At 46.4% G+C, this 69,568-nt stretch overlaps 1 long non-coding RNA gene across 1 annotated transcript; it reads right to left on the bottom strand.

The window, feature by feature from the left end:
- Positions 1 to 22,106: 22,106 nt before the first annotated feature.
- LOC141141050 (uncharacterized) lies at positions 22,107 to 50,260 on the bottom strand. The gene is made up of 3 exons (XR_012244039.1): positions 50,140 to 50,260; positions 45,730 to 45,849; positions 22,107 to 22,172 (listed from the first exon to the last, which is right to left on the bottom strand). It is a non-coding gene; the product is annotated as an uncharacterized lncRNA (long non-coding RNA).
- Positions 50,261 to 69,568: the final 19,308 nt, after the last annotated feature.

Genomic DNA, 69,568 nt, shown 5'->3' with positions numbered 1-69,568 from the left:
TCCAGAGAGGAGGAAAGCTCGTCAGAACAGGTGTCCACACTGGAAGATTTCCCCTCATTTCCTGTCCTGAAACCTCAACAGGAAGTGAGAGGTTATCCCTCCAAAGTGAAAAGAAGCTTCTGTCGAAAGCGGTGCCCCCACAGGAAGGTTTCCCCTCATTTCCTGTCCTAGAGAATCAACAGAGAGTGAGAGGAAGTCTCTCCAAAGTGAAAGGAAGTTCTTGTCATAACAAGTGTCCCCACTGGGAGATAACCTCTCATTTCCTGGCCTAGAGACACAACAGGAAGTGAGAAGAAATTCCTATCAGAACAAGTGTCCCCAATGAAAATTCCTCACTTCCTGTCGACCCAACAGGAAGTGAAAGGAAATCTCTCCAAAGTGAAAGGAAGTTCTTGTCAGAACAGGTGTCCCCACTGGTAGATAACCTCTCACTTCCATGTTGGGTCTCTAGGCCAGGAAATGAGAGGTTATCCCTCCAAAGTGAGAGAAAGCTCCTGGCAAAACAGGTGTCCGTAATGGAAAGTTTCTTCTACTTCCTGTCCTGGAGACACAACAGGAAGTGAGAGGAGATGCCTGTCCCATCAGATGTCCCCGCTGGAATATTTTCACTGCCTTCCTGTCTTAGAGACCCAACAGGAAGTGAGAAGGAATCCCTTGAAATTGAGAGGTAACTCCTTTCAGAACAGGTGTCCCCATTGGAAGATTTCCTCTACTTCCTGCCCTGTAGACCCAACAGGAAGTGGGAGGAAATGTCTGTAAAGGGAAGGCTACTGTCAAACGAGGTGTCCCCACTGGAAGATTTCCCCTCATTTCCTGTCCTAGAGACCCAACGGGAAGCGAGAGGAAATCTCTCCAAAGCGAACGTTAATACTTGTCAGAACAGGTGTCCCCACTGGGAGATTGCCCCTCACATCCTGGCCTAGAGACACGACAGGAAGTGAGAAGAAATTCCTATCAGAACAAGTGTCCCCAATGAAAGATTCCTCCTCACTTCCTGTCCTGGGGACCCAACAGGAAGTGAGGGGAAGCTCCTGCCCCCCCTTGGAGGATTCCCCCTTACTTCTTGTCTCAGTGACAACACAAAATGTTGGAAAGTCCCATCACTTTGGGTCCAGATGCCTCTGTATGCGGAGCCAGCACACACTTTCTCCTGATGGGGGGAGGGCTGTTGCTAACGGCAACCAGAGTCCAGGTGTTATTCCCCTTGAGCAGCGATACAATAAAACACGGCATCTGATTGGCTGCTGAGGGACACAGTCCAGGTCTCATCCACAGTGCTAAAAACAACCAATCAAAGCTGTCCTCTCCTTCCCTCGTCATGTGACCCGGTATAACACCCGCTCCTCCCTGTAAACACAGGGAATCCTCCCCCCCTTTCCCTCCGCTCTATTACCGGCTCCGCACCTCCGCCTCTCTCCCGGGAATCACAATTCAAACCGAACGCGTCACTTCCGCTTCCTGCACAGCTGACCTCACCCTCAATGGGTGTGGCCGGATGAGCTGGGCACTACGAGAGGCTTCCGTCCCCGCACATGGGGGCCGCCATATTGCCGTGGCCAGGTCACGGAGAGCTAGAAGTGGGGCGTTCCCCCTGAGCAGCCAATCAAGCCAACCTAGAGATCTGATTGGCAGATCATAGCTTATTTATCTCTTTTTTATATAATTTTTATATTAATATATTATTTTAATCGTGATTCATATTTTTATTTACACTATATTACCAAAGGTATTGGGACGCCTGCCTTTACACGCACATGAACTTTAGAGAGGAGTCCACCCCCCCTGAAAAAAAAAAACAAATAAAAGTCAGCAGCTACAAATACTGTAGCTGCTGACTTTTAATAAGGAACCTTAAGCTGCCCAGGGCGCCCGCGGTGTCGGCACCCCAGCCGATCTTCGGATTAACTGTTGGGCGCACCCGCTGCCATTGCCGGTGAGGGAACCCGGCAGTGAAGTAGGGTTGCCACCTCATCCCTTTAAACCCGAACACATATTAATTACACAGGTTCTCTGGCTGATTAAGGTGGTAATTAAACTCACTTGGTGCCTTATCTGCATTAAATCAGCCTCAGAACCCGTGTAATTCATATGTGTTGGGGTTTTAAAGGGATAAGGTGGCAACCCTACAGTGAAGCCTTTCGGCGTCACAGCTGGTTCCCTACTGCGCCAAGCGCGCTGCGCCTACTAGTTGGCCCGGCAGTGGAGGAAGGAGGAGGGGGGCCGAGCTTCGCCGCGGCACCGTCTGCGGAAGTGGGGCAGGGGACCTGTCAAAAACAGGTCCCAGTTCCCCCTTCCACCCTGAAAGGTGCCAAATCTGGTACCGGAAGTGGGGGGGGGGGAGCAGACAAATAAGCGGAAGTTCCACTTTTGGGTTGTTGCATGAAATCTGTTAATTATAAAATGGAAAATTGGCCTGGGCAGGAAGGGGGTGAAAAGTGCCCTGTAGGCAAGTGGTTAATGGCATCCCAGTCTTAGCCCGTAGGGTTCAATATTGAGTTGGCCCACCCTTTGAAGCTATAACAGCTTCAACTCTTCTGGAAGGCCGTCCACAAGGTTTAGGAGTGTGTCTATGGGAATGTTTGACTATTCTTCCAGAAGCGCATTCATGAGGTCAGACACTGATGTTGAACGAGAAGGCCTGGTTCACAGGTCAGTCAAGTTCCTCCACCCCAAACTCGCTCATCCATGTCTTTATGGACCTTGCTTTGTGCACTGGTGCGCAGTCATGTTGGAACAGGAAGGGGCCATCCCCAAACTGTTCCCACAAAGTTGGGAGCATGAAATTGTCCAAAATGTCTTGGTTTGCTGACACCTTAAGAGTTTCCTGGAACTAAGGGGCATAGCCCAACCCCTGAAAAACAACCCCACACCATAGTCCCCCCCTCCACCAAAGGATTTGGACCAGTGCACAAAGCAAGGTCCCTAAAGACATGGATGAGCGAGTTTGGGGTGGAGGAACTTGACAGGCCTGCACGGAGTCCTGACCTCAACCCAACAGAACACCTTTGGGATGAATTAGAGTGGAGACTGCAAGCCAGGCCTTCTCGTCCATCAGTGCCTGACCTCACAAATGCGCTTCTGGAAGAATGGTCAAACGTTCCCATAGACACACTCCTAAACCTTGAGGACAGCCTTCCCAGAAGAGTTGAAGCTGGTGTAGCTGTAAAGGGTGGGCCAACTCAATATTGAACCCTACGGACTAAGACTGGGATGTCATTAAAGCTCATGTGCGTATAAAGGCATTTTTGTTTGATGTTTTTTAAAAAGCATCGCCCTTCCGTGTGCTCCTTGATGTAAAGGGCAGTTATAGGTTGGGGTGGTTGCCATTTGTTTATCCCCATGATCTCAGCCTATTGGTAGACCTATTTCTTGTACACGTCTCTTTGATCTAAACCTATTTGTAGACATCTTAGTAGACATTCCCTTCATCTCAACCTATTGGTTGACATCTCCTTGGTAGATGTCCCCTTGATCTCAACCTATTGGTAGACATCCCCTTGATCTTAACCTATTGGTAGACATATCCCTAGTAGACATCTCCTTGATCTGAACCTATTGGTAGCCATATTCCTGGTAGGTATCTCCTTGATCTGAACCTATTGGTAGACATCTCCTTGGTAGACATCCCTTTGATCTGAACCTATTGGTAGACATTAAAAATAACACAATCCAGATCAACTGTGTCTGTGATTCCGTGCAAAACTTCTAAATAAATTGATTAAATTGGTAGACATTTGGTAGACGTTAAAAATAACACAATCCAGATCAACTGTGTCTGTGATTCCGTGCAAAACTTCTAAATAAATTGATTAATTAGTAAACGATCAAAGAATAAATACATTAGGTGATAATATACTAAAATTATAAATCCACCATTACTAGCAGTGATTATGTATATGATAGTCCATAGGTAAATAAAATGTGACTCCAGTGCCGATCAATCAAGTGAAATAAATAAATACATAATAAAAATATGTGAAATGTGACATCAAAAAAGTGCAGGTGCGTTGATAGGAGATCTGGTGACTTTCGTGGTATTGGATATCCACTAAGGGCTCCCAGAACTCTCACCTTGTTGACACAATAAAAGTGCCTTTATGTAACCATTCAGGGCTGTGCTCGTTCCGGTCCGATCGGTGTTGTTGTTCCGATGCGTCTGTGGGGAGACAGCGCTCCCTCCGGTATATGGACTCCACATATAGGGGATAATCAGCAGGAGGGCACTATTGAGTACAATGAAGACTCTTCATTGTACTCAATAGTGCCCTCCTTCATAGTGCCCTCCTTCTGATTATCCCCTATATGTGGAGTCCATATACCGGAGGGAGCGCTGTCTCCCCATAGACGTATCGGAACAACAACACCGATCGGACCGGAACGAGCACAGCCCTGAATGGTTACATAATGGCACTTTTATTGTGTCAACAAGGTGAGAGTTCTGGGAGCCCTTAGTGGATATCCAATACCACTAAAGTCACCAGATCTCCTATCAACGCACCTGCACTTTTTTGATGTCACATTTCACATATTTTTATTATGTATTTATTTATTTCACTTGATTGATCGGCACTGGAGTCACATTTTATTTACCTATGGACTATCATATACATAATCACTGCTAGTAATGGTGGATTTATAATTTTAGTATATTATCACCTAATGTATTTATTCTTTGATCGTTTACTAATTAATCAATTTATTTAGAAGTTTTGCGCGGAATCACAGACACAGTTGATCTGGATTGTGTTATTTTTAATTCATAGATAGTGAGTGGTGTTCACTAATGTTTGATTTTGCAGCATCACATACATAATTGTTACACTTTTTCACTTTAGTAGCGCAGAAGTCTATCTTAGGATATTTCACTATTGGTAGACATATTCCAAGCATTCCCATAGACACACTCCTAAACCTTGTGAACGGCCTTTCCAAAAGAGTTGAAGCTGTTAGCTGCAAAGGGTCGGCCAACTCATTATTGAACCCTACGGACTTAAGCCTCATACACACGCTTAGATTTTCAGAGGACCGAACGTCCGTTTCTCATGTCAAAAGTGAAGAGGTTACTCACAATTAGGGATGAGCTTCGTGTTCGAGTCGAACCCATGTTCGACTCGAACATCGGCTGTTCGATCGTTCGTCGAATTGTGAACGTTATGGGCCGTTCGCGACAAATTCGTGTGGCACGTCACGGCCCATAATTCACTGCGGCATCGCAGTGCATTGCTGGCTGATGATTGGCCAAGCATGCACTATGACCCGCATGCTTGGCCAATCACAGCGCCGTCAGTAGAGAGAGCCGTAATTGGCCAAAGCCAAGGAGGCTTTGGCCAATTATGGCTCAGGGGATTTAGTACACACCCCACACTATATAAGGCCGCCTGCACGGCGGCCCTGTGTAGTGTGTGTTCCGGCATTCATTGAGAGAGAGCGAGAGAGACAGACAGTGACATTTGATTTGAGTTAGATAGATTAGGCAGAACAGTCAGTCAGTTAGCTGCACTTACAGTGTATTGTGTATATATATGCATCCCAGGTGTTGCATATATATATATACACTGTATTCAGTTTAGCTAGATCCGTTCTTGTTATCTTCCTACTGACAGGCAGGCTTGTCTTGTTACAGTATTTACAGCTACCTGAAGAAAATTACTGGTGTTCTTTTGATCCTATTAGTACCACAGTCAGGCAGCTAGACTATTTAAAGTTAGTGCAGTGCGTCCTGCTCACAGTGTTCAGCTAAACCTACAAGTTAGTGTGGTGCGTCCACCTCACAGTGTTCAGCTAAACCTACAAGTTAGTGCAGTGCGTCCACCTCACAGTGTTCAGCTAGATCCGTTCCTGTTATCTTCTTACTGACAGGCAGGCTTGTCTTGTTACAGTAAATACAGCTACCTGAAGAAAATTACTGGTGTTCTTTTGATCCTATTAGTACCACAGTCAGGCAGCTAGACTATTTACAGTTAGTGCAGTGCGTCCTGCTCACAGTGTTCAGCTAAACCTACAAGTTAGTGGGGTGCGCCCTGCTCACAGTGTTCAGCTAAACCTACAAGTTAGTGCGGTGCGTCCTGCTCACAGTGTTCAGCTAAACCTACAAGTTAGTGGGGTGCGTCCTGCTCACAGTGTTCAGCTAAACCTACAAGTTAGTGGGGTGCGTCCTGCTCACAGTGTTCAGCTAAACCTACAAGTTAGTGTGGTGCGTCCACCTCACAGTGTTCAGCTAAACCTACAAGTTAGTGTGGTGCATCCACCTCACAGTGTTCAGCTAAACCTACAAGTTAGTGCAGTGCGTCCTGCTCACAGTGTTCAGCTAGATCCGTTCCTGTTATCTTCTTACTGACAGACAGGCTTGTCTTGTTACAGTATATACAGCTACCTGAAGAAAATTGCTGGTGTTCTTTTGATCCTATTAGTACCACAGTCAGGCAGCTAGACTATTTACAGTTAGTGCAGTGCGTCCTGCTCACAGTGTTCAGCTAAACCTACAAGTTAGTGGGGTGCGTCCTGCTCCCAGTGTTCAGCTAAACCTACAAGTTAGTGCAGTGCGTCCTGCTCACAGTGTTCAGCTAAACCTACAAGTTAGTGTGGTGCATCCACCTCACAGTGTTCAGCTAAACCTACAAGTTAGTGGGGTGCATCATGCTCACAGTGTTCAGCTAAACCTACAAGTTAGTGGGGTGCGTCCACCTCACAGTGTTCAGCTAAACCTACAAGTTAGTGGGGTGCATCCTGCTCACAGTGTTCAGCTAAACCTACAAGTTAGTGGGGTGCGTCCACCTCACAGTGTTCAGCTAAAGCTACCTGTAGAAGGTTGGTGGTGTTCTCATACTACAGGCAGGCAGTTGATTTTGCTAGCTGCAGTATCAGTACATATATATATATATATATATATATATATATATATATATATATATATCCCAGCTTAGTGCAGCTACAGGCCATTAGTATGTCTGGAAGGCCAAGAAGGAGAGGCAGACAGTCAGAAGCCAATAAGAGAGGGCAAGCAGGGTCTGTGTCTAGTGCTGGTCGTGGAGACGGTGCATCCTCATCAGCACGTGGCCGTGGGACACGCTTGGGCTTTTTTTCAGCAGCTGGCCGTGTTGAGCCGCAACATGCGGAAGACTTGGTCGAGTGGATGACCAAGCCGTCCTCATCCTCCTCATCCTCTCTCACCCATGCCCAGGGTACTTTGTCTGGCAAAGCAGCGGCCTCTTCCCTCGGCTCAATGTCATCAGTGACTCCTTCCCTAGCCCCACCATGTCCTCCTGAGGAGTCCCTCGAACTGTTTGACCACAGTGTTGGGTACATGCTCCAGGAGGATGCCCAGCATTTGGAAGGCTCTGATGATGATACTGAGCTCGATGAAGGCAGTAACATGAGCACGGACAGAGGGGGTGCCCAAGAAGGACAGCAATCTGGCAGTCATGCTCCCGCTGCTGCAGCATACTGCCAGGTTTGCTCCAGTGATGAGGAGGGAGGGGATGATGAGGTCACTGACTCAACGTGGGTGCCTGATAGGAGAGAGGAGGAGGAGGAGGAGGAGGAGGTGGCACATCATAAGGGCAGCACATTGACTGCATCACACCCCAAAGCTCCACATGTGCAGGGCGCTGCAGTCTCTGCGCGTTATTCAAAAAGTTCTTTGGTGTGGGACTTTTTTGAGACGAATGCATCAGATCGCACCGCTGCTATTTGCAACATATGTCTCAAGCGTATCTCGCGTGGCCAAAACATCTCCCGCTTGGGTACCACATGCTTGACCAGACATATGTTGACCTGCCATGCAGTTCGTTGGCAAGCGTATCTAAAAGACCCACACCAAAGAACAAAGAGGACCTCTCCTTGCTCCTCATCAGCTGAGATTTCCAACCCCACTATACCTTCAGTCCTCTCTGAGACCTGCACTGAGAGGAATGAAGGTGTAGAATTAGGTGTGTCACAGCCAAGTACTTGTGGGCAATCTGCTTTTGGTACACCGACGTCAGATTGTACCAGGCAAATTTCCCTGCCCCAGCTGCTGCACCGCCGAATGAAGTTTGCTCCCAGCCATCCACATGCGCAGCGGTTGAATGCTAGCTTGGCAAAATTGCTAGCACTTCAACTGCTGCCTTTTCAGTTGGTAGACTCTGTCCCCTTCCGTGAGTTTGTGGAATGTGCGGTTCCTCAGTGGCAGGTACCCAAACGCCACTTTTTCTCACGGAAGGCGATTCTGGCTCTCTACCGGCATGTGGAAGGCAATGTCCATGCCTCGCTGGACAGGGCGGTCAGCAGTAAGGTGCATATTACCGCTGACTCATGGTCCAGCAGGCATGGACAGGGACGTTACCTAAGTTTTACGGCGCATTGGGACAGGGACAAATGACCCATGTGCCCTGTTTGGCTCACGTCCTTAACTTGGTGGTGCAGCGGTTCTTGGGCAGGTACCCGGGCTTACAGGATGTCCTGAGGCAGGCCAGGAAAGTCTGTGTGCATTTCCGCCGGTCATATAATGCCAGTGCTCGGCTGACGGACCTCCAAAAGGAGTTTAACCTGCCCAAGAACCGCCTAATCTGTGACATGCCCACCAGGTGGAACTCAACGTTGGCCATGCTGCAGCGGCTGCACACGCAGCAGAGGGCCATCAATGAGTACCTGTGCGACTATGGCACCAGGACAGGGTCAGGGGAGCTTGGTTTTTTTTCCCCACGCCAGTGGGCCATGATCAGGGATGCATGCACTGTCCTGTCACCATTTGAGGAGGCCACGAGGATGGTGAGCAGTGACAGTGCATGCATCAGTGACACTGTCCCCCTTGTCCACCTGTTGGAGCACACGCTGCGTGGAATAATGGACAGGGCACTTGAGGCAGAACAGAGGCAGGAAGAGGAGGACTTCCTTAGCTCTCAAGGCCCCCTTTATCCAGACTGTGTTCCTGCGTGCCCGCCGATCACACAGGAAGAGGACGAGGAGGAGGAGGAGGAGGAAGATTGTGTCAGTATGGAGGTGGAGCCTGGCACTCAGCATCAGCAGCAGTCTTTAAGGGATCAGTCCCAAGAAACACATGGACTTGTACGTGGCTGGGAGGAGGTGGCTGCGGACCATGTCGTCCTTAGTGACCCAGAGGACTCCGGACCGAATGCCTCAGCAAACCTACGCTGCATGGCCTCCCTGATCCTGCAAAGCCTGCGTAAGGATCCTCGTATTCGTGGTATCAAGGAGAAGGACCAATACTGGCTGGCAACCCTCCTTGATCCACGTTACAAGGGTAAGGTTGCGGACCTTATCTTGCCATTGCAGAGGGAGCAGAGGATGAAACATCTTCGGGAGGCCTTGCAGAAAGGTCTGTGCAACGCGTTCCCAGAGACTGGGAGGTTACAAACTCCTGTTTCTGGACAACGTGTTGCTGAGGCTTCGGTCAGTCAAAGAAGGAGCGGTGGAGAAGGTGGCCGTCTGACCGATGCGTTCAGACAATTTTTTGGTCCGCAGCCCCAAGGTATGATCGGTTCCAGCAACCATCGCCAGCGTCTGTTTTACATGGTGCAGGAATACCTAGGGGCATGATCAGACTTGGACACCTTTCCCACCGAAAATCCTCTGGGTTACTGGGTCTTGAGGATGGATCACTGGCCACAGCTTGCACAGTATGCAATTGAGCTACTGGCCTGTCCTGCATCCAGCGTTCTTTCGGAACGCACATTCAGTGCTGCTGGAGGCGTGGTAACCGATCACAGGGTGCGTCTGTCCACCGACTCGGTCGATCGACTGACCTTCATAAAAATGAATCAGTCTTGGATCACCACCAGCTACCAAGCACCTGATGCTGATGTAACCGAATAATTTTTTTTGAAATCTCAGATCCCTTCAAAGACTGCCTATGCTGATGCTGAGTGACTATCCCTGAGTAATTATCCTCTTCCTCCTCAATCATCACGCTGATAGCTTGTAAGAACATTTTTGGTTCTGGGCGCCACCACCAGTGCCTAAGGCACAATTTTTCTGCCCCTGTTTGACAGGGGCGTGTAATTACAATTTTTGATGCAATACTTTGCAGCAGGGCTCGTTCCTGCGTTCCAACTAAAGTGTCTGTGAGGGGTTGCAGTGTTGTGGCACCAGCACCACCACCACCACAGGCCCAATTTTTCTGCCCCTGTTCAACAGGGGCATGTAATTACAATTCTTGATCTAATATTTCACAGCAGGGCCCATTTCTGCACCCACCAAGAGCGAGTGAGGACTTACAGCGTTGTGGCACCAGCACCACCACCACCACCACCAAAGGCCCAGTTTTTCTGCCCCTGTTCAACAGGGGCATGTAATTACAATTCTTGATCTAATATTTCACAGCAGGGCCCTGTGAGGGCTTACGTTGTTGTGGCCACAACAACACCTAAGGCCCAAATTTCTGCTGAGTATATAGGGCAGGCCCCTACTTTCAAACATCTAACTTACAAATGACTCCTACTTGCAAACGGAAGGAGACAACAGGAAGTGAGATGAAATCTACCCCTAGGAAGGGAAATTTTCTCCTGTAAGAGTTAATATGGGAAAAACATTTCTCCTTTCCACTGATGCTTTCCAATCCTTGTTCCACAAAAAACCCCAAATTCTCAAAAAACATTTGTCATTGGGACAAAAAGAGAGGTGAAATCTTCTAAGGAGTAGGAAAGACAGCAAAACAAATGTCACAGGGGTGATAACCCTTCCCTATGTTTTCCAAAAAGCTTAAAAAAGATATTTTGGCTGGAGCTAAACACGTTAAAAATGTACCCGTTCAAAATCACAAACAGATTCTACTTAACAACAAACCTACAGTCCCTGTCTTGTTTGCACCGCCTGTATACTGCTGTTCAGAGTATATAGGGCCTGGTAATGGACTGGGGGGTACCGTTTGTCTCACTGATTTTCATCCATATTGCCAGGACCCGACATTACATTAAACCCGCAAGCAGTTTTAAATGAGATTTTTTCCTTTAAAAATGACATTTGGTGCAGGGACTGTTCTAAACATGGGAAACACACGCCACTTTACAGGCATACTATAGACACCCCTCAGGTACGATATTTAAAGGAATATTTCACTTTTTTTTTACTTTAAGCATCATTAAAATCACTGCTCCCGAAAAAACGGCCGTTTTTAAAAGTTTTTTTTGCATTGATACATGTCCCCCGGGGTAGGACCCGGGTCCCCAAACCCTTTTTAGGACAATACCATGCAAATTAGCCTTTAAAATGAGCACTTTTGATTTCGAACGTTCGAGTCCCATAGACGTCAATGGGGTTCTAACGTTCGTGCGAACTTTCGGTCCGTTCGCAGGTTTTGGTGCGAACCGAACCGGGGGGTGTTCGGCTCATCCCTACTCACAATATGAAAATTAACGTCAGAAGTGACGTAATGTGTTGAATAGTTTTTTTCTTGCTCTTACAATTTTTTTCGTACGAAAACCGCACGAATGAAACAAAAATCGGACGTTGAGTTCACATGCCACAAAAATGTTATAGTCTGCACATCCAGCTTTTGTCTGACAAAAAAGCGAAATAGGCTGTCGAAAGCACCGAAATCGTCAGCTCGTCGTACAAATTTTTCCATCCAATTTTCATATCATGTGTACGGGCCTTAAGACTGAGATGCCATTAAAGCTCATGTGTGTGTAAAGGGGGGGGGGGTCCCAATACTTTTGGCAATATAGTGTGTATATATATATATATATATATATATATATATATATGTATATATATATATATATATATATATATATATATATATATATATATATATATATAATATATTTCATATTCATATCGTAATTATATTTATTTAACATATCTTATTTAAAGGAGAACACCGCTCACAGGCTTCCAGTCACTCAATGAAGGAGGAGGCTGCCAGTTGTTGGGGAAGGGGTGCTATATTATAAACAGATTTATATTACATAATAGATATTTGTGTCCATTTTAAATGTGTGTGGGCAATAAGACACACCCCTTGTTCAAATTAGCCACACCCATTATTTTGCCCTTGAGAACCCACCAGAATGTGACTCTCACGCTGCGACTCAACCAGAATGCGATGTTCACATTGAGACTCCACCAGAATGTGGCATTTTGTGACATCAGGGTTTTCAGGGAGGTAGGAGCTATATTGAAGAAAAGGACCTCCAAGGCAGTATTTTCAGATATACTGCCTGTACCTCAAGCCACACCAGAGAGGCAGCAGGAGCCTAGGGAGCTTACCAAGTGGCTGAAGAACTGGTGCAGGAAAGAGGGGTTTGGCTTCATGGAGAACTAGTGTCAGGGACTTACTACAGCAAGATGGAGATGCGTGCATGTGCGCATGCGCACACGGGTTCCAGTGTTGGCCCAACGAGCTGGGCAGCAGCGACTGTGTGCACGCGTGCGAGGGTATGCACCAGATGCACGTGTGCGTACTAACCTCTGCTTAAATATGTGGCTATTTAATTGGCCAACTCCAGGGAAAGGATACCTGTCAAGCTAGATGGGGATGGGAAAAGGACCTTGGAAATCTAACAGATGAACAATGGCAAAATATTTTGGAACAAGTACAATCAGTTTCACCCCAGCAAACTTTAAAGCAGAACTCCGGGTTTTTCAAAAAATCCCCCATTAGTACACCCCTCCCCCCACAAAACACTAAACAGTTAATAGACTTGTGAAATTTCTTACCGTTTAAGAGATATGCCTGATTTCGTTTTCAGGAAGTCAGTTTTGTGATTTAAAAAATGCAGCATCTTTTCTGGCAGGTAGGAGGTGTTAGAACGGTGATTGCATCATATCCTCTTCTCTCTCTTTAACTGTAAACAGCCTACATTTCCCATGAATCCTTGGGATGGGAGTGAATGTGGGAGGTACACGAGGCTTGTACATGTAAACGTGAACTCTCCCACTTCAACATAAATCACACCCCTCATTCTGCAGCCAGCAAGCCATACATAACACACGGTATGATAGGTTACAGCCTTATAAATGCAAACCAGTGCAATGTGTCAGTGTCCACCAGAAACAAATGTCAAGGAACCACCGCCAGTGCCGAATGTCAGGGACCACCAGTGCCGAATGTCAGGGACCACCAAAGCCGAATGTCAGGGACCACCACCAGAGCTGAATGTCAGGGACCACCAAAGCCGAATGTCAGGGACCACCACCAGAGCTGAATGTCAGTGACTACCACCAGAGCTGAATGTCCGGGACCACCAGAGCTGAATGTCAGTGACTACCACCAGAGCTGAATGTCAGGGACCACCAGAGCTGAATGTCAGTGACTACCACCAGAGCTGAATGTCAGTGACTACCACCAGAGCTGAATGTCCGGGACCACCAGAGCTGAATGTCAGTGACTACCACCAGAGCTGAATGTCAGGGACCACCAGAGCTGAATGTCAGTGACTACCACCAGAGCTGAATGTCAGTGACTACCACCAGAGCTGAATGTCAGGGACCACCACCATACCTCCCAACTTTTTGAGATGAAAAAACCAAGATTGGTTAAACCCACAAGTGCTTTTTTACCACTACTATTCCTTTATATTGGCTTTTGGAATTTACAAATGCAGCAATTTAGAATTTGGATGAAAGGTTTAGCTCTGGAAAACATTTTTTGAAATTCATAGGGTGTATAGGACCCCAGTTAAATTGCATTACTGGGGTAGACGAGATACATCTGACTTTACCCGGTGTAGGAGAACCTCAGCTGACCTATGCTATGGAAATGCCCCAAATTATTTAGGTACTGGCAAAATAAATTGATACTATTAACCGGGTATATCAAACACAGGTGCAAAGGGATCCTAAAGTATGTTTACTGGGGTGCCTAGAAAAAGAAACATACATACCAACAATTAGGATAGCAATTAACAAGATGTTGTTTTATGTAAGCTAATCGCACAAAAATGGATTTCCTCGAATGTGCCAACATATGAGGAATGGCGCTTATAGGTTAATGACACTGTATTAAAAGAATGGCAGGTTTGTCGAAATAGGGGGGTCAATAAAAAAGTTAAATAAAATATGGGATTTGTGGTTGGGCATGCCAGGATGATTCCTTTTATGATAGCAACATGGAACTCCGGGGGGGGGGGGGGATGGTTCTTTTTCAAATTATAGAAAATGTGGGTGAAGGATAAGTGACAGAGGGTGGAACAGGGGCGGATCCAGGGGGGGCAACGGGGCAATTGCCCCCTCCGAGAATGTGGGTGAGTAGGCAGGCAGGCGTTGCTGCGGGTGAGAGAGCCGGCGGGCGGCTTCACGGCAGAGAGCACGGGCGGCTCCGTTGGTGAGCAGCTGTGTGGCTCAGTGACAGTGTGTGAGCGGCTGCTGGCCAATCAGGGAGCCAGCGGGCGGGGGAGCAGAGAGATAACATCATCTCTCAGCGCTAAGCGCCCACCCTGCATCCCTGCAGTTCCGCCCTCACTGTGCAATGTACAGGCGGCCACGGCAGCAGAGAGATGACATCATCTCTCTGCTGCCCCTGGGGCGGGATGCAGCACTGACACGTCTTCTCAGGTTGAGCCCTTTGTGCGCTCTGCTCTCTCTCTCCGCTCTCCCAGCGGCAGCAGCCAGCCCATTCCTCCCTGCCCAGCAATGATGTCAGCGCGGGCTGGGAGGGGCCGACACTCAGCGCTCAGACCGTGGTGGCTCGGGTAGGTGGTGCTTGTCGAAGGGGAGGGCGTGGCTTGCGTTCAGCGCTGTCCTGGGAGCTCATTCACTGTCACAGGACACAGGGGCCAGCCAATCAGAGCGCGATCTGGGCACAAGGGGGCCAGCGGGCAGCAAAACAGAGCATGCTTTGGACACAGGGGGGTCACCAGTTGAATAAGCCTGACTCTGGGACACAGCAGACAATTAGAGCAGGCAAGTGACAATCCGCAACGTGTGGCATGGGACGTGGCAAGTGACAATCTGCCACGTGTGGCATGGGATGTGGCAAGTGACAATCTGCAACGTGTGGCATGGGACGTGGCAAGTGACAATCTGCAACGTGTGGCATGGGATGTGGCAAGTGACAATCCGCAACGTGTGGCATGGGACGTGGCAAGTCACAATCTGCAACGTGTGGCATGGGATGTGGCAAGTGACAATCCGCAATGTGTGGCATGGGACGTGGCAAGTGACAATCCGCATCTAGTGACAGGCGACGTGGCAAGTGACAATCCGCAACGTGTGGCAGGTGACAGTGGCAAGTGACACGCTCGGGGCTCCCACTGATTCTATGGTGAGTTGAACCATTTCATTTTTTATAACAATGTAATAATAGTAATAATGCGCTTCAATCATCCTGACACCATAACAACCATGGTGCTGTGATGATTGAAGCGCTAACACCAGCCATTTACCCGTTAAATTTACCCCCCAAAAAAACGTATTTTCTGGCAGTGCCCCTCCCGAGACTAGGCTCTGGATCCGCCCCTGGGGTGGAATAAGGGAAAGTAAATAAAAGGTAGGAGGACAACAAGGGAGAGAAAGGGAGAGGGAAGAGAGAGGTAGAAAAAAGAGGAAAAAGAAGAGGAGAGGGAGAAGAAAGGGGAAAATAAAAGAGAAAGGGAAGAAAGGTGGAAAAAAGAGAAAGGGAAGAGTAGAGGGATACGTTTAGGATAAAAATGGATTGTATAAATAGGCGTACCTATAGATATATATGACTGTTGGCCTTATTGCAGGGGGGATTTCTTCCTGTGGATGGGTATAGGATGAGGTAGATAAAACAGGGGGAGAGAAAAAGGGGGGAAAGGGATGAGTTATTTACATTAATAATAGTGCTGATGTAATTAACCACTTGCTTACTGGGCACTTAAATCCCCCTCCTATCCAGACCAATTTTCAGCTTTCAGCGCTGACGCATTTTGAATGACAATTGCGCGGTCATACAACACTGTACCCAAATGAAATTTCTATCATTTTTTTCCCACAAATAGAGCTTTCTTTTGGTGGTATTTGATCACCTTTGCGGTTTTTAGTTTTTGTTAAAAAAATGTAAAAAGACCGAATTTTAAAAAAAATCTTCTTTTTTTTTATATTTTGTTATAAGATGGGCACTGATGGGTGGCAATAATGGGCACTGATCGGTTACACTGATAGGCAGCACTGCTAGGTGGCACTGATTGGCACCACTGGTGGGCATTGATAGGTGGCAGTGGTTGGCACTGTCAGGTGACAATGGCAGGTGGCACAGATGAGGCATAATTGCCTCTTCCTCTTGGGGACCGATGTCCCTTGCAGATGAGTTCGGGATCGGCTTTTTTTTTCACCTCGCGGTGTCAGCGTGAGGAGAAGAAAAAAAACGATCACAGAGCTTTTGTTTTGATCATGTGATCAGCTGTCATTGGCTGACAGCTGATCACATTTACCATGTACCGGCCCCTTACTCGGATCGGTGATCACCCGAATCTCAGTGACTCGGAGATCACAGCGCGCTCCGCGCGTGCCCTGCGGGGCGCGTGCACAGGGGAGGCCGTCATGTGACGGCCTCCCGGAAATTCAGGTCCGCGCTGTGGCCGTCATTCAGCTATAGCGCCGATGTCAAGAGGTTAAGAGAAAGATAGGCGGTGTATGTTGGGGAGGGGTCAGGACGGCACGACAGGACATCTTGTAAGCTAAGGAGGACGCTTGTATCATCCCGATACCACCCTGGTATGATCTGCTACATGTTCATCATAGAAGAGTGCACTGACGCACCAGATAAATGTGAGTACCCCAGATGGGGGTTTTTGCTTTAGTGAAATAAATTGTTTAAAACGTCATTGCACTATTGAGTTTTTCCTTTCACATATCCCGGATAACTATGCTGAGGAACCCAGGAGCCTGACATTTTAAAAAGGCCCAGAGGTGGTTCACATGTGTGCTTTGACTAAGCTTAATTGCAAAGTTGCACGCTCCAAGGTGAGCGCTTACTACCTAAGAGGGGGGGGGGGGGGGGGGCACCTGAGTGAAGACACCCCAGCACGTCTTGGATCACACTTTTTATTGTTCCTGAATTACACAAACTTTTATCACGTTACTAGAGACGCAGTTGGATGCGATTTGGATGCGATTTATATGCACATGAGCCTTTTGTCTTATGATCTGAATCACATATCCCCTGCAGTGTTGTTTATTTTCAGCACGGTCATTTACGACATATTTGGACACTATATATTGCACAGGAGCACTTTTTCTATATATTATATGTTTATGCTTTTAAACTCAGTTATGCACGAGGCACTTTAAATTGGTTTTGTGTGTATATCATATCCATTTATTAGTTATATTCATTTGATTAATTTTACAAAGTTCTAGTATACACTACAATCTATATAATTTTTAGCGCAGTGTATTCAATTAATGTATTTATCTTTGCACGATTTATGTGACGTGTTCAACGCTAGCAGCTTTTAGATTTAGTTTATTTATCTTTCACGTTACATGTGACAGGCTTAATACCATTAGGCTACTTTCACACTGAGGCGTTGCAAAACCGCGGTAAAAACGATGAGCGTTATTAACGCGTTCTTACCGCGTTAGCGCTAACGCTCATGCGTTTTAATCGCGTTTTTATAGCGTTTTTCAAGCGTTAGCGCCAGCAAACCTGACCATGTGACCATGCGGTCATGTGATCTTCCTCACAGTTTCTGGGCGTTTTTAAAGCGGTATTACTGCGGTTTTACAGCGTTTCCCATTCATTTCAATTGGGATAGACGTTTTTACAGCGCTATTTTATGCGCCCCAAAGATGCTCCAAAAAAGCTGTTTGCAGGATTTTTTAGAAACGCACAACCAGCACAACACCTCAGTGTGAAAGGTTACACTGAGATACATGGGGGGCGTTTTTCATGCGGTATTTAGGCGGTAATTTTAGCGCTAAAACGCCTGAAAAACGCCTCAGTGTGAAAGGGGCCTAAGTCTTTGGGTTATTTAAACCACTTTAAGCATCTAGACAGTGGTGGCTCGCAGGATTTCTTTCTATATTTAGGCGGTGTATGTGTGTTGGCCTCTTGGTCGGTTTACTGTTTTTTGTTTGTTTTATTTTATTTTTTAATTTTATTTATTTAAATGTGTATTTAGTTGTTTTTGTTCTAAGTGTTGTAAACTAAAATTGGTGCTAATAAATATTATGAATTGAAAAAAAGGTCACAGCCAGGATAAGGGAGGGGCTGCACCCACCAGCAAGGAAAGAGCTTTAGAAAGGGCTTCCAGCTGCTTTTTTGGTTGGTCTATAAGATATTTCTGTCCAGAGATGAATTTAAATGAACTAACTTACTCATATTGCTTTATAAATGGGTTCTTATTCATAAAAACTACTTTAAATGACTTAACATTAAAGCGGAGCTCCAGCCCCCCCCCCCTCCACCAAAAAATCAAAAGTCAGCAGTTACAAATACTGTAGCTGCTGACTTTTAATATTAGGACGCTTACTTGTCGAGGGATCCTGCGATGTCGTTATCCCAGCCAATTTTTCAATCGGCTCTCGTATGCTGCCATTCTTTGTAAGGGAAACCGGCAGTGAAGCCTTGCGGCTTCACAGCCGATCCCCTACTGTGCATGCGCAAAGCGTGATGTGCTTTGTGAATGGCCCAGTGGCAGCGAATTGCCGAACATCCGGGGACCTTGCCCCGGAAGTGGGATTGGGTACCTGTCAAAAACAGGTTCCTGCTCTCCCGAAAGTTGCCAAATGTGGCAGTGGAGGGGGGGGGGGGGGAGCAAACAAGTGGGGCTTCCCCTTTTGAGTGGAGCCCCCACTTTAAGTGCATTTTTACCGAATTTACTTATTAACCTAAAGAATGCCTGGAGATCATCAAAAAGGCCTCCTTGGGTTCTCCTGGTACTATTCATGTGACCTGTAGTTCTTCTACCATTGGGTTCTCCTATCATTGGCTGAGAACCTGGTAGTATTCATGTGACTTGTAGTTCTCCAACCATTGGATGAGAACCTAGTAATATTCATAGAAACTTTAGTTCTCCTACCATTGGGTTCTCCTACCTTTGGCTGAGAACCTGGTAGTATTTATGTTACCTGTAGTTCTCCAACCATTGAATGAGAACCTGGTAGTATTCATAGGACCTGAATTTTATGGGGGCATTAGGGATACTCTACTGTGTGTCAATATACCTTTATCGCTGAAAAAATGTAAATTCCCATTTGGTGGGATTTTTTTTAAATCAGAAAAGATTTTATTGGAAATACAACAAAGACAATCCAGTGAGTTGACATAGAGCAATAAACAATATACATTCGGTTGTACCACAATGAGAGGTTTTGTTGCACCATACTATAGCATTGCTTTGGTAAGCCACATATACAGTATACTATTCAAAATAGGGATAGTAAGAATGAGCTACACAGTATATATTTAGAACCCAGAAATAGGGGAAAAAAAAAGCAGAAGCCCACTTATATACTTAATACCAATAAATGTAGTTATCCAGCCAGACATTGTAGAAGTCTCATCACAATGAGTCTTGGTGGGATTTTACCGGGCACTTTTTGTAATCACAGCACAAATATTTAAAATGATACAATGCTTTTTATTGAAACAAAATCATACAACAATGGAAAACATAGCACGACATACAACAAAGCTCTGGAAATGTCTTAGATGTTACAAATGAATCGGTGGGACTTTCTTCCCCTAACACGTTTCAGAGTGTTCACTTCATCACTTCACCACAGGTTTTTGGAGTATGACTTGTCTACAATACAATTTGAGCATACTGTACATCAAAAATGTAATTCATGTCAACGTCAATACCAATTTATAATAGACATATTTGAATATAGCAGTTAACTTACACAAAGATGGACAATGGTGAGCATATTCATGCCGTACTGGAATTAAGAACAATATGTAGCAGTCCTATTTCTGCCCAAACATCCACCAAAAGTATACTAGTCCTCAACCCCCAAAAAAGGGAGGGCTATTTTACTTTTGGTGGATGTTTGTTCTCAACCTATAATTGGTTGAGAACCTGGTAGAATTCATGTGACCTGTAGTTCTCTTACCCTTGGGTTCTCCTACCATTGGCTGAGAACCTGGTAGTATTCATGTGACCTGTAGTTCTCTGACCATTGGATGAGAACCTGGTAGTATTTATGTGACCTGTAATTCTCCTACCATTGGGTTCTTCTTCCAATGGCTGAGAACCTCGTAGTATTTAGGTGTCCTGTAGTTTTCCTACCATTGGGCTCTCCTACCATTAGCCGAAAACCCAGTAGTATTTATGTGACCTGTAGTTCTCCTAACATTGTGTTCTTCTACCATTGGTTGAGAACCTTGAAGTATTTAAGTGACCTGTAGTTCTCCTACCATTGGGTTCTCCTACCTTTGGCTCAGAACTTTGTTGTGTTCATGGGACCTGTAGTTCTCCTACCATTGGGTTTTCCTACCATTGGTTGAGAACCTGGTAGCATTTATGTGACCTGTAGTTCTCCTACCATTGGATGAGAACCTGGTAGTATTCATGTGACCTGTAGTTCTCCGACCATTGGGTTCTTCTTCCATTGGCTGAGAATCTCGTAGTATTCATGTGACCTGTAGTTCTCCTACCCTTGGGCTCTCCTACCATTAGCCGAAAACCCAGTAGTATTCATGTGACCTGTAGTTCTCCAGCCATTGGCTGAGAACCTTGTAGTATTTAAGTGATCTTTAGTTCTCCTCCCATTGGGTTCTCCTAACCCAACTTTGGCTCAGGACCTCGTTGTATTTATGGGACCTGTAGTTCTCCTACCATTGGGTTTTCCTACCATTGGTTGAGAACCTGGTAGCATTTATGTGACCTGCAGTTCTCCTACCATTGGCTGAGAACCTGGTAGTGTTCATGGTACCTGAAGTGCCTCCAAAGCTCTTGTACAGGCATATTTGCCATTCACATAATAAATTCTGAAGTGGGTCTGTCAAAGGCAGCCTTTATCACCATTTTTTTTACCACTGATGAACCCTCGAAATCAAGGTCTATATATAGGGTATTATATTATATATATATATATGCTTTGTTAATATTTCATGTCTGAGGTTTACAACCACTTTACAGAAAAAATATTAAATGCACATATTTTTCCCCCCAAAAAATGTACATTTATTATTTTTCTTACACAGGCTTGCAAAGCATTGGACCTTCGATCAGTGGATGACGGGTGCAATGTCAAGCTCCTGTAGACTGTTCTTTCAGCTCTCTGCATGTCCCTCTGTACAGCAGTGCCACCTTAACAGCATTATGGGCCCCTGGGCAAAGTAATGCACTGGGCCCCTTATAACAGGAAGAAGGTGACCTGTGGCAAACAGTGGGTATGACTTTTTAATCTGATTAGAAATTTTAATCAGATTTTTTTTATCAATTTTTTTTATCAATTTTTAAAATTTAATTTTTTAAATCTTTTTTTACAATTTCTATTTTATTTTTTTGTTTTTTTTTATTTACAATTTTCATTTTTTTTAAAATTGTTAATCAATTTTAATGTATTTTTTTTTCACTTTTTTTTCACAATGCTGTTGGGGGGCTTTGATGAAATATCCGGGGTCTATACAGACACATGAAGTCTCACTTTTGAGACAGAGAAAGGGACTGAGGACACAGATTCCCCAATTCCTTTCTGCAGCCTCAGCTGCACTGTAGATGAATGAACAGGAGACAGATGCACAGTTTAAACACAGTAAACACAGTTTACTATGCTTCAGTTATGAGTGAACACAGTGAGGGATCAGTACCGATCTCTCACTGTGTTCACTTAGAAAATGGAATTGACCTATTTGACCTATTTACTGGGCCCTTCCCCGCTCTCCATCTTGAAGATCCCGATGTTTGGGAGGCACAGGAGGGGATGGTGGATGTGCTGGAACGTACTATGTGTTCTAAAGCTGAATGTGCTCAGGATTTATTCATTGCAGATTGAATGTTATTTCTTGAAAAACAAAAAACAGTGTGAATGGGGAAAGTACTGCAATATGGCCACTAGATGGAGATGAAGATCAAACTTATTTCCAGTGATAGCCAGCATCGTCATCATAATGCAGTATTTCCCCCATTTTCTTTCTTTAATAAATAACACTCAATCTGCAGAGAGTTTTAATTGAGAAAATTTGATTTTCATTTGCTCCAAGTCAGTATAGTCATGGAAACTTACGATGTTCTTTGATGGCCTCTCCATCATTCTGGTTACACTTGCATTTAGTTTTTTGAAATCCTTCCGAGCTTCTTTATAGAGATCATCCACGGCAGCTGATAAATAAATGAATAGAAGCTTTATCACAGTAAATTAATAGCAGGTGGCTTTTCTTTTAGATGATTTTATCACAACAAATACTTTTAATATTATATAAGACAAACTTACACAGAAATGATTTGTTTATGTCACGAAGATAAACGTCACAAGTATGTAGAGTGTATCTAAACCCAAGAACAAAAATGTAATATATTGCAGCTTACCGGTCCTTAAACCTTTCGCTGCCAGGACCGTACGTCGTAAGGCTGCAGCCCCTGGAATTGTGTGTGATACTGGCAGGCAGACTCTTGCCCCCCCCCTCCAGTACCGGCACCCCCCCACACACACACACACACACGCGTCCCCCCTCGCCATGCTTTCCGGGCTCCGCTTGCCCATCTGCGAATGCGTGATGTGTTCCACGCCGCAATGTGTTCCACACACTTTATGATCTGACGGCTAGCGGTATTGTGATAGAACACCCATGCGGACATCTTACTACATCCAGCTACGTCTTGAACTTTAGAGTAATTTTAGTGTCGCACCCTGGTCCTAAACAGGGCTGCTAATAAATCTAGTTGTGCTAGGTGGTAACAAAAGCCGCCCCCCGCATGAGAGGAAGTCCCCCCACCTGATTCCCAGCTCCCGCAGCCGCCCCCCGCACACATGTAGCCCATGGCGGCCCCCTTGCTGTAGCGGCGCTGCTGTGTATGGGCGTGCTTGGCAGAGGGTGGAGGGGCGTGTGTATGGGCATGCTTAGCAGAGCTCACGCCCCTCCACCCTCTGCCAAGCATGCCCATACACAGCAGCGCCGCCCGCTACAGCAAGGCGGCCGCCATGGGCTGCATGGGGGCAGGCGCGGGAGCCAGGAATCGGGAAGACGGGTGGGGGGACTTTCTCTCATGCGGGGGGGATGGCATGTGACTCACGCCTCCATAAGCGGCCGGTGACTGGCGGAGGTGGAGCCTTATGCTCCGCCTACCATCCTCCACACTGCTTGACTCTTCTCCTCGGCACTGGGGCGGGGTCTGGCAGTGATGTCAGGAGGAGAGAGAGAGAGGCACAAGGGAACCCCCCAGGACAGCAGGTAAAGTTATTTAATAAATTATATCAGTGTTATGGGAACAGTGTTGGCATTTGATGGCACAGTGGCTACAATTGATGGGCACAGTGACAGCGTTTGATGGCACAGTGGCTGCAATTGATGGGCACAGTGGCTGCGTTTGGTGAGCACAGTGGCTGCGTTTGATGGCACAGTGGCTGCGTTTGATGGGCATAGTAGCTGCGTTTGATGGCACAGTGGCTGCAATTGGTGGGCACATTGGCTGCGTTTGGTGGGCACAGTGGCTGCGTTTGGTGGGCACAGTGGCTGCGTTTGGTGGGCACAGTGGCTGCGTTTGATGGCACAGTAGCAGCGTTTGAGGGCACAGTGGCTGCAATTGATGGGCACAGTGGCTGCAATTGATGGGCACAGTGGCTGCAATTGATGGGCACAGTGGCTGCAATTGATGGGCACAGTGGCTGCGTTTAGTGGGCACAGTGGCTGCGTTTGGTGGGCACAGTGGCTGCGTTTAGTGGGCACAGTGGCTGCGTTTGGTGGGCACAGTGGCTGCGTTTGATGGGGCACAGTGGCTGCGTTTGATGGGCACAGTGGTTGCGTTTGGTGGGCACGGTGGCTGCAATTGATGGGGCACAGTGGCTGCGTTTGATGGCACAGTGGCTGCAATTAATGGGCACAGTGGCTGCGTTTGGTGGGCACAGTGGCTGCGTTTAATGGCACACTAGCTGCGTTTGATGGCACAGTGGCTACGTTTGATGGGCACAGTGGCTGCGTTTGGTGGGCATAGTGGCTGCGTTTGATGGCACAGTAGCAGCGTCTGATGGCACAGTGGCTGCAATTGATGGGCACAGTGGCTGCGTTTGGTGGTCACAGTGGCTGCGTTTATTGGGCACAGTGGCTGCGTTTGGTGGGCACAGTGGCTGCGTTTGATGGGGCACAGTGGCTGCGTTTGATGGGGCACAGTGGCTGCGTTTGATGGGCACAGTGGCTGCATTTGGTGGGCACAGTGGCTGCGTTTGATGGGCACAGTGGCTGTGTTTGATGGCCCAGTGGCTACAATTGACGGGCACAGTGACTGCGTTTGATGGAACATTGACTGCGTTTGATAGGGCACAATGGCTGCGTTTGATGGCACAGTAGCAGCATTTGATGGCACAGTAGCAGCGTTTGATGGCACAGTGGCTGCAATTGATGGGCACAATGGCTGCTTTTGGTGGGCACAGTGGCTGCGTTTGGTGGGCACAGTGGCTGCATTTGATGGGCATAGTGGCTGCGTTTGGTGGGCACAGTGGCTGCGTTTGATGGCTCAGTTGCTACAACTGTTGGGCACAGTGGCTGCGTTTGATGGGGCACAGTGGCTGCGTTTGATGGGCACAGTGGCTGCGTTTGATGGGCACAGTGGCATGTGTTTGATGGCCCAGTGGCTACAATTGATGGGCACAGTGGCTGCGTTTGATAGAACAGTGGCTGCATTTGATGGGCACAGTGAGGCTGCAATTGATGTCTTTTTTTCTGAATTTTTTAGTTTGTTTGCAGCCCCCCAAAAATTTTGAGCACCAGCCGCCACTGGCATGTGCAAAGTGCTCCATGCATGCTAAAATCAATGCAAACCTTTTAAACAGTCCAAATTTAGTGAAAGTGCATTAATATGCAGATCATGATATTGCAATAAAGTGCTCCATCAATGCTGAAATCAATGCAAACTCATTAAAGAGGAGTCCCGCCCCCACCCCGTGAAAACATTAAAACTCATAAGCTACAAATACTGTAGCTGCTGACTTTTAATATTAGGACACTTACCTGTCCAGGGATCCCGCGATGTCGACACCTCAGCCGATTTTCGGATTGGCTCTCGGGTTTTGCCACCATCATTCATGGTAAGGGAAACCGGACGGTTCACTACTGCACGTGTGCGAAGCGTGTTGCACTTTCTGAATGCCCCAGTGGAGGAAGGAGGAGGGGGGGCCGAACTTCAGAGGGGGCAGCGCAGTCTCCAGGGAGTGGGGAAAGGTACCTGTCAAAAACAGGTACCCGTTCCCCCCTCCCCCCTGAAAGGTGCCAAATGAGCCAAAGAGGAAGGGGTGTGGTTTACAGATAATAGGGTGGACCCTAAACAGGAAGGGGTGTGGCCTCGGTAGCAAGGGGTGGGTCATATTTAAATTAGGGGGGTGCATGAGTTTAGACAGGCCTAGGGCAGCACAAAACAATACACCACTGGGTGTACCAACATGGCCTCAGCCACCTTCCTACTGCTGGAGGTCAGCTTCCTTACAAATGTAACATCCAAACAGCATCGCAGATGTCAATATACTATATTTATTTATATATGCTGACTTTATTGCTAAAATTACTGTGCAATTCAAGACGTAGCTGGGTGTACTAAGATGTCCGTATGGGTGTTCTATTAAAATACCTCTACCTGTCAGATCATAAAGTGTGTGGAACGCAGGGACAGAACGACTGGTTGCAATCGAGGGAAAGATGAATGTGGCCAAGTACAGGGATGTCCTGGACGAAAACCTTCTCCAGAGTGCTCAGGACCTCAGACTGGGCCGAAGGTTTTCCTTCCAACAAGACAATGACCCTAAGCACACAGCTAAAATAATGAAGGCGTGGCTTCACAACAACTCCGTGACTGTTCCTGAATGACCCAGCCAGAGCCCTGACTTAAACCCAATTGAGCATCTCTGGAGAGACCTAAAAATGGCCGTCCACCAACGTTTACCATCCAACCTGACAGAACTGGAGAGGATCTGCAAGGAGGAATGGCAGAGGATCCCTAAATCCAGGTGTGAAAAACTTGTTGCATCTTTCCCAAAAAGACTCATGGCTGCATTAGATCAAAAGGGGCTTCTACTAAATACTGAGCAAAGGGTCTGAATACTTAGGGCCATGTGATATTTCAATTTTTCTTTTTTAATAAATCTGGAAAAATGTCAACAATTCTGTGTTTTTCTGTCAATATGGGGTGCTGTGTGTACATTAATGAGGAAAAAAATGAACTTAAATGATTTTAGCAAATGGCGGCAATATAACAAAGAGTGAAAAATGTAAGGGGGTCTGAATACTTTCCGTCCCCACTGTATGACATTTTTGGCTTTGGGTTTAAGCACTTGCGTCCCGCCCACTGTACATTTAGTGTGGCAGGGCGGCCGCTCTGCACCAGATCATGTACCTAGTACGTGGTTAATAAGAATATGGTCACTGATGCTGTCCATAAACATTGTACTTCTCCTTACCACCACATACAGCTTGAAACTTCTCCCTGCTGTACAGTATTATTAAAAAATACCCTATATTTTCAAAAGTATTGGGATACCTGCTTTTACATACACATAAACTTTAATGGCATCCCAGTCTGAGGCGGGGTTCACACTAGAGCACAGAGCAGCTCACAGCAGGAGTCCGATGCGTCTGCGTTCACCGTTTCAGGTCCGATTTCAGCCCAAATTTTGGGCTGATTTCAGGCCTGAAATGGACCAAAAGACGCACAGGGCTCCTGTGCAAACTCGAAAAGTGTGAACTAGCTCCATAGAGAGCCGGTCACAATCTCCTGCTGTGCGAATTGGATGTGGGGAAACCCGCATCCAATTCATGCTAGTGTGAACCCAGCCTTAGACCGTAGAGTTTAATACTGAGTTGCACTCACCTCACCTACTAGAACAATTAAAATCATACCAATGGAATAAGGACCATATTTGGATGTCTCTAGACGTAAGTTTACTCTATTGTCAGGGCTGGGCTCAGCCCTTCCTTTTCTGAGCTGTCGGCTAATTGCCAGCTCCCATCTCTCTCCACAGTTACTCAGCAGTAGGGATGAGCTTCGTGTTCGAGTCGAACCCATGTTCGACCCGAACATCGGCTGTTCGGTCGTTCGCCGAATTGCGAACGATATGGGCCGTTCGCGCCAAATTCGTGTGGCGCGTCACGGCCCATAATTCACTGCGGCATCGCAGTGCATTGCTGGCTGATGATTGGCCAAGCATGCACTATGAACCGCATGCTTGGCCAATCACAGCGCCGCCTGAACAGAGAACCGTAATTGGCCAAAGCCAAGGAGGCTTTGGCCAATTATGGCTCAGGGGATTTAGTACACGCCCCACACTATATAAGGCCGCCTACATGGCGGCCCTGTGTAGTGTGTGTTCTGGCGTTCATTGAGAGAGAGAGAGAGGCAGACAGTGACATTTGATTTGAGTTAGATAGATTAGGCAGAACAGTCAGTCAGTTAGCTGCACTTACAGTGTATTGTGTATATATATATATATATATATATATATATATATATATATATATATATATATATATATATATATATATATATATACACACACACTGTATTCAATTTAGCTAGATCCGTTCCTGTTATCTTCCTACTGACAGGCAGGCTTGTCTTGTTACAGTATTTACAGCTACCTGAAGAAAATTACTGGTGTTCTTTTGATCCTATTAGTACCACAGTCAGGCAGCTAGACTATTTAAAGTTAGTGCAGTGCGTCCTGCTCACAGTGTTCAGCTAAACCTACAAGTTAGTGTGGTGCGTCCACCTCACAGTGTTCAGCTAAACCTACAAGTTAGTGCAGTGCGTCCACCTCACAGTGTTCAGCTAGATCCGTTCCTGTTATCTTCTTACTGACAGGCAGGCTTGTCTTGTTACAGTAAATACAGCTACCTGAAGAAAATTACTGGTGTTCTTTTGATCCTATTAGTACCACAGTCAGGGAGCTAGACTATTTACAGTTAGTGCAGTGTGTCCTGCTCACAGTGTTCAGCTAAACCTACAAGCTAGTGGGGTGCGTCCTGCTCACAGTGTTCAGCTAGATCCGTTCCTGTTATCTTCTTACTGACAGGCAGGCTTGTCTTGTTACAGTAAATACAGCTACCTGAAGAAAATTACTGGTGTTCTTTTGATCCTATTAGTACCACAGTCAGGCAGCTAGACTATTTACAGTTAGTGCAGTGCGTCCTGCTCACAGTGTTCAGCTAAACCTACAAGATAGTGGGGTGCGTCCTGCTCACAGTGTTCAGCTAAACCTACAAGTTAGTGCGGTGCGTCCTGCTCACAGTGTTCAGCTAAACCTACAAGTTAGTGGGGTGCGTCCTGCTCACAGTGTTCAGCTAAACCTACAAGTTAGTGGGGTGCGTCCTGCTCACAGTGTTCAGCTAAACCTACAAGTTAGTGTGGTGCATCCACCTCACAGTGTTCAGCTAAACCTACAAGTTAGTGCAGTGCGTCCTGCTCACAGTGTTCAGCTAGATCCGTTCCTGTTATCTTCTTACTGACAGACAGGCTTGTCTTGTTACAGTATATACAGCTACCTGAAGAAAATTGCTGGTGTTCTTTTGATCCTATTAGTACCACAGTCAGGCAGCTAGACTATTTACAGTTAGTGCAGTGCGTCCTGCTCACAGTGTTCTGCTAAACCTACAAGTTAGTGGGGTGCGTCCACCTCACAGTGTTCAGCTAAAGCTACCTGTAGAAGGTTGGTGGTGTTCTCATACTACAGGCAGGCAGTTGATTTTGCTAGCTGCAGTATCAGTACATATATATATATATATATATATATCCCAGCTTAGTGCAGCTACAGGCCATTAGTATGTCTGGAAGGCCAAGAAGGAGAGGCAGACAGTCACAAGCCAATAAGAGAGGGCAAGCAGGCTCTGTGTCTAGTGCTGGTCGTGGAGACGGTGCATCCTCATCAGCACGTGGCCGTGGGACACGCTTGGCCTTTTTTTCGGCAGCTGGCCGTGTTGAGCCCCAACATGCGGAAGACTTGGTCGAGTGGATGACCAAGCCGTCCTCATCCTCCTCATCCTCTCTCACCCATGCCCAGGGTACTTTGTCTGGCAAAGCAGCGGCCTCTTCCCTCGGCTCAATGTCATCAGTGACTCCTTCCCTAGCCCCACCATGTCCTCCTGAGGAGTCCCTCGAACTGTTTGACCACAGTGTTGGGTACATGCTCCAGGATGATGCCCAGCGTTTGGAAGGCTCTGATGATGATACTGAGCTCGATGAAGGCAGTAACATGAGCATGGACAGAGGGGGTTCCCAAGAAGGACAGCAATCTGGCAGTCATGCTCCCCCTGCTGCAGCATACTGCCAGGTTTGCTCCAGTGATGAGGAGGGAGGGGATGATGAGGTCACTGACTCAATGTGGGTGCCTGATAGGAGAGAGGAGGAGGAGGAGGAGGAGGCGGCACATCACCAACGAGGCAGGATGCCCTCCAGGGGCCAGCCTAAGGGCAGCACATTGACTGCATCACACCCCAAAGCTCCACATGTACAGGGCGCTGCAGTCTCTGCACGTTATTCAAAAAGTTCTTTGGTGTGGGCCTTTTTTGAGACGAATGCATCAGATCGCACCGCTGCTATTTGCAACATATGTCTCAAGTGTATCTCACGTGGCCAAAACATTTCCCGCTTGGGTACCACATGCTTGACCAGACATATGTTGACCTGCCATGCAGTTCCTTGGCAAGCGTATCTAAAAGACCCACACCAAAGAACAAAGAGGACCTCTCCTTGCTCCTCATCAGCTGGGATTTCCAACCCCACTATACCTTCAGTCCTCTCTGAGACCTGCACTGAGAGGAATGAAGGTGTAGAATTAGGTGTGTCACAGCCAAGTACTTGTGGGCAATCTGCTTTTGGTACACCGACGTCAGATTGTACCAGGCAAATTTCCCTGCCCCAGCTGCTGCACCGCCGAAAGAAGTTTGCTCCCAGCCATTCACATGCCCAGCGGTTGAATGCTAGCCTGGCAAAATTGCTAGCACTTCAACTGCTGCCTTTTCAGTTGGTAGACTCTGCCCCCTTCCGTGAGTTTGTGGAATGTGCGGTTCCTCAGTGGCAGGTACCCAAACGCCACTTTTTCTCACGGAAGGCGATTCCGGCTCTCTACCGGCATGTGGAAGGCAATGTCCATGCCTCGCTGGACAGGGCGGTCAGCGGTAAGGTGCATATTACCGCTGACTCATGGTCCAGCAGGTATGGACAGGGACGTTACCTAAGTTTCACGGCGCATTGGGTGACTCTGCTGGCAGCTGGGAAGGATGCAGGACAAGGTGCAGTAGTGTTGGAGGTTGTTCCGCCACCACGCCTCCAAAATGCTAATGATTGTGACACACCTCTCTCCTCCACCCCCTCCTCTTCTTCTTCCTCCATGGCCTCTTCCTGTGCTTTGTCCTCGGAACCAGTGGTGCTCCGTAGCCGTTCAAGGGGCTACGCAAGTACGCAGGCCAAAAGATGCCATGCGGTGCTTGAGATGGTGTGCTTGGGGGACAGGAGCCACACTGGGGCAGAGGTTCTGTCAGCTCTGCAGGGGCAGGTTCAGAGGTGGTTGACGCCACGCCAACTTAAGGCAGGAATGGTGGTTTGCGACAATGGCACCAACCTCCTCTCTGCCCTCCGACAGGGACAAATGACCCATGTGCCCTGTTTGGCTCACGTCCTTAACTTGGTGGTGCAGCAGTTCTTGGGCAGGTACCCGGGCTTACAGGATGTCCTGAGGCAGGCCAGGAAAGTCTGTGTGTGCATTTCCGCCGGTCATATAATGCCAGTGCTCGGCTGACGGACCTCCAAAAGGAGTTTAACCTGCCCAAGAACCGCCTAATCTGTGACATGCCCACCAGGTGGAACTCAACGTTGGCCATGCTGCAGCGGCTGCTGCACACGCAGCAGAGGGCCATCAATGAGTACCTGTGCGACTATGGCACCAGGACAGGGTCAGGGGAGCTTGTTTTTTTTTTCTCCAGTGGGCCATGATCAGGGATGCATGCACTGTCCTGTCACCATTTGAGGAGGCCACGAGGATGGTGAGCAGTGACAGTGCATGCATCAGTGACACTGTCCCCCTTGTCCACCTATTGGAGCACACGCTGCGTGGAATAATGGACAGGGCACTTGAGGCAGAACAGAGGCAGGAAGAGGAGGACTTCCTTAGCTCTCAAGGCCCCCTTTATCCAGGCAGTGTTCCTGCGTGCCCGCCGATCACACAGGAAGAGGAGGAGGAGGAGGAAGATTGTGTCAGTATGGAGGTGGAGCCTGGCACTCAGCATCAGCAGCAGTCTTTAAGGGATCAGTCCCAAGAAACACATGGACTTGTACGTGGCTGGGAGGAGGTGGCTGCGGACCATGTCGTCCTTAGTGACCCAGAGGACTCCGGACCGAATGCCTCAGCAAACCTACGCTGCATGGCCTCCCTGATCCTGCAAAGCCTTGCTAAGGATCCTCGTATTCGTGGTATCAAGGAGAAGGACCAATACTGGCTGGCAACCCTCCTTGATCCACGTTACAAGGGTAAGGTTGCGGACCTTATCTTGCCATCGCAGAGGGAGCAGAGGATGAAACATCTTCGGGAGGCCTTGCAGAAAGGTCTGTGCAACGCGTTCCCAGAGACTGGGAGGTTACAAACTCCTGTTTCTGGACAAAGTGTTGCTGAGGCTTCGGTCAGTCAAAGAAGGAGCGGTGGAGAAGGTGGCCGTCTGACCAATGCATTCAGACAATTTTTTGGTCCGCAGCCCCAAGGGATGATCGGTTCCAGCAACCATCGCCAGCGTCTGTTTTACATGGTGCAGGAATACCTAGGGGCAAGATCAGATTTGGACACCTTTCCCACGGAAAATCCTCTGGGTTACTGGGTCTTGAGGATGGATCACTGGCCAGAGCTTGCACAGTATGCAATTGAGCTACTGGCATGTCCTGCATCCAGCGTTCTTTTGGAACGCACATTCAGTGCTGCTGGAGGCGTGGTAACCGATCACAGGGTGCGTCTGTCCACCGACTCGGTCGATCGACTGACCTTCATAAAAATGAATCAGTCTTGGATCACCACTAGCTACCAAGCACCTGATGCTGATGTAACCGAATAATTTTTTTTTAAATCTCAGATCCCTTCAAAGACTGCCTATGCTGATGCTGAGTGACTATCCCTGAGTAATTATCCTCTTCCTCCTCAATGATCACGCTGATAGCTTGTAAGAACATTTTTGGTTCTGGGCGCCACCACCAGTGTCTGTGAGGGGTTGCAGTGTTGTGGCACCAGCACCATTGCCTAAGGCCCAATTTTTCTGCCCCTGTTTAACAGGGGCATGTAATTACAATTTTTGATGCAATACTTTGCAGCAGGGCTTGTTCCTGCGTTCCAACTAGAGTGTCTGTGAGGGGTTGCAGTGTTGTGGCACCAGCACCAGTGCCTAAGGCCCAATTTTTCTGCCCCTGTTTAACAGGGGCGTGAAATTACAATTTTTGATGCAATACTTTGCAGCAGGGCTCGTTCCTGCGTTCTAACTAGAGTGTCTGTGAGGGGTTGCAGTGTTGTGGCACCAGCACCAGTGCCTAAGGCCCAATTTTTCAGCCCTTGTTTAACAGGGGCGTGTAATTACAATTTTTGATGCACTACTTTGCAGCAGGGCTCGTTCCTGCATTCCAACTAGAGTGTCTGTGAGGGGTTGCAGTGTTGTGGCACCAGCACCAGTGCCTAAGGCCTAATTTTTCAGCTCCTGTTCAACAGGGGCGTGTAATTACAATTCTTGATCTAATATTTCACAGCAGGGCCCTGTGAGGGCTTACAGTGTTGTGGCCACAACAACACCTAAGGCCCAAATTTCTGCTGAGTATATAGGGCAGGCCCCTACTTTCAAACATCTAACTTACAAACGACTCCTACTTGCAAACGGAAGGAGACAACAGGAAGTGAGATGAAATCTACTCCTAGGAAGGGAAATTCTCTCCTGTAAGAGTTAATTTGGGAAAAACATTTCTCCTTTCCACTGATGCTTTCCAATCCTTGTTCCACAAAAAAACCCCATATTTTCAAAAAACATTTGTCATTGGGACAAAAAGTGAGGTGAAATCTTCTGAAGAGGAGGAAAGACAGCAAAACAAATGTCACAGGGGTGATAACCCTTCCCTATGTTTTCCAAAAAGCTTAAAAAAGATTTTTTGGCTGGAGCTAAACACGTTAAAAATGTACCCGTTCAAAATTACAAACAGATTCTACTTAACAACAAACCTACAGTCCCTGTCTTGTTTGCACAGCCTGTATACTGCTGTTCAGAGTATATAGGGCCTGGTGGCCCCACACCTTTCCTTATTTTAATTTGGGTGCGGGGTTCCCCTTAATATCCATACAAGACCCAAAGGGCCTGGTAATGGACTGGGGGGTACCCATGCCGTTTGTCTCACTGATTTTCATCCATATTGCCAGGACCCGACATGACATTAAACCCGCAAGCAGTTTTAAATGAGATTTTTTCCTTTAAAAATGACATTTGGTGCAGGGACTGTTCTAAACACGGGAAACACGCGTCACTTTACAGGCATACTATAGACACCCCCCAGGTACGATATTTAAAGTAATATTTCACTTTTTTTTTTTTTTTTACTTTAAGCATCATTAAAATCACTGCTCCCAAAAAAACGGCCGTTTTTAAAAGTTTTTTTTGCATTGATACATGTCCTCTGGGGTAGGACCCGGGTCCCCAAACCCTTTTTAGGACAATACCTTGCAAATTAGCCTTTAAAATGAGCACTTTTGATTTCGAACGTTCGAGTCCTATAGGCGTCAATGGGGTTCTAACGTTCGTGCGAATTTTCGGTCCGTTCGCAGGTTCTGGTGCGAACCGAACCGGGGGTGTTCGGCTCATCCCTACTCAGCAGTTAATGATATCCTGCTCGTCAGTCCTGCCTACTTAAGCCGTCCAGTCCAGAGGAGCTTTGGCTTTGCCTTGGTCAACATCACAGAAACTATCTCCTGTGATCCTGTTCAAGACTTGCTTTGCTGACATCACTTCTGGCTCCAGATCCTGTTTGCTGTTCCACTACATTGATCCCTGACTTCTGGCTTAACTGACTATCTGTTACAGTTACTAAACTTTGGCTATGTTTTGATTATGTTTGTTCTTTTTACTTTTATTATTAAACAAGTGCAATTTAATTGTACTTCTGTCTCAGCCTGATTTCATGGTTTCTTACATCTATACATCGATCCCCCCATGAATTTGGACTAGCGGCTTTGGACCAATTTCCTATTCCATGACCAATATATGAGCAATGGACAAGCTGGGTTCATCTTGGAATGCACCAAGTTCTGTCTTACATACAATTATTTTAATTTTGATGATCATTACTATGTACAGGTGAAAGGCACCGCTATGGGAGCGAATTTTGCTCCCTCATATGCTAATCTTTCTATGGGCCTCTGGAAGCACCAATGTATTTGGCACAATAACCCCTATTCCAAACACCTAATTTATTACGGCATGTATATAGATTATATTGTAATCATTTGGAACTGCTCTATCAATGACATCCAGGATATATATATCTATATATATAGATATATATATAGATATATATATCTATATATATATCTATATATGTATATGTATATGTATATGTAGCGCTGGTAGATTTGCAATCTATCGCAGGTTAGGTAAATTTAGTAAATTGTGTGTTAGGAAGGTTTAAAGTTCGCCTCTGTTCCAGCTTGGCTGACGTTGTGTGTGCTTCCGTGCTGACCGGTGGCTGTCACTGTTACTACTGGTCGGTGTTGGAAAGGCAACGTGTCGAAGTGTATAGATGCTCCTCTGTCTCTGAGACAAGCTCGGTGGAGGTGGTCCTCCAAGTTGCATTCTGGGAAGAGGGTATTTATGAGCCATTTTCTAGGGTTCGTTTTACAGCCACCTGCTGGCCCTCCTGGCCGACAGGTATGCGTTAAGGAGCTACCTCGTGGTCCTCCGATCGGGAGGCCCACAATGCTGTGGCGCAGGGGTGGGTCCAGAGGCTTGTCTGGGGCCTACCGCCGAGGAATGGTCCTGAGCTGTTGGTTCTGTGTGACGAAGCTGGACAACCGAGGAGATCCCAGGGGAGGACCCATCTTGGAGAGATCACGTGGTGAGCTGGTCTATAGAGGGGCCTGGTGACTCGGTTGGAGGTTGTATCCAAAAGAAGTAACTATACAGCATAGTGTTGCCGGTTCGGCTTAAAGGTTAAAGCACTGAGACTGACTTTCATTCCAGAAAAATCTAATACATCCTGTGGCAGAGGATTGTACGGATTAACCCCCCAAACAAGTCTGTGGCAGAGACTTTTGTTTCATGCTGCGTACTGGCTGCTAGACCGGTGAGAGAGGCCTATCCAGACAAGCAAGGAGTGTGTCCCACGAGGGTAGCGCATTCCACCTAATTATCTGAATTCTACCAGGACATTTGTCGCTAAGATTCTATAAAAAGATATTTGAGTCTCTCTTGAAAGTTTCCTTTTCCGCCTCTTTCCTGCTACTTCCTAAAGTTTGCTTGTTTAATAAAGCATTGAAAACGTACTCCAGTGTTGGTGCGTGTGTCGTCTAGCAGTAAACTCAACGGAACCCCTAGACCCGGTGCCGGTGAAACAGAGGGAAGCAAAGTGAAGGTAACAGACCCGCTTAAACCAGCAGCTCCACCGTCAGTTAGTGCTACATGTGGGGGCGTCGTCCGGGATTTGTTGACCCACAATTGTTGCAACCCAGTGGAGTGTTTTACCGGGAGTTTACAGAGAGACCTGGACTTTGAGAAAAAAAATCTTTTCAGGAAGAGGAAAGGTTAAACTGCGGGACTTTGCTTTTGAGTGTGTAGACGCTGGGCGTCAGAAGAGGCCCAAGAGCTACATGACTGAAAGAACAAGTGGGAGGAGTTACCCTACTTGCTACCATGTGGGACGTGTGTAATGTGCTTGGCGCCAGAGGAGAAGCCTCGTGATCGTGCTGAAAGATCAGAGTGTGGCCATGTCTTTTCCGGCGTTGCAATCGGTTGTGGGACCCAGAGTGTTCCCTGCAAGCACCGTGATGAATACTGTGCAATCTGGAACTCTGCTCACGGATACTGGAGTTCGAATGAAGCCGCAGGAGAAGTTTGTCCTGTATACCTCGGGAGATGTTGAGGGACTGGGCATGACCTGCCATCGATGTGGAGGATTGGCCGTGCATCTTCGTCCATTCGGCCAATGTCCGCAGTGTGGCGAGTACTTGTTTGTGGTGGAGCCATCCACTATGCTACCCCGTGCCTATCGGATGTATTGGGTGACAGGTATCGCTACAGTGGAAGCTGCTACCGCTGCATAAAGAGGGCGACGAGCCGCTACTTTGCCTGTTGCTACTGAAAATGTTTCAGATAGAGACACTGTTGCTGCCGTCTCATCAGGAGACATTACTTTGATTTCTGAGTCCACTACGCCTACTCCTATGGTGCATACTCAGAAGAAGGTGGGCTATGTGAAGGCTTCCCGCGGCCGTGGTCGAGGCCTACCCCAGAGGTTACCTGAGCTGGAGCTACCAGAGTCTACACCTGGGACGGGTAAGCCACTGTTGGGGACTGTAAATAAATATTTGCCAGCGGAAGAATGAAGGGACTCGGAAATAAAATCCATGCCGGATCTTTCCGGGGATGATGACTTGTTCGAAACCATGTCGCAAGAGCTATTGTGGTCACAAGGCGAAGATGTTGCCTCCACAATGACCCTTCCTGAATGGACTGCCATGAGTTCTGGGAAGACGTCGCCCTGTGTGGAGACGCACAATGCTGTTGCTGAGACTTTGTCAAAAGTTATTGATTCGCTACAGACACCGGCTGGGTCTATGGTGAAAAAGTCATCAGATTCCTGTGTACCGCCTGGTATGGGGAGAGACAGACCTTTGCCAGAACTTGCTCGCTTGCAAAGGATGTTAAATAAGCGTGTGGCTGCAGAGTATGGATTGGAGTTCCCTTATGTGCCTCAGGATGTCATACGGAAGATTGAAGTTAATCAGGAGCTTTGGTATAGCGACGCTATTTGGGACTATTTGTCTGTGCCTAAGCTCTTTAGAAAGACTGGATGTTCTGTCCGGATGGATGAACGTTTCAACGGATGCTTCATACATTGGAACTATGGTCGGCATATCTATGCTGATAAAGTGGTAATCTGCAGACCGGGAAAGGACAATGCTGTGTACTTTATTACCACTGTGGATAAAGAAGGAAAATATGTGACTTTGCCAGATCCTCGGTTTTACTGGTAATTATGGACACTATTACTTTAAAGTTACTTAGCTAGATAGTGACAGGGTAAAGAGATCTGCGTGGTCAAGATCTACAGATCCTGTTCTGTGTTTTAAATCCAAGGACTTCTGTTTGCTAGCTGGATTTCTTTTACAAGAAAAGTTCTCATGCAGGGATGGACTTCAAAAGTTTTTTTTCCCTAATATAAAATAATAGGAAGAGAGTCTCATTTTAAATGAAGCTTTGCTCCTGGTGTTGCGCAGTGTGTATATATGTTTGCTTAAATATGTTTCTTTTTCAGGGATCATCAGATCATATGCATAGCTGGGAGGCTTTTCAGCTAGTTAGTTAGTGAGGATGTGTACAGTTATATTGTGGTTTTGTTCACGGCTGTGAACATATTGTTTTATACGATATAAGTCTCATAATGTCTTTTTCTGTCCTTTCTCTTGAGAGTTACGGTTACTGCGTTCAGGACAGACGTTGGGGACAACGTCTATTGCAGTGGGGGGGAGTATGTAGCGCTGGTAGATTTACAAGCTTCCGCAGATTAGGTAAGTTTAGTAAATTGTGTGTTCGGAAGGTTAAAAGTTCGCCTCTGTTCCAGCTTGGCTGACGTTGTGTGTGTTTCCGTGCTGACCGGTGGGTGTCGCTGTTACCACTGGTCGGTGTGGGAAAGGCAACGTGTCGAAGTGTATAGATGCTCCTCTGTCTCGGAGACAAGCTCAGTGGAGGTGGTCCTCCGAGCTGCATTCTGGGAAGAGGGTATTTATGGGACAGACGCCATATTTTGGGGTTCGTTTTACAGCCACCTGCTGGCCCTCCTGGCCGACAGGTATGTGTTAAGGAGCTACCTCGTGGTCCTCCGATCAGGAGGCCCACGATGCAGCGGCGCAGTGGTGGGTCCAGAGGTTTGTCTGGGGCCTACCACCGCGGCCAAGGAATGGTCCTGAGCTGTCGGTCCTGTATGACGAAGCTGGACGACCGGGGAGAGCCCAGGGGAGGACCCGTCTTGGAGAGATCACGTGGTGAGCTGGTCTATAGAGGGGACTGGTGACTCGGTTGGAGGTCGTATCCAAAAGAAGTAACTATACAGCATAGTGTTGCCGGTTCGGCTTAAAGGTTCAAGCACTGTGACTGACTTTCATTCCAGAAAAATCTGATACATCCTGTGGCAGAGGATTGTACGGATTAACCCCCCAAACAAGTTTGTGGCAGAGACTTTTGTTTCATGCTGCGTACTGGCTGCTAGACCGGTGAGAGAGGCCTATCATGACGAGCAAGGAGTGTGTCCCACGAGGGGAACGCATTCCACCTAATTATCTGAATTCTACCAGGACATTTGTCGCTAAGATTCTATAAGAAGATATTTGAGTTTCTCCTGAAAGTTTCCTTTTCCACCTCTTTCCTGCTACTTCCTAAAGTTTGTTTGTTCAATAAAGCATTGAAACATACTCCAGTGTTGGTGTGTGTGTTGTCCAGAAGTAAACTCAACGGAACCCTAGACCCGGTGCCGGTGAAACCAAGGGAAGCAAAGTGAAGGTAACAGACCCGCTTAAACCAGCAGCTCCACCGTGAGTTAGTGCTACATATATATATATTTATATATGCGTGTGTTTTGTACATACATCTCGCATCTTGCTTATAAATCACTATCTATCTTATAATATCATTCCCCTTCCCGACTAGCTAATATATATATATATATATATATATATATATATATATATATATATATATATATATATATATATATATATATATATATATATATATTGTGACATTGGGGATTGTTCAGCTCAAGTGGATAGATGCGTTTTAGTGCAGTGAGTCCACATCAGAGAGGCATTTATAGTTAAGGGCCTGGTAGCCCACGTTTATTAAAGGAAAAAACAACAAAAGTCCATCCAGGAATCCCACGCAGGGGTCCAAGCTTCAGCAAGTAAATACAATAGAAAATCCAAATGAAAATGCTAGCCCACCTGGCTACTCTTCAGCAGTATTGCTGCTATAGGGAACAGGCCCCTCAAACAAGCTGCTTGGATGCACACAGTCTTAGGCTCCTTGGTCACACACAGTTTCAAGAGCTTCAATGCACACAGCTTCTGGCTCCTTTGACGCACACAGCTTTACAGCCCTTCAATGCACACAGCTTCTGGCTCCCTGGACGCACACAGCTTTGAAGCCCTTCAACGCACACAGCATCTGGCTCCTTGGACGCACATAGCTTTGAAGCCCTTCAACGCACACAGCATCTGTTCTCACACAGAGACACTTACTAGCAGCCACTGCTCCAACTTCACCTTCCTCCACCCTTTCTGCTCTCACCAGTCCCTCGTTATATGGGCTGTGTGCACCTGGGCACACACCCTGCTGGCTGTCCACAAGACCCGGACACAGGGTTGGAGATCCCGTCCCACCCAAGACTCTGAAGGATCTCCAAACTACAGAGCCCCATAAGGAACTAGCAAAACCTGGAGAAAACTGCCAGAGCAGTTCTCTCCACCTCAAACCTACACTCTGTAGCTCTGCACTCAGACAATATGCAGACTCTGTGTCCACTTTAACCCCATTTTCATAGTGACAGAGCCTTGCTCTGCCACATACCCCCCCCTCTTGTTTCGATCCGGAGGGAGAAACACCTGCACCCACCATAGCAGTTGGGACACTTCTGTGCTGGCCATCAGCCACGTAGGCCCAACCCTTTTTTCGGGTGTGCTTCCAGGTACGTCCCACCTTGGATCTTAACAGGGTCCTATAATTCCGTATACTCTGCCTTCCCTCTCTTCTCTTGGGGTTCCTGAGCATACTCTCCTCTCTTGGGGGAACTCTGCCTTCCCTGATCCTACCTTTCAGCTTACAGACGTCAGTTTTATCTTTCACCACAGGTCTTTCAGGTTCAAAAACCTCTCTCTGGTTACCCACGGCAACCACGTCACTTTTAACAGCACCAAACATTAGCAGATCATACATTTCAATGACATCCTGTCGAACACAATCAGTGCCATCTATCTCAGTACTTGTTGTTAGGACCAGACCTGAGGAGGGACAAAACACAGGCAAGTGATTACACCCCACGGGTCCATAGCACAGCTTCACCTCACCTGTTGTCCAACACTCCATGGGTAACTGATCTAACAAATGACACTGATCCAAGCACAAACTACTCCTTTCTGATGTACACATTACATTGTTGCAGCAACCAACATTAGCACTTTCCTTTACAGTGTCTCCGGGTACTTTAAGTTGTACCTCTTTCTGAGTGATAGAAAGCATCTCTGCTAGTGCTGCGTCTATTTTGGGCCCTACCTTCTCATGAGGTTTAGCGGGTGAAACAGTATCCACGCCCTCTATTGACCACTGCTCAGCCGCACCTCGGACCACACCAGCAGAGATGTTTATAGTCACTACACCAGCCGGAGAGACCTTTGATGTCTCCAACAGTTCTCCTGGGTACCTTCCATACCACTCAGTAACTGGGAGCACCCTCTCAGAGAACCTCAAGACTATCTGCCACACTGTTAATAAGCATTGGTCCCACCAATACCATTCTCGATCAAGGCTTCCCAGCACAGCCTGTACCACCTGGCTCCACCCATGGGTACTACGCAGCACCACCTGGTCCGACTGTGGTGGAGACACCCAAGTGTACAGTGAGTGCATTTTTACCAACTCCAGCATTTCAAGTAAGGTTTTTGTCATCTCTAAACATCCAATGTCTAAATACCAGACCTTTCTAAGGTCTTTTTCCCTGTCCAAGACATGGAGGGGCTCATCCACTGCAGCTTGTGAGGTTGAGACATTTGAAGAGACCTCCAACTCCTTGGAGGTACCCCTCATCACAGCCTGTTGCTCCCCTGGAGCGCTGTCAGACACATGTCTCACACTTTTCCCTTCTGTACCAGTGTCAGTGAGCCACTGCAGGTCATTATAAGTCACATTGTCACCTTCACACTTGAGCTGTGGGGCTGTGGACAACACATCTGCTTTGCCAGCACCCTGAACAGTTCCTTCAGACTGGAGGGCATTAACCTTCGCAGGGACAAACGTGTCCTTGAGCACCAGCCGATCTGCGATCCCTCCATTGGGCATAGCAGGTGTTATGTCCACCACATTATTTAATATTGCGATTGCATTCTCATACCAATTATCCCAGTCTATTGTGGTTCCATCACCTACTCTAGAAGGCCCCACAGGAACCTGGGATTCACTAGCCAAAACATCACCTGTGTCATTTCTATACATATCCCTTTGGGTGCACACATCATCTGACAAGGCAGGCTGTAATACATGCTTTTGCCCTACCTGCTCTGGGGGCGCTACTTTTGTGGATTGTCTATTACCAACCACAGCCTGTGAGCCTCTCCTCACATCACCCTCTATCTTTAAAGGGGAACTCTTTCCTCCTTGGGCAGCTCCATAGCTGACCTGGGAAACTCTCTGCTCCGTCACTGCAAGCTCCTCTGAAGTTTCCCTGGGCAACTCTGCAGCACCTGTCACTAGGGAACATGGCACAATAACAGTTTTGGTCACCCCTAGTTTAACCTCTCCAGCACTCTGCTGGATTATAGCAGGCACATGCATAGTTCCCATGTTCATTTGAGTCTTTAACCTTGCTGTCAGCTGGTCCTCACCATGTGCCTCCCCACTGCTCCGGGTAGCACACTGCAGCAAGTCTATGTCCATTTGCACTGCGGATCTTCCTGCTGGACACACTCCCATGTCACTAGGTTCAGTCCCACAAACTGAAACAGTCTTACCATTTTCAGTGGCTGACATCATACCCTTCACTTGAGTGCGCTGTCTCTCAGCTGCATCCATACCAGCTACTTCCTCTGTGTGGCCACAGGACGACACTGCAGCCTTTCCAGACTCTTCAGCGTTGTTCCAGAACCTTGGGCAAGTAAAAATTCCATGCCCCACTTGACCACATTCCAAGCACGGTACTGGTAGCTGAACTTTACTTTCTTGGAATCTCCTTGATGACTGGCTCTCTGTTGCCAAGGGATACCACTGGTCATGACCATCAGCAGACAGACTCCTTGGATCCCCGACATCCCTGTTGGCCTGGACATTGCTTCCACAGATGACCATATTCCTCTTTTTCACACGCTGTTGTCCACCTGGCTTCCTGTTGCCAGGGGAAACTTCTTTCACTTCCTTTTCAACTGGGGATGACATGATTAATTTACCCCAGGTCACAGAAATTTCACACTTGGAAAAATTCTCTGGCGTGGCTGGGGCATGTGGTGAAATACCCTCTAGCCATAGAACCCTTTCCCTTGCTTCAGCAAGGATTGCTTCCTTTTTCTGTTTGGAACGCCCCATGCTTGCTGTCTTACACACAGCAACTTGCAACACACTTCACAGCAGAGAGAAAAAAAAAAATGTGATTCTCCTTTCACAGGTACACAACCTGCATGCAACACGGAGAGAAAAAATATGCGATTCTCCTTTCACAGGTACACAACCTGCATGCAACACAGTCCATCAAACTTCTGTGCAATGCTGTTCGCCTGGCTGCCACACACAGCTAGCAGTAGTTCCTGATGCGACTCACCATGGAGCAAGGACCTAGATTCAACCGTCTACATGCCCGCATTCGAGCACCACTTGTGACATTGGGGATTGTTCAGCTCAAGTGGATAGATGCGTTTTAGTGCAGTGAGTCCACATCAGAGAGGCATTTATAGTTAAGGGCCTGGTAGCCCACGTTTATTAAAGGAAAAAACAACAAAAGTCCATCCAGGAATCCCACGCAGGGGTCCAAGCTTCAGCAAGTAAATACAATAGAAAATCCAAATGAAAATGCTAGCCCACCTGGCTACTCTTCAGCAGTATTGCTGCTATAGGGAACAGGCCCCTCAAACAAGCTGCTTGGATGCACACAGTCTTAGGCTCCTTGGTCACACACAGTTTCAAGAGCTTCAATGCACACAGCTTCTGGCTCCTTTGACGCACACAGCTTTACAGCCCTTCAATGCACACAGCTTCTGGCTCCCTGGACGCACACAGCTTTGAAGCCCTTCAACGCACACAGCATCTGGCTCCTTGGACGCACATAGCTTTGAAGCCCTTCAACGCACACAGCATCTGTTCTCACACAGAGACACTTACTAGCAGCCACTGCTCCAACTTCACCTTCCTCCACCCTTTCTGCTCTCACCAGTCCCTCGTTATATGGGCTGTGTGCACCTGGGCACACACCCTGCTGGCTGTCCACAAGACCCGGACACAGGGTTGGAGATCCCGTCCCACCCAAGACTCTGAAGGATCTCCAAACTACAGAGCCCCATAAGGAACTAGCAAAACCTGGAGAAAACTGCCAGAGCAGTTCTCTCCACCTCAAACCTACACTCTGTAGCTCTGCACTCAGACAATATGCAGACTCTGTGTCCACTTTAACCCCATTTTCATAGTGACAGAGCCTTGCTCTGCCACAATATATATAATATATATAATTTTTATTCAATCTATTAACTTATTTCATGCAATAGTGGTCCCAGGACGAATTAGTGATGTTTAATGTTTCTTAATGACTTAAATGTTTATTTTATATGCCAATATCTTAAACATTGATTTTTTTTTATATAATGTCACTTGATGTATATTTTAATCTTTAGTTTATATGTCACTTGATCATTTTTGTACATATCATCTGTAATAATTTAGATTTAGGAGTTTTGGTCTGCTAAATATTCTGCATTCTTCCCACTAGATGGCAGTTAACCGAGGCACTTATAAGGCTGATAGCAGCCTACGTCCTATTAGCTTGAGAAAGGGGTGCGCCTGTGTCTAATTGGCCAGTGCGCATGCTCCGAAACTTCAAAACATATTACAGCGCACACATTCGAGAATGACATTTATCCTGCAAGGCTAGTTAAAAACACCTGAACATATTCAAAAATATGGGGGTTTGGTCACACTATATGGTCATATAGTGCTAAGCCCACTTACTGCGACAAAGTACCCCGGATTAGTGGGTCCTACCCGAGTAATAGAATGGAAGATCCTGCGTCTCAACCATGGGAGATAAACTCCTCTATGTGGGAGAACTGAAGGGATTCCTCCTATGCACTGGTGACCACTAATAACACTGACCACTGGCCAGGATACTTCTCTTTCAGGCAAAGACAGCTGGGTGAACGCCGCTGCATAGGGACAGACGCCACACCAGTGTGGATGGACAGGTGCCTTACCTTTCTAACTTCTATGTAAGTGGATTATGTATTATAATAAAATGTTACAGTTCTAACCTAGAGGCACCTGTCTCTCTTTTCTTTGCATATCTGGAGTCTGCCTTCAACTTCCCCAACAAAGGCTTGCTCTGGTTTCTGGACTGTTATATTATGTACAGGTATCTCAGCCCCTCTTTGCTCTTATATGGAGCACTCCACTTAAAGGACTTACCTGATGAACTTGTATATTAATATACATTCTATCTGTCAGTGCCACTATCCCAACGTCTTTTTTTCAATATTGAGTTGGCCCGCCCTTTGCAGCTATAACAGCTTCAACTCTTCTGGGAAGGCCGTCCACAAGGTTTAGGAGTGTGTCTATGGGAATGTTTGACCATTCTTCCAGAAACCCATTTGTGAGGTCAGGCACTGATGTTGGATGGGAAGGCCTGGCTCGCAGTCTCCACTCTAATTCATCCCAAAGGTGCTCTATGGGGTTGAGGTCAGGACTCTGTGCAGGCCAGTCAGGTTCCTCCACCCCAAACTCGCTCATCCATGTCTTTATGGACCTTGCTTTGTGCACTCATCAAAATCCTTTGGTGGAGGGGGGATTATGGTGTGGGGTTGTTTTTCAGGGGTTGGGCTTGGCCCCTTAGTTCCAGTGCAGGGAACTCTTAAGATGTCAGCATACCAAGACATTTTGGACAATTTCATGCTCCCAACTTTGTGGGAACAGTGACCAGTGCACAAAGCAAGGTCCATAAAGACATGGATGAGGGAGTTTGGGGTGGAGGAACTTGATTGGCCTGCACAGAGTCCTGACCCCAACCTTTGGGACAACATCAGTGCCTGATCTCACAAATGCGCTTCTGGAAGAATGGTCAAACATTACCATAGACACACTCCTAAACCTTGTGGACAGCCTTCCCAGAAGAGTTGAAGCTGTTATAGCTGCAAAGGGTGGGCCAACTCAATATTGAACCCTACGGACTAAGAATGGGATGCCATTAAAGTTCATGTGCGTGTAAAGGCAGGTGTCCCAATACTTTTGGTAATATAGTGTATATTTTTTTGCTTCGTTAAGTGTCCCCCATAACAGTGGGCATATGGCCTTTTCTTCAATAGTTTTCCTATTATTAGCCCCCCCCCCTCCCTATCATAGGCTGCAGTGGGATTTGCCTGACAGTTCGGATTAGCTGAACTTCGAACCAGATTCACCAATCCTTCGGTGAATTGAACCAGGACAGATTCCCTCATCACCAATGACAGCAGAGGATACGCTCATGTATAAAGATTAGGAAGTGTTCTTCTGAATATCTTTACCTATAGCAAGGTCCAGGCATTTTATACAGGTGTGAATATAATAGGAGCGATCCGACATCGTGGTGTTCACCTTGCTTTTCTTCCACCGCGTTATGGTTCGGTCACATTCATCTATGCGCACTGTACATGATAGAAGGTAAAATGATTAATAATTGATTGATAACTACTTCCACTGCTAGTCGGGTCACATATACCAACTTTTTTAAACCAATGTATCAAACACAAAAATATACCTTCTACAATAAGTTGGCACTAACACAACAATATCTTTTCAAAAGAAAGTTCTTGCCTGGACCAGTGGCGGCCCCGTCCATACGAGGTGAAGGGGCGCCGCCCCCCCAATCCATGCGCCCGGCCCCTAATCTATATGCAGGGCGCCGGACGCATGGATTCCAATGGGGGCTTCCCACCAAGTTGTGTGACAATAGCCAATTAATATTCACTATTATCTTTCTGATTCTTCTCCCGGCCAATCAGGAAGTGGGTCCTGAAACCCGTCACCCGATTGGCTGAGAGGAGAAGTGATCCTATTGGCCAGCTAGTAGGAGGAGGGAGGAGATGCACGGCGGAAGCCGACGTGATGCCGAGGAGGAGGAGACGCAGGGGAAGCCGCCACCCACTGCCCGGAGGAAGCATTACCGTGACCTAGATGGGATAAGTGTGGGACTGGTGACCGACCGGGGGGGGGGGGGGCTGTGTGCGGCATTGTCCCTCCCATGAACTTCCTTTTTAAGCCATGCCTTTGCACTTCCTGTTTGCCAGCTTATTGTGCTCTTCTCCAGCCAATACCTCGCTCTTGCCTCTCTTGCTGCCGTCTGTATCTTCACTACCACTCGTTACCACCTTTTGGATTGTTTACTGACTACACTTCTGCTTTGATCCCACATGCTATATCTGCTCCTGGACCCCAGCTTGCTCACCTCCTGGTGGGGCGATCCTGAGGATAGTGACCTGGTACTAACACGCAGCAAAACCTATTTCTACCATCAGGAGCTCTACTGAATACCGGTAAGTGCTTAGGTTGATAGATATAAGCCAGCATCTCAGTGGACTCAAACATTGAAAATCTTTATTGGCTACACAAGTACAGCCAGTAAAACAATGCTAACGTGTTTCGGCCACTGTGGCCTTAGCATCTGAAACGTGTTAGCATTGTTTTACTGGATGAACTTGTGTAGCCAATAATGATTTTCAACTTTTGAGTCCACCGAGTTGCCGGCTTAGATCTATCAAAGTTAGAAGTACTGAGGGGCTGCACACCCCAGCCACGAGCACCGGTTTTCAGCCTTGGATAACACTCACCAACAGTAGAGCTTGGGTATTATATTAATTGATTCCCGGTTAGTGCTTAGACCCCGCACCTTGGGTAAACCCCTGTCATCCAGCAGGGTGATCTGCTTCTCTACTTATCCAGCTGGTTGGTGAGAGCCTCTTTACTGCTAAGTTCTGCCGCACTTTTATGGGTTTTTTTTGAACTGCATCAAGTTATTATTGTTTTTTAGTATACTGACATCTAGTGGTGGTTTGGGGTCTTAGTAACTTGTTTTAGTTATTCACAGACATTCACAGAGGCATAGCTTGGGAGTTGGGACAGTTCTCTCCTTACATTTCAAAAGACTGTAAAAACACCCTCTATACTGCAATTAGCTGATTTGTATTGGATTCAGCTGCAGTGTCTTATTGGAGAGTTAAGCTGCCTGTGTATGCTGCCATGTCAGCAGCTGACCATACTGTGCAGACAGACTGGGTCTAAAGAGATATGAGATCTGCATATTTACATCAGCCCAAGCTAGATCAATGTACGTAACTATGCAAAAAAATAAGATAAAAAATCATACCTAGAGTTCAGCTTTGAGGTGTACCCCCCCCCCTCCGTGGCGCGGCACTAACACCCCCAGCAAAACCACCCACCCACCCACTGTCTGCCGGTCAGTCCTTACCCTGGATGCGGGTGGTGAGAGCTGTGGTCAGGTCTTTATGGAGTGCGGAGCTGATGCGGCCATCTTCCAGCACGGTTGCCCCTGTCCTTAAGCGTGGCGGGCTCGGGAGAAGCTGCTCCAGTGTCCTCTCCTGAAGCAGCTTTCGCGGTGCGTCTCCTCTCTGCTCCTCCCGGCGCTAGGCGTCCAATAGGATCGCCTGACGTTTTGGCCAATCGGGAAACAGATTGCGCTTTCCGATTGGCCGGGAGGAGGATCAGTGTTGCAACAGCGAATATTCATTCGCTCCTGCGACACACCTGAACCAGAACCGGCTTTGACTAGGTCTTGGATGTAGTAACCCTGAAGCGACGACCCAGCGTCACAATGGTTAACTCTGGAGCCAATGGCGCCAGTTTTCAAAAATCTAAAGTATTCAAAAACTCAGATCTATATATACAGTATCTCACAAAAGTGAGTATATCCCTCACATTTTTGTAAATATTTTCTTCTATCTTTTCATGTGACAACACTGAAGAAATGACACTTGTCTACAATGTAAAGTAGTGAGTGTACAGCTTGTATAACAGTGTAAATTTGCTGTCCTCTCAAAATAACTCAACACACAGCCATTAATGTCTAAACCGCTGGCAACAAAAGTGAGTACACCCCTAAGTGAAAATGTCCAAATTGGGCCCAATTAGACATTTTCCATCCCCGGTGTCATGTGACTCGTTAGTGTTACAAGGTCTCAGGTGTGAATGGGGAGCAGGTGTGTTAAATTTGGTGTTATCGCTCTCACTCTCTCATACTGGTCACTGGAAGTTCAACATGGCACTTCATGGCAGAGAACTCTCTGAGGATTTGAAAAAGGGGAATTGTTGCTCTACATAAAGATGGTCTAGGCTATAAGAAGATTGCCAAGATCCTGAAACTGAGCTACAGCACGGTGGCCAGGACCATACAGCGGTTTAACAGGACAGGTTCCACTCAGAACAGGCCTCACCATGGTCGACCAAAGAAGTTGAGGTCACATGCTCAGCGTCATATCCAGAGGTTGTCTTTGGGTAATAGACGTATGAGTGCTGCCAGTATTGCTGCAGAGGTTGAAGGAGTGGGGGGTCAGCCTGTCAGTGCTCAGACCATACGCCATACACTGTATCAAATTGAATGGCTGTCATCCCAGAAGGAAGCCTCTTCTAAAGATGATGCACAAGAAAGCCCCCAAACAGTTTGCTGAAGACAAGCAGACTAAGGACATGGATTACTGGAACCATGTCCTGTGGTCTGATGAGACCAAGATAAACTTATTTGGTTCAGATGGTGTTAAGCGTGTGTGGCGGCAACCAGGTGAGGAGTACAAAGACAAGTGTGTCTTGCCTACAGTCAAGCATGGTGGTGGGAGTGTCATGGTCTGGGGCTGCATGAGTGCTGCCGGCACTGGGGAGCTACAGATCATTGAGGGAACCATGAATGCCAACATGTACTGTGACATACTGAAGCAGAGCATGATCCTCTCCCTTCAGAGACTGGGCCGCAGGGTAGTATTCCAAAATGATAACGACCCCAAACACACCTCCAAGACGACCACTGTCTTGCTAAAGAAGCTGACGGTAAAGGTGATGGACTGGCCAAGCATGTCTCCAGACCTAAACCCTATTGAGCATCTGTGGGGCATCATCAAATGAAACGTGGAGAAGCACAAGGTCTCTAACATCCACCAGCTCCGTGATGTCCTCATGGAGGAGTGGAAGAGGACTCCAGTGGCAACCTGTGAAGCTCTGGTGAACTCCATGCCCAAGAGGGTTAAGGCAGTGCTGGAAAATAATGGTGACCACACAAAATATTGACACTTTGGGCCCAATTTGGACATTTTCACTTAGGGGTGTACTCACTATTGTTGCCAGCGGTTTAGACATTAATGGATGTGTGTTGAGTTATTTTGAGGGGACATCAAATTTACACTGTTATACAAGCTGTACACTCACTACATTACATTGTAGACAAGTGTCATTTCTTCAGTGTTGTCACATGAAAAGAATAATAGTTACAAAAAATGTGAGGGGTGTACTTACTTTTGTGAGATACTGTATGTATAATATTTGGGGGTTCTAAGTAATTTTCTAGAAACAAATACTGATTTTAACACTTTAACTAAGCAAGAAATGTCAGAAATAGGCCTTCAAGTGGTTAAAATGGGTGCTGAGCCCCGTACATCATAAATTGGCCGTTTGTTTATGCGGCTGGAGCTGCCCGGTGCTGTGTGTTGGCACCCAATGTTAGTCTGTGGCTCCTGATGCATAAACAAATGGGCGACTCGTGGTATAAGGGCCTCAGCGCTTATGTGAATGAGGCCCAAAGCACTGATATCATTTTGGAAAGTGTTGTGCAATCGCAGAGTACAAATCGGTAACAAAAATCACAAATAATATATTATCCCGCTGGATTGAATTGCAATCTGTGAAAAGCTGCGGTTATCACATCATCCACTCACCGATCTTCTTAAACTTGTTTGAAGATGTGGAGAGGTGTGTAATGAGATTGCTGCCTTCTTCTTTATTTTTCAGTTGTTCAAGAATACGGGTTACAGAACAACGACCGAAAGCATTGGCGACTGAAAGATCATAAACACGCAATTATTATAGGATTCTACCCATACGGTAAGGTGCGGTAATATAAATATTCTTTATAATGGTAATTAGGGATGAGCCGAACACCCCCCTGTTCGGTTCGCACCAGAACATGCGAACAGGAAAAAAGTTCGTACGAACACGCGAACACCGTTAAAGTCTATGGGACACGAACATGAATAATCAAAAGTGCTAATTTTAAAGGCTTATATGCAAGTTATTGTCATAAAAAGTGTTTGGGGACCCGGGTCCTGCCCCAGGGGACATGGATCAATGCAAAAAAAAAGTTTTAAAAACGGCCGTTTTTTCAGGAGCAGTGATTTTAATAATGCTTAAAGTCAAACCAGTGGCGTAACTAAAACCTTCAGGGCCCCGATGCAAGAAATCATGAAGGGCCCCCCTGACCCCTGGACAGCGCTTTTCCTAGGGGGATGTCTGATAAGAGGAGGAGCCGCGAGAGCCGCTGAGGGACCCCAGAAGTCGGTGTTCGGGGCCACTCTGTGCAAAACTAACTGCACAATGAAGTTATGACATGTTTGTTATTTAAAAAAAAAACCTTTACAATCACTTTAAGGGGTTAAAACAGGTGGTCAGGAGGCAACATATTGCCTCTTTACCGGCTGTCAAATGCCTCTGAAAAGTGATCTGAGCATGGATCGCTTTTCAGAGGAATAGCATTTTGTTGTTGGTACATTGAACGAGCAAGAAAAAAAAAATCAGTCCTGATTGTACACATATAGGGTGTCAGGATTAAACGTGCATACATAAAATGTGCATACATACATCTAAACAGTGGCGGCTGGTGCGCAAAAATTTTTTGGGGGCGCAAACATTTTTTGAAAAAAAATCATCAAATGCAGCCACTGTGCCCATCAAACGCTGCCACTGTGCCCATCAAACGCTGCCACTGTGCCCATCAATTGCAGCCACTGTGCCCATCAATTGCAGCCACTGTGCCACTTAAATGATGCCAGTGTGCCATCAAACGCTGCCACTGTGCCCATCAAACACTGCCAGTGTGCCCATCAAACGCTGCCACTGTGCCCATCAAACGCTGCCAGTGTGCCCATCAAACACTGCCAGTGTGCCCATCAAACGCTGCCACTGTGCCCATCAAACGCTGCCAGTGTGCCCATCAAACGCTGCCACTGTGCCCATCAAACGCAGCCATTGTGCCCATCAAACGCAGCCACTGTGCCCATCAAATGCTGCCAGTGTGCCCATCAAACACTGCCACTGTGCCCATTAAATGCTGCCAGTGTTCCATCAAACGCAGCCACTGTGCCCATCAAACGCAACCAGTGTGCCCATCAAACGCAGCCAGTGTGCCCATCAAATGCTGCCAGTGTGCCCATTAAATGCTGCCAGTGTGCCCTTGAATGCCCCCAGTGTGACCCCCAACCGCTCATCGGCACTTACCCTTTCTTGGTGGGGCAGCGGGTGACTGCGATGAGTGGGGTCCTCCATGCGTCTCCTGCTGTCCACATCTCCCGTCCTCTCCTCCTGATAGGCATCCAATAGTGGCGCCTGACGTTTCAGCCAATCAGGTGACAGGTAACAGACCTGAGCACCTGATTGGTGGAGAGGCAGTTTAGTGTTATCTAACACAGCTGAGTGGCCTGTGAGGACACCTTTTTTGATGCCTATTAGTGCCTATGGCTCTAATCCGGTGCTTCAAAAACACCCCCCGCCGCTGTAATTCAGGTTCCCTGCGCCCAAAAAGGGGCTGGGCGCCTGAATAGGGGGTGGCAGCGGCGGCCATTGATAGATTCATGCAATGCATGAATATATCTATTGGTGATAGAGGGGTGACTGGAGAGAGGGGGCGGCGCCCAGTGCGCCCTTAATGCGTGGACCACCACTGCATCTAAACACACACACACATACACATAGATAAACACACACATAATATACACACACATATACTGTATATACACACACAAACACATATACATATATAAATACACACACAAACACATATACATATATAAATACACACATAAACACATATAAACACATACATGAACACACATATAAACATACATGAACACACATATAAACACATACATGAACACACATGTAAACATACATGAACACACATATAAACACATACATGAACACACATATAAACACATACATGAACACACATATAAACACATACATGAACACACATATAAACATACATGAAGACACATGTAAACATACATGAACACACATATAAACACATACATGAACACACATATAAACACATACATGAACACACATGTAAACATACATGAACACACTTATGCCGCGTACACACGGTCGGACTTTTCACCTACAAAAGTCCGACAGCCTGTCCGACATACTTCCGACGTACCTTCGGCGGACTTGCGGCAGACTTTCTTACGAACGGACTTGCCTACACACGACCACACAAAAGTACGACAGCCTAGTACGCGGTGACGTACACCAAGTCCGACGAGACTATAAAACGGAAGTTCAATAGCCCGTACGACACCCTTTGGGCTCCTTCTGCTAATCTCGTGTTAGTAGAAGTTTGGTGAGAGACGATTCGCGCTTGTGAGACTCGTATTTTTCAGTTCGTTTTAACTGTTGTTCAGTCTGTGCTTGTGAGGTTTGTATCTGCTTTTCAGTGCGTTTGGTCAGTTGGCATTGAGAAATCTTTGTTTTATTGGCCGCTCGTTCCTGATTTTCAGGTCGTTCTTCACAGGCCTTGCTGTTCTTCAGTGCGTTCTGTTTAGTGCGTTCTGACCAGCCGACCTTTTTGAAGCCATGTTACCTGTACGTACTCGTCGTAGAGCTCGTGCATTGTATGTGCTTGGTGCTGTAGTTTATTCTTCAGCCCAAGACCAGTCCATGAACAGGGCGAGGAGGAGTTCATGGACCAAGAATTGGTTGCTTCAGCGTGACCAGTTCTGTCACATGCCTTTGCTCCGTGAGATCCGTGAGAATAATCCTGAGGATTTCAGGAACTTTCTCCGGATGACGGACCCCGTTTTTGACCGTTTGTTGGCTTTGCTGACCCCCTATATCAGCAGGCAGGATACCTGCATGAGGCAAGCCATCACTCCGGAGCAGAGGCTGGTCGCTACCTTGCGGTATTTGGCCACAGGGAGAAGCCTGCAGGACCTTAAGTTCTCGACAGGCATCTCCCCCCAGGCTCTGGGGATCATTATCCCAGAGACCTGTTCTGCCATCATACAGGTCCTGCAGAAGGACTATATTAAGGTAAGATATTTTTCTTTTATTAGCATCACATGTTCTTTTATGTAATCTTTGATAATGTGATGTATTTCTTGCTTCAAACACTACTTACCATCATTGCAATATAGTGTGAATGTCCCCTTTTTATCCTCACACATGCTGGAATTTTTTCCTGTTATTTTTTGTCATGCATGTATATTTTCCTTCAATAACCTTCCCAGCATGCAGTGATGGGAACATATCCACCTAGTCTACTCATTTTGAATGTATTTTGTTTGAGTGTATTTAGTGTGCTTATAATTAGCAATTATCTAGATTTCACAACCCCCCCACCCCCCCCCACCTAAACTCACTCCAAATAGTGTGCTGCTAATGAGCAATTATCTAGATTTCACAACCCCCCCACCCCACCCCCCACCTAAACTCACTCCAAATAGTGTGCTGCTAATGAGCAATTATCTAGATTTCACAACCCCCCCCCACCCCCACCCTCGTTCAAATTTGCTTGAATGTTCTGTGGTGTTGATTTGTCTAAAGCAAATATATGTTGCAGTTTGCAAAATGCATGTGCACTCTACAAGTGCATTTGTTCCAGTGCTTTAGTAAATGAGCAGAAGCTCTGCTGATTTCCATCATCAAATCATATGCAAGCCTCAAAGTGTTTTCATTAATTGCCCTTACATGTGATTGTGTACTCCTTGCAACATGAATGCCTTTTTACATTACCTCATTTACTGTAAGCTGGTTAGCAACTGCACCTGCAGAGTGCGACAACTGCAGTCTTGTAGCCTTTTTAGTCCCTAAATTCCTGCATGTCCTATAAGTAATTTTTTTTAGGGATTTCACAACCCTCTAAAATGTAATCAATGTTCCATCAGAGGGGGTGAGCAATCTGATAAGTGTGCCTTTCCATATTAGTTATTCCAGAAGAATTAAATTATTGAATGTTATACTGATGCTGGGGAATAATGTTTTTAATTGTCTAATTTTCTTGCAATGTTAGCTTCCAAATTAATTGATTTTGGTTTTCTTGTTTGATTCCCCAGTTTCCTTCAACGCCACAGGAATGGCAGACTGTGGCATCCCATTTTGCCAGCCGTTGGGACTTTCCCAATTGTGGAGGGGCTATAGATGGGAAACATGTCCACATTGTGCCACCACCCCATTCGGGGTCATATTATTTTAATTATAAGGGGTTCCACAGTATTGTTTTAATGGCGGTGGTGTCGGCACACTATGATTTTTTATATGTGGACGTGGGGAAGAATGGCCGGATGTCGGATGGAGGAGTATTTGCCCAGACGGAGTTCTGCCAGCGTCTCCAGAGTGGTGGCCTGGGATTGCCACCTGATGAGGATAACGTGGAAGGACTCCCCTTTGTCTTCATTGCCGATGAAGCCTTCGCTCTCAGCAAGCACCTCATGAGGCCATTCCCCCAAAGAACCCTCACCCCGGAGAGGAGGGTTTTTAATTAGCGGCTGGCCAGAGCTAGAAGAGTGGTTGAGAATGCGTTTGGAATTCTGGCCAGCCGGTTCCGCCTGTTTCAAACAGCCATTAATTTGGCTGAATACAAACTTAATTTTATCATTTTATCGTGCTGCATTCTGCACAACTTTTTAAACAAGCATTCTCCCAATTATATAGGCACAGTTGGGCCTGAGGCCGGACAAATAGAAGCCAACCTTACAGGCCTGGATACTGTCCGTACTGGCTTGGCCCCCCAAAGTGCCCGTCAAGTTAGACAGCAATATGTTAATTATTTTATGGGTAGGGGGGCCATTGCAATGGGCCAGGATATATAATTTTTGACAATAAAAAAAATATTGAGGAAATCTTGCATTATATTTATTGCTTGCCTTTCTTTTGGGCTGTCTCCTAGGTTATGGTCGAGCAGTTGTAGTGCCAACTGTATTTTAATTTTAAATGTCTAAATAAGCTCCATTGCCACTGTAAACAACTTTTTTACAATTATAACCAAACTGATACTGAGCCTTGAAATAACAAACCACACATTTATTTAATTCCTATAAGGAGATGTTTTTATTAATGGTTGTTATGCATTCAGTTCTGCATTTAGTATAAAATGTTCATAGACAAAAATATAATGATATCTTAATAATGTAGCAAAATATAATTATATTAAAATATTTCTACCTAATCCACAAAAAAATATTTTTGGCTTTTTGATTTTCGCAAACAGGCTTTTTTTTATTTTTTTTTGGAAAATCAATTTGTTTTTTTTTTTTTTTTTAAAAGCAATTTTTTTTTTTTTTTTTTAATCAATTTTTTTTTGGTTTTTTTTTGTTTTTTAAAATCAAGTTTTTTAGTTTTTTTTGGTTTTTTAAAATCAAGTTTTTTATTTTTTTTTGGTTTTTGCAAATCATTTTTTTTTATTTTTTTGTGGATTTTTGAGGTATTTACGAGAAACAGCCCTCCTTTTTTACATTAGGTTAAACAGCCATTTATGTTCTGCCAAAAAAAAAAAGAGAAGGCCCAGAATGGGGTCAGCAAAACAGGAAATGAAGGACATGATTGATGTTTTGGGGTTTAAAAAAGGGCATTTAGATTCGACCCAAAACATCAATCATGTCCTTCATTTCCTGCTGCATACGATCCAGCCGATTCCGCATTTCATCAATGTCTTTATTCCAAGCCATTATTTGACCAATTAGCCGTTGGGCACTTTCAGAGGTGAAATAGTCACTTCTTGTTGTTGTACCTAAAGTGGAATTAAACCAAAAAATGTCTTTAGAAATATGCACACATACATAGTTTTTACCTTACCATAATAAAGCTGTTGTCTCAGACACTGACCTGGTGGGGTGCCCATGAAGCCTAATTCCTCCACATCCTCGGGGGTGGCACTGTTGCTTGAATGAAGCACAACCAGATCCCCTAAAATAGAGTAGACAAATTACATTAAACAAAAGGCAGCCATGCATAGATTAACGTAAGCTGGTGTGTCAGACACTCACCTGGTGGGGTGCCCATGTCGCCCACCTCTCCTTCCTCCACATCCTCAATGGGACTTGGGCTGATTTCCCAATCATGTTTTGCTTGGGGTGGACTGTCTTCTGGTTGTTGGCTGAGTGATTTTTCCCCTATGTGAAACAAAAAATTATTAATCTAATTAGCACACAGATATTTTAGTACATAGTAATTTTCCAACATTTGTAGTGAAGTGGTTTGTGTAGAGTTCCTATTTTACCTCAATATTTAAAATTATAAAGACATATCGGATAGATAGATATCAATATCTCAAAATATAGTTAATAATCTTTTGATCTCTCTCTCTCTATATCTGGAACAAAATCTCTAAATATCTAACTAAATGTAAAGCAAAAAAATTAAGATAACTTCAAATATTCAAAAAGAATGTTTTACATTTCTATATCTATCTACCTATCTCTATATTTCTCTCTCTCTATATATTTCTCTCTCTCTCTATATCTATATCTATATCTATATCTATATATATATATATATATATATCTATATATCTATATATCTATATATCTCTATATATCTATATATCTCTATATATCTATATATAGATATATATATATATATAGATATATATATATATATCTATATATATATATATATATAGATATATATATATATATCTCTATATATATATATCTCTATATATATATATATATATATATATATATATATATATATATATATAGATATATATATATATATATATATATAGAGATATATATATATATATAGAGATCTATCTATAGATATGTAACGAGGTTTATTAAAAGATCGTTTAAAACGATGAACAAAAAATCGTATAGGAAGGAAAAGCACATGGAGCAGTATACAAGGTAATAAACACAAGAGAAAAACACGACAAGTACTTACTTTTTTTAAGAACTTTCCGGATACGTCGGTATTGATCCGGCTCCCTGAGTTTCAGGTCAGACCATCTTTTTCTCAATTGATCTTTGGAGCGCTGGACCCCAAAAGATGCCTTCAAAGTCTCCACGACCTTCGCCATTATTTTGGCCTTGCGCAAATTTGGCCGTGCGTACGGCCCATAATTGCCATCATAGTCGTCTTTGTGAAGAATGGCCACCATCTCCACCATCTCTTTAAAACTCATATTAGAGGCCTTAAATCTAGGCCTCATAGATTTCGTTGACGTTCCAGCCTCCGGGCTGTCTCCACTACCTGAGGTCGTCAACATTTCAGGTGTCTCCGCCATTCTTTAACTCCACTACGCGCCGTAACAAAAAATGGGCGGAGAACATGAGTTAAAATCGAACGTCAGGGGCGGGCGACGCAGGCGGAGTTTCACACATGCGTAGTGTATAAAGAGGGGCCTTGCGCACGTGTCGTACGTACGTTCTGTGCGTCGAATTAGGGGGCGGAGAACATGAGTTAATTTCGAACGTCAGGGGCGGGCGACGCAGGCGGAGTTTCACACATGCGTAGTGTATAAAGAGGGGCCTTGCGCACGTGTCGTACGTACGTTCTGTGGTAGGTGATAGTGGACCAGGACGTTACAAAACGAAGGTAATTTTAGATATATATTTTTTGGGTTTTATGGTCATGACTTTGTAGCAAGCGGCCTATATGGCTTGATAGATTGATGAGGCCTATATAGGGAGAAGATGATGAGGGGTTAGCAGAAACCTATAATAAAAGTGTTTTTTGTCTTGTGACTTCATCTTTTCCAGATATAATGAATCCCCTATTTAAGGATCCAGAGTTCCTTACAGCTTTTATTTCGAAATATCGAGAGATGAGGAATTTGTGGGAGGTGAAACACCCTCAGTATTATGCAAAGCATGTGAGGAAGTCAACGCTGGAGAGACTTCTGGCCTTTGTCCAGGCGACCATCCCGGAAGCAACAATGGAGACATTGCTCAAGAAAATTGGGGTCTTGAGGAACATGTATAAGAGGGAGCATAAGAAGATCCAGGAATCAAGGAGATCAGGAGCATCAGCAGATGATGTTTATGTACCCAGGCTGTGGTACTACAATCAACTCCGTTTTCTGGATGACCAGAATGAAGCCAGGCCATCACTTTCAACCCTTCCCTCCACCCCAGCAGAGGCTGATGAGGAGCAAGCTGGGTCTTCCATCCTGGATGAACCAGATATGACCATCTGGAGTCAGGTAAATTATTTTAACAAATATTTACTGTACTAATATTAATGATGTTAACTGGATGTTATAATTGTCTAAAATAATTTGGCACTCAAAATTGTGTATACATATCAATTGACAGTAGTGGCTAAATATGTTTGGCACCTGCTTGAAATAATTAGGGTGTCTGATTAGACTCTTTTATTAAAGAGATGTATTCACATTGAATTTGCTATTCATGAGAAGCAAACTGTGTGTCATTGATGAACCCAAAAAAATATACTCAAACTATTGTCCTTTTTTTATACACAGGATGAGTCCATCCAGGAGGAATGTGGGGAAAGTGGCAGGCAGGAGGAGACCGGGCCCATGGACAGCCTGGAGGAGGCCGGATTCACCATCATCCTGGAGGAGGCTGGGCCCAGTGTCAGGCAGGAGGTGGCTGCTCCCAGTGAGGTGGCTGCTCCCAGTGAGGTGGCTGGGCCAAGTGAGGTGGCTGGGCCAAGTGAGGTGGCTGGGCCCAGTAGGAGCCTGACCGAATCCCAAGTGCCTCCCCTCCACCTTCCCAAAAAAAGGGCCAGGAAGGGGATGGTCACACAGGACGCATCCCTGCGCCTCATGCAAGAGGCCACCCGTTTTTTAAGGAGCCCCCCCGAAGCGGAAGAATCCTATGGCTGCTACTTAGCCAGCAGGCTTCTTCATTTGTGAGCGCCTATTTGGGGAAACAATCCATAAGGGGCTGCAGGGCACGCTAACACAAAACACCCAACTACATGAGGCAGCCCCCCCTCCTCCTCCTCCTCCTCCTGCCACAACTGAAACACCAGAGCCACAGCCTCAAAAGAAGGCTACAGGGAAGGCTGCAGGGCAGCGTGGAGGAAAGGCTGCAGGGAAGAGAAGAAAGTGATGACTTGGGTTCAGTCTGGTCTGACAGAAGACGCAGGCTGTTGTAGGACCACAGTCTGGGGACATCTAGATCATCTGCTGGTGCTGTTGATCTCTGGGATTCTTGGACCAGATTGTGCTCCCTCTTATATGGACTCCGCAAGATCCCAATTTTCTGGTACACCTACTTTTTCCAGCGTTGACTTCCTCTTTATTTTATTTTGACCATGAATAAATGGATCTTTTTTGAGTTTAGCAAAAGACTATGTGTTTTCTTTGAAATCATTGATTTTACACACAATGTTAAATTAACAAGGGACAACAATCTCATTGAGTTTGGAAAAAACACACCAAAAATACATTACTAATGTTAATAATGTTCAAGTGGTAAGTCTTGAAAATAAAAAAATTTACATAACCAAAAACGGTGCTTTGGGTTAACTTTATCTAAAAACTAAAAAATAATCACTATAAAAAAAAAACAGAATAATGGGTTCTTTGTGGTAACTTTACAAACCTAAAAAAAAAAAAAAAAAAAAAGGGGAAAAAGTATTATTAGTATGGAAACATTGTTTTTAAAATGCATACTATATCATTCATGAGATCAAAGAGAAAAAGAATCCAGAAATCAGTTTGGGAGAACTCTGATTATGAACAGCAAAACACCTTCGTTCTTTAGAGCCTTCGTAAAGAAGAAATAAAATGCGCTGCATTCAACGATCACAGATTTTGCAGCGTGATGAATGTGCTACCTACAATACGAACACTAGTTTTACTAGACCGAGTGCTTCCGTTTAGTTTTTGCTTATGAGCATGCGTCGTTTTTTTGTCCGTCGGACTAGCATACAGACGAGCGGACTTCGGGGTCCGTCGTAGTTACGACGTAAAGATTTGAAGCATGCTTCAAATCTAAAGTCCGTCGGATTTGAGGCTAAAAAAGTCCGTTGAAAGTCCGGAGAAGCCCACACACGATCGGATTACCAGCCAGCTTTAGTCCGTCAGCGTCCGTTGGACTTTTGTAGACGAAAAGTCCGACCGTGTGTACGCGGCATTACAGAAAGCCTTTTTAAAAACGGCAGTGCTTTACCTCACCTCTTCCTGTCGGGTACTGCACTGTAGGGGGAGACAAAGAGCACAGCACACACTACTTTCACTTTAGAACTGTGTGACAAGCTCCCCGCACAGTGCCGATCAGGGCTGGTGCAAGGATTTTTGACACCCTAGGCGAAACCTCATTTTGCCGCCCCCCCCCCCCCGGTGACTCCACCCCTTTTTCCCTGCCCATGTAAATCCCACCTTTTTAATAAAGCGCCCATCAAATGCAGCCTCACCAGCGCCCATAAAATGCAGCCTCACCAGCGCCCATCAAATGCAGTCTCACCAGCATCCATCAAATGTAGCCTCACCAGCATCCATCAAATGTAGCCTCACCAGCGCCCATCAATAAATGTTTGCTTGCTGCGGGATTCGGAACACAGACACAGTCCTCCACCACTGCTGCACCTCTGACACTATGTGTGAACGGAGCTGCGGCTGCCTTCTGATGCTGAGACTTAGTTGCTTGCTGCAGAGAGAAGAGAGTAGGAAAACCAGTGGCCGGGCGCCCCCTAGGCAGCAGGGCGCCCTAGGCGGCCGCCTAGTTTGCCTAGTGGTAGCACCAGCCCTGGTGCCGATTACAGGTCGGCTAACAATGGGGAGATCGATCTCAGCCGCTCCTCCTATCCAGATAAACAGGGGGGCCCTCAAGGGCCCCCTGCAGCATGGGACCCAGTCGCCATGGCGACCTCAGCGACCCCTATACTTCCGCCACTGAGTCAAACAATAAAAGTGTAATATTCCTTTAAATTTCGGACCTGGGGGGTGTCTATAGTATGCCTGTAAAGGGGCGCATGTTTCCTGTGTTTAGAACAGTCTGACAGCAAAATGACATTTCGAAGGAAAAAACACATTTAAAACTACCCGAGGCTATTGCATTGCCGACAATACACATAGAAGTTCATTGATAAAAACGGCATGGGAATTCCCCAAAGGGGAACCCCGAACCAAAATTAAAAAAAAAAAAATGACGTGGGAGTTCCCCTAAATTCCATACTAGGCCCTTCAGGTCTGGTATGGATATTAAGGGGAACCCCGGCCAAAATTAAAAAAAAAAAAATGACGTGGGGTTCCCCCTAAATTCCATACCAGACCCTTCAGGTCTGGTATGGATTTTAAGGGGAACCCCGCGCCAAAAAAAAAAAAAAAAAAAAAAACGGCGTTGGGGTCCCCCCAAAAATCCATACCAGACCCTTATCCGAGCTCGCAACCTGGCAGGCCGCAGGAAAAGAGGGGGGGACGAGATTGCGGGCCCCCCCCCTCCTGAACCGTACCAGGCCACATGCCCTCAACATTGGGAGGGTGCTTTGGGGTAGCCCCCCAAAACACCTTGTCCCCATGTTGATGAGGACAAGGGCCTCATCCCCACAACCCTGGCCGGTGGTTGTGGGGGTCTGCGGGCGGGGGGCTTATCGGAATCTGGAAGCCCCCTTTAATAAGGGGACCCCCAGATCCCGGCCCCCCCGTGTGAAATGGTAAGGGGGTACTTACCCCTACCATTTCACTAAAAAACTGTCAAAAATGTTAAAAATGACAAGAGACAGTTTTTGACAATTCCTTTATTTAAATACTTCTTCTTTCTTCTATCTTCCTTCATCTTCTGGTTCTTTTGGTTCTTCTGGCTCTTCTGGTTCTTCCTCCGGCGTTCTCGTCCAGCATCTCCTCTGCGGCGTCTTCTATCTTCTTCTCCTCGGGCCGCTCCGCACCCATGGCATGGGGGGAGGCTCCCGCTCTTCTCTTCTTCTTTTCTTCCTTCTTCTCTTCTTCATTTTCTTCTCCGGGCCACTCCGCACCCATGCTGGCATGGAGGGAGGCTCCCGCTGTATGACGGCGCTCCTCGTCTGAGAGTTCTTAAATAACGGGGGGCGGGGCCACCCGGTGACCCCGCCCCCCCTCTGACACACGGGACATGACGGGACTTCCCTGTGGCATTCCCCGTGACGTCACAGGGAAGTCCCGTCAAGTCACCGTGCGTCAGAGGGGGGGCGGGGTCACCGGGTGGCCCCGCCCCCCATTATTTAAGAACTGTCAGACGAGGAGCGCCGTCACACAGCGGGAGCCTCCCTCCATGCCAGCATGGATGTGGAGCGGCCCGGAGAAGAAAATGAAGAAGAGAAGAAGAGAAGAAAAGAAGAAGAGAAGAGCGGGAGCCTCCCCCCCATGCCATGGGTGCGGAGCGGCCCGAGGAGAAGAAGATAGAAGACGCCGCGGAGGAGATGCTGGACGAGAACGCCGGAGGAAGAACCAGAAGAGCCAGAAGAACCAGAAGAACCAGAAGATGAAGGAAGATAGAAGAAAGAAGAAGCATTTAAATAAAGGAATTGTCAAAAACTGTCTCTTGTCATTTTTAACATTTTTGACAGTTTTTTAGTGAAATGGTAGGGGCACTTTTGTACCCCCTTACCATTTCACACAGGGGGGGGGGGCCGGGATCTGGGGGTCCCCTTGTTAAAGGGGGCTTCCAGATTCCGATAAGCCCCCCGCCCGCAGACCCCCACAACCACCGGCCAGGGTTGTGGGGATGAGGCCCTTGTCCTCATCAACATGGGGACAAGGTGTTTTGGGGGGCTACCCCAAAGCACCCTCCCAATGTTGAGGGCATGTGGCCTGGTACGGTTCAGGAGGGAGGGGGGCCGCACTCTCGTCCCCCCCTCTTTTCCTGCGGCCTCCCAGGTTGCGTGCTCGGATAAGGGTCTGGTATGGATTTTTGGGGGGACCCCACGCCGTTTATTTTTTTTTTTTGCGCGGGGTTCCCCTTAAAATCCATACCAGAGTCTGGTATGGAATTTAGGGGGAACCCCACGTCATTTTTTTTTTTTTAATTTTGGTTCGGGGTTCCCCTTTGGGGAATTCCCATGCCGTTTTTATCAATGAACTTCTATGTGTATTGTCGGCAATGCAATAGCCGCGGGTAGTTTTAAACGAGTTTTTTCCTTCAAAATGTCATTTTGCTGTCAGACTGTTCTAAACACAGGAAACATGCGCCCCTTTACAGGCATACTATAGACACCCCCCAGGTACGAAATTTAAAGGGATATTACACTTTTATTGTTTGACTTTAAGCATTATTAAAATCACTGCTCCTGAAAAAACGGCCGTTTTTAAAACTTTTTTTTGCATTGATCCATGTCCCCTGGGGCAGGACCTGGGTCCCCAAACGCATATTAGCCTTTAAAATTAGCCCATAGACTTTTAAAGGGTGTTCTGCGGCATTCGAATTTGCCGCAAACACCCCAAATTGTTCGCTGTTCGGCGAACTTGCGAACAGCCAATGTTCGAGTCGAACATGAGTTCGACTCGAACTCGAAGCTCATCCCTAATGGTAATAATAATACTTATAACATTGAACGTATTATCAGTAATTATTATACTTGTGATTGTTATATTACTTAAAGTGGTGTTCCGGCCGAAATTATACTTTTTAAATAAAAATACCCCTATAATACACAAGCTTAATGTATTCTAGTAAAGTTAGTCTGTAAACTAAGGTCTGTTTTGTTAGTTTATAGCAGTAGTTTGTTATTTTATAAACTTACAGCAGGCCGTGGCCATCTTAAGTGTGGGCATCTGAAGCCAGACTGTATTTCTTCCTGGATTTCATCCTTGCAGATCTCGCACATGCTCAGTGCAGCATAAGCAGTGTAATAGGTTTCAGGTCAGGTTTCCATAACAACGGCAGTTTCAGAGGAAGTTGCCGCCCCTTCCCAGAAGGCATTGCAAACAGGAAATAATGCGATGGGCCGCGGCCAGGGAGGAGGAAGTGAAAAATGAATACAGCAGATATACAGTAGGTGCTGAGAAAAAAAAAAAAATATCCAATTTGTTTACAGTGCACAGTTTAGTGAGGGATGCTGAAGAGTTGTAAAAGTGGGTGGAACTCCACTTTAAAGTGCTAGTAAACTCCCATCTCTGACTTTTACCTATAGGTAAGCCTAGAATAAGGCTCACCTATAGGTAGTGCAAATATCTCCTAAACGTGCGCTGTTTAGGAGACATTTACTGTACATGCAGCCAGTGACATCACAGTCGCATGCGCTCTGAAGGAACGGCCACCTGGGCAATTTCTTCAGAGCTCTGTGCTATGACATCATCACAACTCCGGCCAGTCACAGAGCCGGAGTCAGCGAACCCGGAAGCAAGACGGGTGAAGATGGAAGCGGCCTTCAGCTCTGACATCTTGGCGCCGGAGGGCTTCGTTTTAAGGTAAGTTTAACATAATGTACTAGCACATTATGGCTTTACCTTGCAGGGAAAAAACCCCAAAAAAACGTGCAGCGGTTTACAACCGCTTCAACCACTTGCCTACTGGGCACTTTCACCCCCTTTTGGCTCAGGCCAGCTTTCAGCGCTGTCACACTTCGAATGACAATTACTCACTTATGCAACACTGTATCCATGTGACGGGAGTCACTTTGGGCGGAGGGCTTGTGGAGCCAAGCTTACCTTAGAGAGCTCTGGAAACTCCTTGTCCGGCTCCCCCGGCCCCCCCTATGTGTAAGTTACCCTGTGTCTACTAGGGGTACAGGGTGACCGAGAACCAGTGGTGGCTGTTGTTTTTTTGTTTGGGGGGGTGGCAAACCACCAAGCCCCACCCCCCTGCGGCAACTCAAACCCCCCCAGGTGTCTGCTGGTTGCTCCACCGGCACTTACAACATCTAGGCGACAGGCATTGGGCATCGTTGGGCATCCGAGGAGCAGCGGCGGGGATCGGGCATCCAGGCATCGCGGGGACCGGGCATCCAGCCATCGGCCAACAGCTCTTCTCCTCGCTTCCGCTGTGCATCTCCTCTCCTCCGCCTAGGCGTCCAATAGGATCGCCTGTCCTTTCAGCCAATCAGGTGATGGGTATCAGACTCGCTTGCGATTGGCCAGGAGGAGGATCAGTGTTACAACAGCGAATATCCACTGCGACCCGAGCCCACCCTATTTTGAAGCCTATTAAAGCCTCTGACTCTAATCAGGTGCTTCAAAAAAACCCTAGCGGCTGTAATTCGTGCCCTGAAAGGGGCCGGACGCATGAATAGTGGGTGGTCGAGGCGGCCATGGATAGATTCATGCTATGCATGAATCTATCCACTGCATATAGGGGGTGACCTGGAGAGAGGGGCCGGCGCCCCGGCGCCCCTAATGGACAGGCCGCCACTGCCGAGAACCCCAGTCGGGTCTGCACTACCCAGACTCACCGTACAACCACACTGGACTCAGCATTTCCTTTCACCCCTGTTATCCTGGGTCCTATATGTGTGGTTTGTGTTGAAAGAATGAAGGGGTTCTTTCACTTTGGACAGTAATATTTCTGAACAATAACCCTCACGAAAATATGAAGATAAATTCCACCTTTCCAACTGCTGGAATATTGTATGAGCTTGGTCTCATAAACTGTTGTAGACTTTTTACGAAATCCTTTGAGGGGTGGCTGTATCCCATTGTTCTATTGTTTGTGTCTGCCTTGGGAGCAACCTATTATGGGATGTATATGTGTTTCTAGCATGAAGACTGAGGGCAGGGTGGAGGGAGGGGGGGAATTCCTCCAACAGCCCCCCCTGATGATAAGACGGTCTACTGATGAGAAAGTTGAATACATCTGTGTGTCATAATACTGGAGAAGGTAAAGTTTACCCCGCCCTGTGTCATTATGCAAAAAAAAAAAGGGGGGGGGGGGGAATTGTCCCCTGAATATATATCTCTTTGTGCCTGAGTTTGATGTTTTCCACCCTACACTAATGTCCCGAGAAGTGACTGGGTGGGCTAAGGGATCTTGGATCATGCTGGTACTGGACAAAGGAAGCGTATACGGCAGACAGATTCTTCTTGAGTACAGGTGTCTGTGATAATCCATATGATTTTTTTATCATTTTTGAGACAGATAGAGCTTTCTTTTGGTGATATTTAATCAGTTGCCAACCAGCCGCCGCAGTTATAGGTGTACGACAGGTATATGACAGCCGTAGGCACTCACACCAATTGGCCAGTGGGGGAGCCAATCAGCGGGTCCGGCGGACTCGATGTCCACCTTCCACCCACGATCGTTCCCTGCAGTGACAGAATTAGGATCTGTCATAGTAAACAAGGCAGATCTCCGTTCTGACAGGGGAGATCATACAGATAATGTCTTACTGCTATGCAGAAAGAGGATCTGTGTGTTGTCCCTGGCAGCCCATCCCCCATACAGTTAGTAAACACACCCAGGGAACACATTTAAGCCCTTGGTCTCCCCTGATGTTAACCCCTTCCCTGCCAGTGTCATTGGTACAATAACAGTGCATATTTTTAGCACTGATCACTGTAATAATGTCACTGGTTCCCAAAAAAGTGTCAAAAATGTCAGTTAGGTCTCCGATCTGTCCGCCGCAATATCGCAGTCCCGCTAAAAATCACTGATCACCAAAAATAATAAAAATGTCATAAATCTATCCACTATTTGTAGACGCTATAACTTTTATGCAAAACAATCAATAAACGCTTTTTGGGATTTTTTGTTTTACCAAAAATATGTAGCAGAATAAAAATTGGCCTAAATTGATGAAGAAATTCAATTTTTTACATTTTTTTATTGGGTATGTTTTATAGTAGAAAGTAAAAAATATTGTTTTTTTTTTTTTCAAAATTGCCGGTCTTTTTTTGTTTATAGTGAACAAAATAAAAACCACAGAGGTAATCAAATTCCACCAAAAGAAAGCTCTATTTGTGGGAAAAAAGGACACAAATTTTATTTGGGTACAGAGTTGCAGGACCGCGCAATTGTCAGTTAAAGTAACTCAGTGCCGTATCACAAAAAAAGGCCTGGTCAGGAAGTGGGTAAATCCTTCTGGGGCTGAAGTGGTTAATCATCACTGGGGTTTTTTTTTTTTGTTTTTTTTTCCTAAAAAAATGAGAAAAGACCAAAGATTTTGAAAAAAAAATGTTTTTCTTAGTTTCTGTTAAAAAATTTTGCAAATAAGTAGTTTTTCTTTACTGATGAGGCTGCACCGATGCGCACTGATAGGCTGCACTGATGGGCACTGATAGAATGCACAATGGGCACTTATAAGCTGCACTGATAGGCTGCATTGATGGACACTGATAGGTTGCATTGATGGGCACTGATAGGATGCATGAGGGGCACAGATAGAAAGCATTGATGGGCACTGATAGGTACTGATGAGGCTGCACTAATGAGGCAGCACTTATGGGCACTGATGAGGTGGCACTGATGAGGCGGCACTGATGGGTGCTGATAGGCAGCACTGATAGGTGTCACTGATGGGCGCTGATAGGCTGCACAGATAGAATGCACTGATGGGCACAGATAGAATGCATGATGGGCACAGAATGCATTGATGGGCACTGATGGGTACTGATGAGGCTGCACTAATGAGGCAGCACTTATGGGCACTGATGAGGTGGCATCGATGAGGCTGCACTGATAGGTGGCACTGATGGGTGCTGATGAGGAGGCACTGATAGGTGGTTATCAGCATTCCTTTCCTCCCATGCTGTATCTGTGGGAGGAAAGGAGAGCCGTTAACCGGCAAGCCTGTCAGTGCCCTGATTATCAGTACAGCCCTCTGATTATCAGTGAAAACGATGTCCTGACAGGCTTGCCGGTTAATGCTGATAACCGGCAAGTCTGTTTTCATGTGATCAGCTGAATTGAACACAGCTGATAACATATTAAAGGGGGCATGCGGGGGCAGGGTTCTGGGAGGACGTTTATTGACACCCTCCCAGAACTGGATGACTGCGTTGGAGCTGTCTTTTGGCTATACAGCGGTTTGCAAGTGCTTAAAGGGTTAGTTCACCTTTACCAAAAAACTGCCTATGCAGATAAGGAATGTCTGTAGATAAAAAAAAGCTGTGCAGCTTTGACCAAAGATGAATAATGCACTTGCTATAGGTGTAGGCCGTTTATGTACCTCACGAAGGCTGACTGTAAAACTCCTAGGACGTTGCTAAGAGACTCCTTGCTACTACTCTTTACCTTCACCATCACAAGGATGAGCTCTCAAATGCTGAGCTCAGAGCTACTGTATCAGGGGAGAGGAACGCATGTGAGGGGGTTTGAACCAGAGAAAGAGTTTGTTCCTGTGATGGTGGAGGTGAACAGTAACAGCAAGGCTTCTCTTAGCAACCTCTATAGCAACACCTAGGAGTTTTCCCAGTCAGTCATGAGGCAAGTAAATGGCCTACACCTATAGCAAGGACATTATTCAACTCTGGTCAAAGCTGCACAGCTTGTTTTTATCTACAGGTGTCCCTTATCTGCATAGGAACTTTTTTGGTAGATGAACCGTAAATAACTGACACTATCAATTCTTAAAAATATCTCCACCCCCCCCCCCCATCCATCAACCTATCCTGCCTAAACTGTGTGATAAAGATCTGTGTATTTAGCTAATTTTTAATTTAATCTGGTCCAGTTACATTATCCCGCAGCTTCAGCTTCCCTGTGTCAGTGTCAGCGAGTGTCAGCTGCAGGGGAGGGGAGGGAGTGCCAAACACCTGGGCCATGGGAGGCTATGGGCGACATCAGCACTATAGGGAATTCCCATAGTTGTCGATTGCCTAAGTGCTGGTGCGTGTGACCGGACTGGAGAAGATTAAAATGCTTTGGGGGGGGGGGGGGGGGGGGGGTAATTGCGGCCCCTGACATTAATGCTGGGGTTTTTATCTGGTCACTGACACCAATGCTGGAGGTTTTATTCGGTCACTGACATCAATGCTGTGGGGTTTTATTTAAACACACCGACACCAATGCTAGGGCTTTATTATGGTCACTGACACCAATGCTGGAGGTTAATTGTTTACTGACACCAATGTTGGGGGTTATTTGATTACTGACACCAATGCTGGGGGTTATTTAGTCACTGACCCCAATGCTGGGGTTTTATTTGGTCACTGACACCAATGCTGGGGGTTATTTGATCACTGACACCAATACTGGGGTTTTATTTGGTCACTGACACCAATGCTGGGGGTTATTTAGTCACTGACACCAATACTGGGGTTTTATTTGGTCA

This window comes from Aquarana catesbeiana, linkage group LG04, assembly GCF_042186555.1.
Source record: "Aquarana catesbeiana isolate 2022-GZ linkage group LG04, ASM4218655v1, whole genome shotgun sequence".
NCBI classification, from domain to species: Eukaryota; Metazoa; Chordata; class Amphibia; order Anura; family Ranidae; genus Aquarana; species Aquarana catesbeiana.
Note: the sequence above shows the minus strand (reverse complement) of the source record. Positions and strands in the feature narration are given on the sequence as shown.